The sequence below is a fragment of the Struthio camelus genome, chromosome 1 (assembly GCF_040807025.1).
Source record: "Struthio camelus isolate bStrCam1 chromosome 1, bStrCam1.hap1, whole genome shotgun sequence".
In the NCBI taxonomy this organism is placed as follows: Eukaryota; Metazoa; Chordata; class Aves; order Struthioniformes; family Struthionidae; genus Struthio; species Struthio camelus.
Window position 1 is genome coordinate 6171244 of NC_090942.1, and position 72089 is coordinate 6243332.

Here is a 72089-nt window from a genome sequence, read left to right on the forward strand (position 1 = left end):
TTGGAAAAGGAAACTGAGAATCAGTCAATCAGGAAAAGCTTGTGAATAGTCAAATAATTATTCATTTTGCTTACAGGTGTGTGTACTGCCCGTCCTTCACTGCAAAAGCAAGGCTCTGGGAGAGGTTTCTATGTTGTCATATCATTTCACTCATTTTTGTTTCTATCCCCTCCCACATTTAGTTTGACTCCACAAGCCATCTTTCAAAACCCTTCCTGCCTCCTCATGGTATCTTCAGACCTCCTCCAACCAGAACATCAGTGCCTTCCTCACTCTTCCCCACCTCCTTCCACACCCCTATGAGCTGCTGCTCCTTCTCTGTTTCCTCAGTCCACAGTTTCAACTCAATGCTGCTAACTTTCTCCCCATTACCTTCCCAGACCTGACTCTCAGCTTTCCATACCTGACATACCACTGTCCTTACCCACAATATCCTCTAGCAACCTTCCTCTGCACCTTATACTAGTTCTCAGTCTATGATCCTGAGGTCATGACATTAGCTCCTGACCATCCATAAGCCAAATCCAACTGCAAGACCACAATGACTGCAAGCTTTTTTGGAAATCCGTCCCTTAGCCAAGGCTGGACCTCACGTATTTCCAGTGTCATGGTCACTCTCTTTTTTTGAGGCATGAAAGCTGGAAACAAATCATGGCAGCAGTATACCTCTGGGGAAAATTGATTTTAGGCGGTACTAAAGGAATCTGGGGAGTCCTTGATCTTTTGCCTCCTTTTTGAACTTCTCAAATGGATAAATGCTCAGCTTTTGAAATTCTCTCATTTGAAAATATAAAAATGAGATCTGTAGTCATAAGAAACTCATCCCACATATTGTGTCCTCAAACCTTTTCTAGTCCTTCACAATGACTGCAGTTTCAGAGTGATAACTTTATCCTTGAGCCCATGAGAAAGAATCGGCCAAGTGTTGAATTCTCTGTGTATCCCTAGGCACAAGGAGCAACAACTCAGAAGATTCTATTCTTTTCTCCTGCACTCCTGTTCTACTTACTGTACTACATTTGCCCTTTTTAACACTTCATAGGAAGGTAGGTGATTCACAGTTATTTTTCCATTTTCCCAAATCCTCTCACAGCAGAAGAAATCATTTTCTTATAAAGCAAAAATAATTCAAAAAAGAGTCTCCACCAAAGAAAAGCAAGAGTAATACTGATATTGTCACATTTTATACAGCTACCGAAAAACAACATTTCTGGAAGGTTTATGGCAAAAGTATAGCTTCTTCTCCAAGAACATCTTAGTCATATTGCTCCCAGCCTTGCCAACTGAATCATAGCAGGAACTTCTTTGTGGGGTGATTTTTGTTGTTCTTGCTGTTTTATGTTCTCTCTTTCATTTTATTTGTTTTTATTAGAGGTTTATGAGGATGTGAAAACAGGGGCTTCAGGAATCAGTGTTAGGACCTGTCCCACTGTTTCATAAGCTATTTTTCATTTTTATAGCAAGCAATAGTTTCTCCTTTCTCACCTTAAACTGATGTTGTTAACACAGGCCAGCTTAGGCACCTCATTGCTTACTCCTGGCATAGGTTTTTAAAGCTGCAGATGTGGTGGTTTCCAAATCTAGGTCATTTTGGCTAAACGGGTTAGAGGGCACTGGCAAGAGTAGTTCAGATAGATAGCATTTCTGAAGGGATGGAGCAATAAATTGTGGCAGAAAGATGGTAACATGTAACTGAGGCAAGACGGATGCGGCAATCTACCTATAGCCACAATTTAAGACTTAATCCACTGTTTAAAAGGCACATAAAAAAGACAAACACACGTTCAGATAAAGTTCCTGAAAAATTATTATTTTGCAGAAGCTATGGCTGTACAGCATAACAAATTTGATCCTGTGCATTGTGCATCTGTAAAAAAAGGACAAAGCAATGGCCTTTGTCTCATGAAATTTAGATACGCTTTCTGACTTTTTCTGATGAAGATCTGCATGAACTTGAGAAAAATCACTTCCAGTCATATTTCGGAAAAAGGCAGTGTAAGGTAGAAGACCACTCTTCTTAGAAACAACATTGGTCTTATTGCCCAAATTCTACCTGAATCTGATGCCTGCCTCTTGCAGAGCCTTGGAAAGCCTAAAGCCAGCCTTCTCACGTATGGAGGCTCGAGTGATGTAAGTCTAAATCTTAATGTTCATCTTCCTTTTTATTTGCAATGCCCAAACTTGTAAGCAACATTGCAGCTGATACTTTGCCCTCATGGAGCCTATCAGCGTAATTGTCACCCAGCACTTAAATACAGCAATCCCGCCAATACATCCCAGAAGGAAATCCACCTTTTTGTGTTCCGGGATTATGTCATTCACCCTCATCCTGCCAAGATTTCAACTTCTTCCAACCTTTTCTTTCCCATGCTACTATTTAGCAAGTTATCTGCTTTTTGTCTTCACTTTCCCTTTTATACTTTGATTTCTCCCTCAGAAAGGCACCACCCTATACTTGCTTTTATTAATGCAAAAATATCCTGTGGACTGGGATTCAGACCATTGCTCCAATTTTTTTTTTCGTACCACTTTCAACTCTAATCCTAGTCTCCACAGGACTCAAAAATTCTACTTTTCCTCTTCCCAACAGTTAGAACAGAATTTACTATTCCATCATCCGGATCTTCTTTGAAAAGTGTAACTAGCACAAACCTATTTGATAATGCCCTCCTGGTATGGCAGGAAATTACTGACTACAGTCCATTTAGACAAGTCGATCAACTGCTGAAAAGTGAAACCCAGCCAATGAGGAGGAAAAGGAGGCACAGACACATGAAATGGATTGCCTAAAAGCAAGCTATAGAGATCCTTGAAGGAGACACCTATCTAAAACAAAGCTTAAGCCGGAAAGTAAGGTTCAACCTTAACGTTGTAGCAGCTGTCACTGCTTCATTCTTTTATGATTCACTGCTGTGCTGCTGCTGAGAGGAAATTACCCGAAACAGGATTTTGCAAAGAATGCAGTAGTGCTTAAAGGAAGCTACAGAACGCCTGGGCATCCTTTCAGACAAAATCTATTCAACTACTCACTTGTTCCAAACACAGGCGGATGAATAAAATAAATAAATATTAAGCAGAGGTAACTAATTTGCATCGGTCATAGTTTATGATCCCAAAGTTTTAACAAACACGTTAACCCAAATGCAGTGAGCTGGTCTTTTACAGTGCATTTTTTATTCCTTTTACACTGTGCTGAGCCGTAAATGCTCTTCTGAGATGCATTATTTTGTGGACAGTAGGTGCTGTCAGTGTTATTACAGAATCGTAATATTTTGAGATGGAGAAGATCTATTAGATCAGCAAGTCCCTTTGTGGAAAGGATATAGTCTTCCAAGGGGGATATGTCTTACATTAAACTGAGGCTACACAGTGTTTACAGCAAACACTGCCCCTTGCTAACATCTGTATGTGATATAACTTGCTTTATGCTGTCAAAGTCCTGCTGTATCCTCTCCGTAAAAGGCTTTGTCATGGGCTACGAGTGTTTAACCTCCTTCTTACAGGCTTCAGGGAGCCCAGCAGGAAAATCAACTCAGATCACAGCCATCTCCTTGTAATACCTTTCCTGGGGTAAATCATGAGGAGGCCTGACCAGCAGTGACAAAAGCAGCGCACTTCTGGAAACCGTATTTTTTTGGAAGGTTTGTTACATTAGCTGCTTGTCCGTTTCTTGATACGTATGTGAAACCTGATGGCACTGGGCATGCACAGTGTAGTCACGCATCACACGTTCTGCATGCGTACTAATCCTCCAGATGGTCAGTTTTACCACCTACGGACTGAGTGAATTTCCCCTGAATTTATATTCCTGGCAGCATAAATTTCTCACACCTATGCAATAGGTCTAGAGCTTCGAGAAAATATCAGTGCTACCACTGGATTTGCAGGAAACTCGTTTGTCCAGACAGCACAGGCTGACTTGCCTCCTCCCACAGCTCAGGATCAGATGACCCGTCAGTATAAACCTCTGCCAGTCCTGAGTTAAAACCCGGTGTGGGAACTGCACAGCTCTCCTTGGACCTCTTGGTTAGGAAACTCCCTGACAAATAGGATATATGAGTTTAAATCATCTCAGTCAGATAGGTTTAAACCGTGGTGTCTCACATCTGAGTTAAATTAGGAGAAAAGAGATAGGGAAAGTATAACCCCCCATATTCCGTGTAAAACCTGGCCAATGAACGAGAGTTATTTGCAACACGCTTCAGCTGTGAAGTGGCCCTGAGGGATTCAGTTTTCAAGATCTAGATGCACACTACTTGCTAAATGGGTAGTGAATGTAGCCTAATTCAGAGGAGACTGTAGAGGCAACTGAGAATTGCAGTCACTTCCAGACCTCTTTATTTAGCCAGAGTGACAAAAGTTGGCTTCAAGATGAATGTGCACCCAAACCTGGAAAAAGGAAGTCTGATTTATGTTTTCATGTGCCCTGCGCTGGAATCAGGTGCCAAAAGCTACTGCTGATAGTGCAAGTGGACAAATAAGTTCCCTTTTACTGGACTAAATCTCCAAAGGTAGGTGACAGAGTATGCTTCAGAGGAGAATTGAGATTAAAGGTGACATACTGGAAAGATCTCACTTGATCTGAGAAAAAGAGGATAAGGCCAGCAATCAGTCTAGTAGTGGTGCTTAACAGTTGCTAGCGATCAGTCAGTACAAAGCAACAAGGATGTTATTATTTCATTCACTGTGGCATCTGGATAAGGCATCTAACAATGAATTCTAGATCTCGTTGCCTTCCTTAGCTGATCTGCCTGCATTCACCCGTTCGAGCAAGTTAGCCTTCTCCATCATATCTATGCATCTTGCTGGCTCTCTGAAGATAATCTGCCACTTTGCTGTGTTCCCTGTTTAAATTATCATAACTCACAGAGCTTCCTTAAATCTCAGGCTTTTTTGTCGCTATCAATAGTCGGCTGCGATTTTTCTTATCACTCTAGTACCAAGAAATGCTGGGAAATATTATCAGCACTGTCTGCAGAGAAAGGAAATGATAACTGTCAGTTTACCCTGTATTCTAGAGAGCTGTTCTACACCCCAGAAACAAAGGCGCTTGCTGGCAGTTTGACAAGCCTTTTTCCTTTAGTTAAAAGGAAAAAATAATCAAAAAAGATCAATAGGAAGTGTAAACTGTGTGAGTTTTGCTGAATTGGAATGACATTCATGTGTCAGTCAATCCACTGCAGACGGAGGCTGGCTACAGACGCACGCAACGATTTAATACTGGCTTTGGATGCTGTTGTGTTACTAGGAAGACTAATCCTTGGGAGTTAGGGGTGGCAGAAGAGGGTAAAATGAAAGTCAAGTTTCTTCATCATATTGTACACTGAATAAGCCGATAGGCAGGAGATTTCCACTGGCACGAGGGCAGCAAGCACACAAGCACTTCTAACATTTCCATGTGCAGAAGGCTTCAGGAGCACTCCTGTTGTTCATTTTCTCCCACATTGATTTTCAAGCCCATCAAGACTTGAGACCATGGGACTCATGACCTTGAGATCATGGCTCTCAGACCATGGCAATGGCACTTAATAAAGTAAGAAACCACTATTATTAACCTTTGGTTAATTTAAAGAGCATTTTTTCAACTAATAGAAAACTCAGTGGAAAATGGAGTTTTAAGAGAATGGAAAATATCTGCACATGTAAGTGGAATCAGGGTATAGTTGCAGCTGAAGAAAGAAAAGGATGTATTCACATGGGATAAAAACACATCTTTATCAAATGAAAAGGGGTTAAAGAACTCCAGCACAAATCAGTTTGGGTCAAATATGATGTTGTGCACTGTTCCAAAATGCGTTTTTCCTTATTCTGGAAAAAAAATCCCCTTTTTTCCCTTGATTCTCTTTTACTTTCATATTTACTTTATTCAGCTACTAACCTGAGCTCCCCATTCTATTTTCAAACACTCTTATTATAGTGGCAGTTATTGACCGAAAGATAAAACCTCTGTTGCAATAGGTGCTATTTAAGTACAGTACAGATCCCCTAAACAGCTCGGCCTGAATGAAATAGGGAGAAAAGATATAATGAAAAAGTGGCATTCTATAGAGAAGCAATGTTCTGCATCCTTGTACTTCCTCCACATCCTGATTACCTCTTTATTATTATGCTAGGCACAGGATTTCACTCTTTAGAAGTACTTTACCAGAATAGCTAATGCTAGTAGTTGCTTCACTGGCCATTGCAAACTCAGGAATAGTCCTTTTACTGTAGCAGGAATGAGCATTGTTACAGCAGTTAACACTATTTTTCCTTGTTTCTTAGCATTTTATTGGGATCTGTAGGCTTATAAAAATTCTTTAACTTTCCTGCATGGATTGCCTGCAAATGCTCTGCAGAAATATTCTCCTTGAAGATCAAATAGTGCAAGACACATAGCGTTAGCAGAGGTTAAAGGAAATATTCAACTGACTGACTAATGGAAGGAAAAAAATCAATTATATGGACATATCTTCAAAATCCGGAGCCCTTTATGCCTTTTCTTGTCCTTGAGAATGTTTTATCTGATGCAACATTGCTATTAAAGCACCTCAGCTCAACTGAAAATAGTATTGACTAACATCTTGTAAACTCTTCTGGGCAAGTACCACATTTCTCTTTATGTTCAAGCAATTTAATTGTTATTTGGGCCCCTGGGTAGTGCTTTTAGATAAATAAAAGTGCCTCATTGTAAGACATTAGGGAATTTGAACAATAAGTTCTGACTATGGCAGGAAATAATGGTAAATCACGGTAACCTGTAATGTTCTCATATGAAAGTGGGCCTGCTAAATGAGAATACAGTCAGCAGAGGTATAGGACAACTGCGGTGAGAAACTTTGCTCTCTCTCACTGTTTTATATGGCTGCCCAGCAACTCAGCTGCTGAACCCCTTTCTTGAAAACTCAAAAACAGTAGCAAAATAGTAATGGACACCATGGAGTCAACAAAATGTTTCACTTTGGAGTCAAATTTTCTTGGAGGTAATGCTCAGCAGGCTTATATCCTCATTTCTTCTCCCTTTCTGTTTTTATATTTCATCAATTTATTCCTTTAAGTTCCTGAAATTGCTCAGAGCCAATCCAAAATTTTCTGACATAATTTTTCCTGTGACTTGTGATTTAAAAATCGTGACTTGTCAAACTCAACACAATTCTGCAAACAAGCCTCTTTCAACAAAATGGTGCGAAGGAAAGAAGCTGAAACAGTGTTTTAAAATCTTGTTAGCTGGAAATATTTGAATTTTTCCTTTACATTTGGATTTTCACTAAACTAAATCACCAGTTACAATATAATATTTTGTATTATGATTCATCTAAAGGAAGAGCAATCCTCCCGTTCTAGTTAACATACGTTTTCAGCTGGAGCACCATTTACAGTCCAGAGCACTGGACTTCAAGAAAGAGAAGATTTATTGGGGCTAATCAGGCAAAAGAGAACAAAACTGATTAGTAGTCTAGCAAATATAAAACATGAGGAAATACTGAAGGAACTGAATTTATTTAGCTTAGTGTCTTCAGATATATAAAAAGATTGCTGGAAAAAAAAAAAAAGAGAAAGGGAGTAGAGGTCTTTTGTTTTAATTTTTGATGGATGCTCCCTTTTAGATGCCCAAGAAGTACTAGGTTTGTAGTAAAGTAAGAGGGATTCAGGTTAGACACGAGGAAGAGCTTAGCATTAGGAAGGCTAAGAAAGCACTGAAACAGTTTACTTGGGGAAGCTGTGGAGCGTCAACCACGGGAGATTTTTAAGGTCTAATCAGAAAAAAAAAAAAATCTGTGAGAAATGACAGATGATACTAAACTTGTTTTAGGACTAATGAAGTAACAAGACTTGCCCTAGTCCTTTTTTACTTTATTTTCCACGATTTTGTAATATTCATTTCTTATTATAATGTGTGTTTACCAGTAACCCTTAATCACATACCTTTTGCAGTTCTTTTGATTGCATCTGAGATATCAGAATTTCCTTTCCAACTGAGGTTTAAATTTTGAACCACCTCTAATGGTACTATTAGAGATCTAAAGGCAGAAAGAAGTGTCAAAGGGTCATTTGCCACTAAATAAATGAGGGTTTCCTGAAGAGACTGGCTTGCCAGCAGGAGCTAAAAGTCACTGCATAGAAGGTTTTAGCAACTCTTGTTACTCACTAATAATGCAGAAAGTATTTACCTCATGAAAAGATGGTTAAAAGGTCATGCGATAACACTACTGGGAACAATAATTTTATGTGAATATGTATAAATATATTGCATTCCATCTCAAAAGAAATCTCCCTAAAATAGTAACAATTAGCAACTGCTTTGATTGAAGTCCAAAACTTGTTCGTTCCTTATATCATCCCTGGGCCTTCACAAAGAATTAGCAAGGGAGTAGAAAAGGGAGCAGAGAACCTTCAAAAACAATTACATTCATTGTTCCCCAAACATTCATTTATGCAACAAATAAATTTACCACCAACTGTTCCATAAAACAGACACTCCAGTTGAGGATTGTAGCCCAGGCCTTGCCTCAGCTTGCTCTGCTGCAAAGTGGTCCAGTTGCTTGTCTGGATACTGAATTGATGTCGATGTTTAATGTTCCTCGCTGCCACTTGGGTTCCCCTGGAGCCTGATACTTCCAGCTAAAGAACTAGAAACAGAAGCATTAGATACTGCAAAAAAACACGCAATGAATATTAGCAGTAACCATTTTAATATTAACTGTATCACGTTGTCACCAGCGCAGACAGAAAGAGGTGAGGCGAACGGTGTCACAGGCGATACTACTTCTATTACCAGCAGCAGGGGTTGAACTGCAAAACAATCAAAATAGGGAGAAGCATGTGCAAAAATAATATAAATTGGGATGTCCACAAAGACCTTAAACTGTCACAATACGTCCACAGTTGATTTTCTTGTGTTCAGGCAGTCTTAGCATTCAATATTTGGTAAACAGAATCGAGGCAGAGAAATTACACTCCTTGCCAATTACTATTCCTAAAATAGGAGAAGAAAGTAACCCCTGTCAAGCAGAAGGACTCCAGTAAGCTGGAGCTCTTCTAGGCACGGAACGAAAGGTTCCCTCCGTCCCCAAGCACTGAGCAATGCTGGTGTTATGCAGTAGATGCTTTACAAACACAAGGGATAATTTTATTTCATTATTTGCAGTAAGTGCTAGACAATCCCTTCATTTTGTCACATGCACGTGTAAATAAGAAAAATAAGAAACGACAGCTATATTATGTTTTTTGTAACACATACCGTGAAATTTGCAATTATGACTAAATTGCATTCAGATTTTGTTCTAAATGTAGGTAAAACACTTCTGCTTGCCTTTCTACCCAAGAATATGTTTCACTTAGCCACTGCAAAAGTTAACAAAGGCAGAAGTGCTGCTTTTCTGATATATCCGTTGCATGGAAAAAGTGCTTCTTCAGATTACTTTTACCAACACTCGTTAATTAATTCTCATAGCACTCCTGTAAGTATTAGCATCTGTTAAACATTAACACATATAGGCAAACGAATCCTCTGTGACTTTCTTTTGTGTATTTGTTTTTCCTCAAAGACACCTGAGAGTTATCAACGTCTTTACTGTTTGGACAATCAAGCTTCTATCCAGATTTTTGCATTACTTAATTCTGAGACTCTGAGAAAAGTTGGGTTTTTTGTTGTTCTTTTAAGTGTTGATACCATCATAATAAAAATAAACAAAAAATATGTTTCCATTTGTAAACCTCCCTACTTGCCCTGTCATAATACACACCCTTATCTTTGTCTGAATTCTCCTTGATTAGGTCTATCTTATCTTCAGTTTCCTTGCACAAAGCAGATCTCAGACTTAGCTTTTTCTTTACTAGCTCTTGTCTGCCCTAGGCGTAACCCTTCTGTTTCTTAACCTCCAAGGGAACGGACCTCACAGCCCAGCTCACTTAGGCCACGACTGCCAATGCTGACTTGAAAGTCTGCACGATATCAGCACTTTTTGTTATTTTTCTCAAGCATTTCAACCACATAAGTATCATTGGGATTTACAAAAAAAATGCTCTTTTGTTCTTTGCTTCTGCTTTCTTTATCATCGAACATCTCACTGCTTTTTATGACTAATCATTAGCATTGAATAGCTTATTCTTCTGGTCTGGCATGTAAACAGATTTATTTTTTTCTAAAAAAAAAAAAAAAGAGAAAGAAAAAAAGACTCAAAAATGTATGTTGTTCTTCCAAGCAAGATCTACTCAGATGCTTTTGATCCGCAGTGTAACCCTGTTCATAGAGAGTTGTCTCTACATCAATTTTTTTTTCTGCTCAGACTGAACATGATAAAGTAATACATAGCAGAAGATAGAGAGAAAGCATCAGAATACACAGTGTTCCAAAAATGAAACTGAAATTCTTGAACTGAATGTAAGGTTATCACAGTCTTACTGTTTGCAGTCTGGTAGCACAAGATTCAGTTAAAGCCAGAAACAAAACTGAGTGCCAGCTGTGAAACTCATACGGCTTTGTTCTCCTTACACCATACCTTTAAGCCTCCAGGACGTTCCTGCTGAGAAAAATAAGCACTCACAGAGACGAGCACAATGTCGGTCTCTTAGAGGACACCTTAACTTTGCTTTTCTGTTGCTTTATTCTAACATAATTCCAACTGAAGGTAATCCAATGTCGTTCTATTTTTTGTATGGGAAAAGTATAGCCGTTACTGATGCTTTACTCTAATCATAGGTGGCTGAGGATGTTTGAGGCTATTCTGACCAGCAGATGCTCATATTTGGTTTAAAGATTCCAAGGTGCTTTTAGATTTCCACCGAGACAATGCAAGATGCAAAGCAGCTGTGCTCCCCAAAGCTGCAAACAGGCTTTTCCACTACCTGTTGCTGAATTCCAACACTTACACTTTTTCAGCAATTACAAAACTCTTAACATCTCTAAATTCACGTTTTTGTCTTTCCCACCACCTGAGAATGCCATCTGCTGTTTATCTCAAATACATCCAACTTTCCATAGCATATATCTTTGGGATGTTCTCAAATTCCATTTTGGTAGGACTTTGTTTTTCATTTTGTTTTATTTTTGGCTTGTTTATCAAGTGATGAAACCGTGCATAGTGCAAGGCACACGTGGGTTTTGCTGTACTTTTCCCTTCAGTAGTAATCTGTCAAGCAGGACATTTTAGAACTAAAAAAAAAAAAAAAAGCCTTGTCCTTTGTTTGAGCTGCTAGTCAGAGTCTTTATTAGCTCCCATCTAGTGACAGCTCATAGAGGATTAAGCCCACTTGAATTGCTTACTCTTGAGTCATGGCACAGCCAGGACACAACTAAAGATCAAATTTTCTAAAGTAGTTATTATATATTTTCTGCAGAATGCACTGGTTTGACTAGCAGAATATGCTGGCACATATTTTCCTAGGAGATGGTGACAACAGGTTTTTTTGCAAATTGTAAAGAAATGTCTTCATTTCAGAAGAAGCATTGTTAGGAAGCCTTTTCAAGCTCAATGTGGAATTCCAGTCAGAGTAGACTTTGATTACAGAACACTTCAAATCAGAGTAAGATGTTGACGAGTGCTTATGCCACTAGGGTATTGTGATGTGAACCCTTTCTCGATCTATCCTTTTAGTGATAGCTCACTTTATTCTTTCAAGAAATCTGAGATCCAGCTAGCCAACCTATAGTTACCTAAAAGTCAGCTATCTGACCATAGTAATCAAGGCTGCAGCTACAGTCAATGGAGAGAAGTGGCTGCATGAGACAGGTACCCATCTTTTAAGACGACACAGTGTCATCCTGACACTGCCTCTCTCCTCTGGCTTTGGAAGGAACGCTGCTTGATAAAAAAGCTGACTTTTAGATGAATAGGCTTAGGTGAGACGAATGTCTAAGTTTCATATGGAGGTTCATTGAAAAAACAAACATGAAAAATGAAATGAAGGCTGGTCTCCAGTGCTGTACCTGGGATAGATATTGGGGCCAGTGCTGTTTAACGTCTTCATTCATGACCTGGGTGATGGGACAGAGCACACTCTTAGCAAGTTTTCAGATGATACAAATCTGGAGGAGTAGCTGATACACCGGATGGTTGTGCTGGCATTCAGAGGGACCTTGACAGACTGGAGAAATGGACTGACAGGAAAATCATTGAGTTCCACAAATGGGAATACCAAGTCCTGCATCTGGGGAAGACTAACCCCATGCACCAGTACAGGCTGGCAGCTCTTGTCAATGCGTATAAATAGCTGATGGGAGGGAATGAAGAAGGCAGAACCCAACTCTTCTCGGTGGCCAGCAATGGGCACAAATTAAAATTCAGAAAATTCTGCTTAATTTTTTTTTTTTTAAATGTGAGAGTGATTCAGCAGGTTGCCCTGAGAGGTATTTCATTATGAAGCAGAAGAAAAACAAGTGCTGAAACTTCAGCCTTTCCTCAAATCAGAAGTCTTCTCATACATGCAATCCAAATCTGGGTTTCTTACTCAAAGATGCCATTTGGAATCTGCTGCTATAGGGGATCTCGGGAACCATTGTCCTTTCTGTTGGTCACTGAACCATGAGAATGGACCTGGGGCTTCATTCAGCAGCCCAAAAGTATGCATCCAGTGCGATTTGAGATGAACCAGGGTACCCTAGACAGCCATACAGAGCTGGCAGCTGGAAGCCAGGCAATGCTGGACTGGCAGTTAAAGGTCAGACAATATTATGCATTTATGGAAAGGCAGCTTGAGCTCCTGCTGCTTTCTTTTTAGAAGCAGATAGTATAATCAATAGCTTGCTACCAACTGACATCTGCAGCAATCCTGCTTGAAAATGCTAATGCCCTGTAAAATGTACTGAGAAACATAAACATTTCAGTTAACTTTGTTGGAGACTTGCCTTTCTGGTGCTGTGGGTGTGTGTACAAGAAATATGAGGTTGACCTTTTACTTAGCTCAGGGTGAATTAGCGAAGACCTTCCTTTTATTTTAATAGCGGCTTCACTGATAAAACACGTTTTCAGTTCAACGAAGAGGGAGTCCACCCGACATCAAAGCTACAAATTTCTGAAAATCTTAATTTGAAAACATGTAGAATTGATGAGAATACCAAGATTGCAGAGTTGGAGTAGGAAGTATTATCTAGTGCTAGAACGCAAGCCTGGAAGTTAAAGGACCTGGGTTTAGTTTCCTTTTGTCACAGGTGTTGTATGTTATCCTAGATAAGTCACTTTGCCGTTCTGTGTGTCTTACTCCCAGTTGTAAAATAATTCTTCCTTCTTTACCTCTGTGGGATATCATAAAGCATATGAAGTGTCCAGCTTTTATAGTATTAAGTGTCATAAATGCATGACAGCCGTGAGGCTGTCAGTTTTGCACTGGTGTAGGGTACATTTTGTTAGAGAATCCAACAGAGTTATTTTATCATTACGTGGTATAACAGAGCAGAGTCAGCTCGTGATTTTTCAGAAATATTTATTTGTTTTTTGTGGAGTTTTGTTTTATTTTGTTTGCTTGTTTTATCACAGAGGTGAGGGGTCAGGGCGGGATAACTTCTGACAAAATGAAGGTTAAGGGGAAGAGATGAGATGAAAAGCAAGGTGCAGGGTTTGCTGCCTGCTGCTGCCAAGGTGTTGAAAGGAATGAAGGACTTCAGCTTCATAGTAGACATCGCCCAAAAGCTCTCACATCTGCTTTACTAGCAGCAACAGCTGCCAGCCACGGCGGCTTTGCTACCCCGTCCAGAGAGCCCAAGACAGCTCTTTCTCTTGACATTACCAAAACCAACTCTCTAATAAAGTTGGTATTATACTCAGACACTTGAAGTTCGACTCAGGTGCCTAAGCAAAGGTCCCCTTGTCCTGAATTATGCTGACACAGGATATGACACAGGACGTGTAGGAAACCCACGGCTTCTTCAGCAACATATTATATGCCTACGCTGTTGCTCTCTGTTCTTAATTATGAAATGTAGTCTTGCTCAAAGCACCGAAGCGTCTTGTTTTTAGCCTTGAGTTGTCCTGCCGCACAACAGTTAAGACTACCCAGAGCTAACAGGAGGCTTGAGCTTCCAGGAATGGAGTTTACAGCACATTGGACATCTCATGTATCGACAGGAGTTAAGAACCTAAACACCGTTGTAATCCTGTCCCTTAGTGAACCAATGTTATGGGGAGTACATAAGAAGAAGGAGAAGAAATAAAGAAAGGATAGAGAAGTATGACAGTCTAATGACTTGCACCAGCCTAAAGAACAACAACAAAAGTCCAATTTCAAATAGAGATATCTAGGCTAATTTGTGCATGTTAATGAATGATCTGTTTTTCCCTAATTGATAGTTTTGAGTAGAAGTATGGAGCATTTTTGTTCTGATTGTCTTGGACATTGTTACAGTAATGTTTCAATTGGTAATCTGGCGCTTCACTCCCACTTTTTTCCTCATACTACAATTTCAGAGTCAGTTAAGTCATCTGATGATGCTGTTTAATTCACTAATAAATAACAGGTTTGTAGAATGGGAGAACTGCTGCTAAGAAATTATAGCGCAACAGAACAATTTGGGCATTACTTTGGATGACACACACACACATCTTTTATTTCAAAATTATTATTGTAGTGTTTTTATATAATCTTTGATTAAGCTGAGAAGTTATCTTCAGAAGAAGTCAGTGACTATAGCTCAGCGCTGTACAAACTGATTTAGCATTGGCAGGAGGTAACCCTGTATAGTTCTGTTTCAGCTCCTTTAGTTACTCTCAGACTAATAGAAAAGCAAAAGTATGCAAAAGAAATTAAATTAGTTTTCAAACAAAAAACCATTTATATGTCAAAAATCACATTTTTGCAAATATCAGAGTTAATTCACTTTGTGCTAAGAGATCAGTACAAATATCTCGAAACATCCAAGCTATGTGGAATAAAAAACCTCCACCCTTAAGATGACAGATAGATATTTATCTCCCCCCATCCTTAAAGGCATGTTATCCCACTGATGACTCTTGAAGAATTTCTTATATCTCCTTTGAAACATGAATTCCTTGGTAATATTTTTCTACGCTAGAGAAATTACTGGCCTAATGGTAAATCTGCAACGCATACATAATGAATAGCATCAGTTTTCCATTCAGTAAAGATCTTTAGAAGTATAAGAACACTGTGGGATAAGTGATTATCCTACCTGCAAACCACTGTACATTTTCTTTGAGATCTCATCAGCTGCTCTCATCATTTTGGTCTCTCTCAGTCCATCAACGTCTAGGACATACAGCAGGCTAAAATTGAACACTTCTTGGCCTGTCTTTGCACATCTACATTGTCTCTTGTGAGACTCATGATTTGAGCAAGGAAGGCACCAATATTTATGCAGCTGAATTGCAGCAAATGCCATGATGACACCCTAGAGCATCTGAGACCACATGGGTTTCCCTGAGACATCTCAAATCACACTAGAGGCCCACATGAGGGCAACTGGATCACTTCCAGGGAATCATTCTTCTCACCAATTTTAGATGTCTACCTTGGGGTAAAATGAATCTCACCTTAGGTCTTTATTGATTGTCACAGAAAGATAAAGTAATTAACTTTATATTGGCGTTGTAACCATCAAAGGTGGGTTTCAGTGTGCGGGTGAGACATCTACAGCTAGGTATACAAAGTAGGTTTTCCACATGTGATTACATGCAAGTGTCTAAGTTCTCATGTGATTACATACAAGTGTCTAAGTTCTCTTTATAGAGAGCGCAGACCTGGGGCAGGATTCAATTTCCTAAGCATAGGTGCCTAGTGCTGTTTCAGGTGATCTAGGGTTTCCCATATGTTCATACAGGATTAGCAAATAGGACACAGGACACGGAGGTAATCCACGCTTTCTGAGCCAGCAGATGGAGGCCCAGTAGGTTACTACAGAGCACCTAATATGATGATAGACACCTAGATATGTGAAACTGAGTTCTATCCACTTCTTCCATATTAATTTTTATCTCAATTCAGCTACTAAACACCGCTTGAAACCGACATGTCTGGGTGAACATTTTTTTACATATCATTTATGTTGAAATTGTTTCTGAAAAGAGGGAATATTTATTAGTGTATTTCTAAATGAAAATTCTTTTTAGTGACAAATGATAATTTTTTTCATCTAACCGTTTCACATGATTATATTTATTCTTGTGAAATATAACTTTTTCATGAAAAAATATTATTGATTTATAGATAACAGCTTTTAGCCACAAACCAAAAGTGTTTGATCTTCAGCCACAAAAATATTAAATTCTTCATTTTGTGATGAAAAAGGGGAGAAGGAATTATTCAGAGAAAAACAAAACAAAACCATTTTCTGACCATCTGCATTAATAGCGGCTGCTGATCTTATTTGAAATATGCATGGAAATTCCTGGATGTAAAGTGCAAAGGACTGTTATTCTTAAGAAATTTCAGGAGACAAATGGCTTCTTAGCATTTCACCAACGCAAAGGAGACCAAAACTGCCTGCTTGAATATGTAACGCTATCTGCAGTGACTAGGTGCAAACTATTTGAAACTGTTCCTTTCTTTTCCTGGTTTAGCAAAGCCTCTGATCATCCTGTAACTATAGCAACGTAAGCACAAGCTGCTCAATTTTAGACACTTTTTGTGCATTGTCTATTTTTTCCAGAGTATAAAAAGATAATGGGATACAGGCACTCTGCTTTGTTTGCCTTGTTAAGCTATATTTAAATAATAAGTGATAAACAGAATGAACAAAAAACCTTCCTGTTTCTAAGGACTTTTTAATGCTAACTTTATTTTCTTGAAGACTTAGGGAGTGTGATTCATTTGCCTGAAAGTAGGTACACAGTGCCATTTGAGCTGCCCTCAGGGATCTCACCTGGGATCCAGCTGCCACAGCAGAAGTGTAGTTGTTTGGGGGGTCGTAGAGTGTCTCGGGTAGAAATTAGACACCCATGTTTAGACAATTGAATTGCACTTAAGACTAATCATATATATTTTTTCAAAATATCTTTGGCTCCTGCTAAGTGCCAACAAAGTAAATGATTATTTGCTTTATGTTAAACATCCAGATAGTGACAAGACACAGCCTCCAGCAACATAGACAGACTAGACATTAGCAACTATATGTTGTTGAAGGCTGTGTCTTATCATCACACAGAGTCCCATAAACTTTATAAGATTTTTTTCTTCACCCTCAAGTGTTTTCTCTTGGAGTCTTCTAGAAATATTACAGAAGAAAAGTTTGGGAGTGGAATTCAGTCCTAGATTATGCCATCTAAATTCAGGGATCTGTCTGTCAGCTTAATTCAGCCTATACAGAGCCTTCTTAGGAGTTTAAGAAGCCTCTTCTTGCCATGCCAGAGGGGTGCAGGGTTTCTGGAGGTCCCATGTGATGTTTCCCAGTCCCATGAGGATGTCTCAGACAGCAAAGAGCAACCAAAGAGTACCAGAGAGCTTTGCAGGGACAACCTAATTGCACCTCATACGTCCAAGCTCATAATACACCTGCGTAATGAAGATCAAAACAGTCAAAAGCCTACATCTAGACACTTACATGTAACTGAATGACTCACAACCTCAGTCCAACTTCCATGACTTGATTCAGTGGCCTAAAACTATCTGAGGCATCCTAGGGTACCTGATCTATCTACACAGGCATGATAAATACAACAGGACCTACAAGAGATTATGGTCTTCTGCAGTAGCAGCCAGAGGACAAGCAGAATATCCTAGGACATTTCAAATGACTTATAATGAGGAAACTGAGTCAAGCCCCGGACATTTGTGTGGGTAGCTATAACCCAAAGAAATTCTACTCATTGTTTTAATCGTGTTTGAAGCAAATGGGTATTTGAGATACAAAATGATAGAACCTGTGGAAAAAATGCCTACCGCTAATACCACATTAAAAAAAAAAAAAAGGGCAAAGCAAAATACTACTTTTAATAGTAAGTATCACACAGGTCATTGCGTTGTAAGTACTGGCCAGATAGGCCCCATAAAAGGCCCATGCCCTTCCAATTGTAAAAGTGTGAGCTTTGGTTATTATCTGACCATTCAAGGTGCAGAAACAACATCAACACATATGCAGTGTACCCACTGACGGTTCATTTTTGGGCTTCCTCTATGGTCACTATGAAGAAATAGAAACTTTCAGGGAGCAACTCATCTGGTCTACTTTAAATGCCTACTTCAGACAGAACACATTGAATTACTCATTAGCAAAGTTTATTTCTCTACATATTAGCACACTCTAGGTTGATCTGTGCAGAGCAGACACCCATCCTGAGTGAGATGAACCAGTCCTAAAGAAAGGAGGGGCATGTTTCCATATTGAAAGCTGAAAGTCTAAAAGTGCAATAAATTTCTGTAACTGAATAAAATCTACATGACTGCATTAGGATTCCTTTTACTTATTTTTTACAAAATGTCCAAACTCAAACCAGTATGTATTTTTCTTTTGATAATTATTCTGGTAGAGAGAAAAGTCTTACACTTTGTCTCAGAGCAAAGCTGGTCAAACTTTCAAACTTTTGCTTGATGAGATAGTCTTTTTATCTAAAGAGAGGTCCATGATATTTTTCTTGTGGAAAAATGACAGGGCAGCTTACTTCTTATTAAACTTTTCAATTTTTCAATCAAAAATACCAGTGTGAAAAGATGAAAATCTCCCCCTGCTTTTTTTATTTTCTTTCTAGATTTTTTCAGTTGACTCCCCTCTCCCTTTTTTCCCAACCTTCTAGCCTTTAATTTACAGACAGCAACATATGATCTGAATTTTATTTCCTATTTGTGGGCATAAAAAGGGATTGCTCGCATGTAGGAATTTAAGCAAATTCATATTTGTTTGCTAGACCAGGATACAGCCAAGCAAGCTTTCCTTTCAAAGTTTCTCTAATCCCTTTTGGGCCTTCCTATACTACTTGAGGAAATTATTAGCATCCAAATGCAGAGGAGGGAAAACCTTTATGTGACATTCCAGACCTCCCGAAATCAAATCAAAAACCAAATGATTCAAGTGACTTAACAACATATCTACAGCAGTAAACAGTGAATTATCATAAACAAATAATGACTGAAAAAGAATATTTCAAAATCACTCAAAGGCAAAATATTTTAGCATTGTATCATATCAAAGAAACACAGAAAAATCCATGCTTGCTCAAAGATAATATCAGAAGATACTAAATTCAGCATTTCTAATAAGGAACACATATAATCAGATAAATAGCTATGAGCAGTTGGAGTTAAATGCCTCTCTCTTTTCACTGGTCTTAGTGTTAGCACAGCAGTTACTAAAAGGCAAAAGAACCTTAGCTTTACTTGCACTCTTTGTCCCATATTTCCCAAATCATCTTAGCCTGACTGCTAACCACCAAAACAGTTACTTACCAACCTTTTCCCTACCAATTGTCACCTCCACAAACTCTCAAAATTCAATTCTGCTTTCCTCAGAGAGAGATAGATGAAGATACTAACTAGAAGTGTTTCACTAGGGCAGGAAATTGTGTCTAAAAGTCCACCTGATTTTATTTCCTTCCTATACTTTTTCTATCATGCGAATCAGAAGTTGCAGACCCTCCAGCTGACAGCTATTCATTCACTGTCCATCGCACACGACCACTTCTTTCTCTGAATCATCCCAATCCTCCTATTGACTCATATCCTGGTGGGTAAAACCCTCGCACAGACATAGCAACGAGGAGTTAAGCCATGCTTAACCAGACTACTGGTTTTTGGACAGCTCCTTCCAGCCAAGAGCCTTGCCCAGGGAGCTGGAGAAGAGGTGAAGGCAGAAGAGGAACTGGACGCTATCTATCTGCTGTTGAAGTAATGCTCTTGTGCAATTAGGAGTGTAAAAGGTACAGTGCTGGAAGGAGATAACCCAAAAAGGTGAGTTGTTGACCTAACATTTTAGCTAAAAGTCTGGTCAATTTCAGTTCAGCGAAGAATATGAAAATCATGGGTGTGGAAAGAAGGCAATATCAGAGGAACGTGGCATGGGCGTAATGAATTAGATTCCTTGCTTAAAGGGGGTGGTTCTGAGTTTCAGGTCTTACTAATAAAATCGTTTCTTCTTATTATCTCACGCTGGTCCAATGCAAAAAGCAAAAACCTGAAAGAGGAAAGGGAGTCACTGCGCACAGAAGCTTCAAAGATAACTTCACTTAAATCCCAGCATAATATAACCAAGACCTCTGGTGATGGTTGGGATTTTTTTATTAAGTGCTACAGACATCCAGAGCAGTATATTCAGATTATATTGTTCTAGTCTTGCTCGAGTAGTTACCAATAGCAAGTAGGAAAAAATAATTGTCCGTTCAATCATATTAATTTTGCTAATAATCTCGTTTCAGCATGTTAGTGTTTTTCCTATAAGCTACTTGGAAACCGTTTGAAAAGTCTGGCTAATGACATGTGAAATCAAATATACAGTAAAAACTATTACACACTATGAAATGTGTCCTTGCAGTGTTATTAAGTGGCCTTGCTTCACTACAAATACAGTATAACCATCATGGCTGATGGAGTTTAAACAAGAATTCACTGCAGTTTGTTTTGGTTCAGTAAAGATAGCTGTGTCAAAGGTTTTGTATTTAGCTACCAATATGTGGAAGGGAGGAGAGATTGTAAGGATGGCTAGTATTCACGCAATAGTACATTTTCTTTAAACTTTAACAAGTACACCTGTGATATAACGTATTCACCAATGATTCTGAAAACAAAACACAATGTAAAAAAACTGAATATAAGTACTTTAGGATTCAATACAGAGACCTCTTAGTCCAAATTGCCTTTCAAAGAGCTGCTGTACCTTATTTATACAGTATAAACAACCTATGAAATTACAATTTAGATTAGTCTATATTCACTCCTCTCTATGCACTGTGGAAGTGCTAGCCCTTGATTTTAGGTGTCCAATTCAAGTCAGGCTTCAGGCTTAAATAACATGTATTTCAGATGTGAGGTCTGACTGGTTACTCTTCCCTGCAATACTGATTTTTTTTTCCCCCTCTCTAGAAGTGCAGCAATTAAACCAGGGCAGTAAGGGAAACTAAACTGATCATGAATTTGGTTCATTAATATTTTATTTAGTGTTAGGACTGCACTGTAGAAAGAAGAAATAAGTGCCTGAGGATTTACAAGGGATATTATCCCCTCAATAACTTACCGGACTTAACACTTCATTTTATATACAGAGTTATTGCCACTGAGATTTTATTACTATATATGGGCATTAATGACTTTTGGGGTGCCACATGTTTAATTGCAGATGACTCTAATGATATATAAAGAAGGAACCATAGGGAAAGTTCTGATAATCGTCCTCAGATTAATAGCATCATACAGCAAAAGTTAGTCTCTTTCTTAAGAGAGAACTGCAGCACCGTCTGTCAGTGCTAGCCCCAACCACTGGTATAGTCTTTTATTATAGTCAAGATGAATATGAAGGGACATGGAGCAGATACATATTTTAATATGTGCTCATCTTTGCTTTTAGCTATTATCTTGGCAGTCTTCATCTGGCAGAACAGGTCCGTTTTATACAAGCATAAAACACTCCTTATCTTCTTGTTAGATATGATCATATACTTCACTTCGATGTCATTGCAAGTGGTGCCTTAGCATGAAAAAGTAGAATTTGGCTCATTTGATGGATAACATCTTTGACTTTTTTATTAGGAGAAAAGAGATAAAGAATATAACTGCATCTTGAGTCCTTCCAGTCAGGCTCTTCCTGACATCAGTTCTCAAATAACTGTGTTGCCTCTATATTTAGATTGAGTATAAGGAGTTGAGGTTTTTTTTGAAGTGACCAAGAAAACTACGTGGAATCTACCTTTGCAGAAGGCCATTGAGACAAATACTCTGGATTTCTTTAAAAACTAAATTAATTTAGTTTGGCATAAATAAGGCATCGTTTGACCAAGCTTCTATCCGTATCTAATTATTTCTAGCATGTCATTGTAACATAGCCAACAGATCATCTTCTTTATTGCTGGTGTGATTGACTTTGGGTTTATAATGTCTATCTGCTAAAGTAACCGGTGGTTTATATGAAAAATGACAGTGTCATTAAGTGTGTGCTTCTTTTTTCTTTCCCCTTGGTCAATTCTGATGTTCTAATCTACACATAGAAGAAAGCAAGAAAACGGTAAAATTCTTCAGAAATGAAATATAGGTATTTAACAATTAGGGCACAGAGCTCTATGATTTTTGAGTGATTTTCAAGCACTGCCTCAGTCCTAATGCTTTAAGGTCTTCTATGGCAAAGGTCAAGACCAGGAGCAAATGGTTGTAAGGAGGTATAAACTGGAAATAGCAGCTTCTGGATTCTCAACAGACCGAGAACAAAAACCTGCAAACTGATGAAGAACAAAGTTTTTAATGGTGGGAATCACGCACGCAAATCAGACTGCTTTTTCTAACGAAACTTCCAACCATCTGATTTTTTACTCTACATACCAATCTGAGACACGCAGAAGGAAAAATGAGCTACTTTATGTCGTTAGCAAGCTGATAACTGCCAGCTCAAATCACCATAGCTGCTGATCTGCCTGTCCACAGACTGCTACAGGAGATCTTTCCCAAACCCACATTTAGTGAATGAGAAACTGCACATCATCTTTTAGCATCTCGCAGCATGGGAAACTATCTTAGAGCGATTATGTCTCCCGTGTCCCCAAAGTCATCAGTGTTAAAGGAGGCCCCACATGTCTGTAAGAGAAAAGAATAATTTTCAACCATCTGTTATATATATCATGTAGATGCTATGAACTACCAAAAGCGGCATACTGCACCTAGTCCTAAACTCGACCAAGAAAGATTTAGTGAGCCTGAATACTCCAAATGCTATCTTTTTTACTACTTTCTCAGTGATGTCTCACAAGAAGGAAAAGTTAGATAAATGGCAAAAAAAAAAAAAAAAAGGGGCCTGCCAAATATTTTCTTTGAACTTTTTTGGACAGAAAATTGTGTTTCCATTAAACACATCCTTACAATATCTGGTCTCCTCAAACTTTCATTTTCTGTCAGATAACTAAAGCTTCAGAATTTTCATCAAAAACGCAGTTTTTCCACAGGAAATAATTCTGTTGTTTGACTCTATCCATAGATTACCAATTTTGAAAGATAATCTGTTGAGTCACGATGAATATGATTATTTACAATCAACAGTAGTCCTCACTGTGGAATCCAAGTGGTCTTTACTAAAACCAGAACTAAGTAGAATATGCAAGCCATAAGTTGAACAAGTTCAGCACAGCATAGCAGCTTGTAACTGGATCCAGTGCTCTGTGAAATTCCCTGTTCTCTTCCTGAAGGATCTGTGCATTTTTCCTCCTCACCAATGCTTGAAATGCATTCTCTCCTCTGACATCAGTATTCAATCAAAAGTGGTTTGCAAATGAAGAAGAGAAGTTGAGCCGGAGAGATTAGTCTGAACAATAATCAAACCCTTAAAGTTAATTGTAATGAACATGCTGCTTAGTTTCTCCTTTAATTCTAAAATTTTAATGCACATTAACCGTTTAATTGGCCATCTTGTAGGGAAGGAGTATGTCCCATAAAGCTTTGCACATTTGCATTGCTATAAGATGCACACACACAAAAAAGAGGAGATCATGGACGATCTCTGCTTGCCTTCAGGTTTCATTTTAATCTTAATCGGTTTGGTACCACTAGCTTGTCTGCTTGGCTGAAGGCATAACCGGGATCTTGTAAAAGAGACACTTTTTTTTCATTTTTCCTGTGTTTTAACTATAATAAAAGAACCTTCCCAATTTCCTTATAATCTGCTTCATGTCAGTTCCCTCAGGTTGCTAGCTTCATTCTACTTCTATTTTTAAACAGAGGTAGTTGATTCTTGTTCTTCTTAGTTACCCTCTGTTTAACTCCTCATTTGAATCTGCCAGTCTTTTCTGTTTCTCACTCAGAAGGAATGCACTCGGAAGTAAGAAACAAGTTCATTCTATAAAAGAACAGAAGTCTCTTCTTTCCTCCTGTTGTCTATCCTACACATCTTACTATTTTACCTTGTTGCTGTCTATCATCCTGCAACATATCCATCAAAAAAAAAAAAAAAACCCACACAGAAAATGCAAAAATTGAGGTTGCACACATAATAATACTTCAGAGTAATGGTGTACAACCATACCCAAAGTGAAATCTAGCACTTGTATAAATCAGTGGCAGGACTGTCATTTCCTTCTGTAGGCCAGGATTTCATCTGTGTTTTTATAGGAACTAGGAACATATGCAATCCTTTTTTTTTTTTTTTTCCCAAGTGATGTATCATTCAATACTGCAAATCCAAAATGCTAAAAAAATAACTAAATCATGCCTCGGTCCCTCCCCAGTGGGTGCTGCAAAATCTAACAGCATTATTTTAAAATCATGATCTAAGCCATTTTTTCACTCTCCTTTTAAGACTTTAGGGACCATTTAAGCCAGATTTTTCAAGTAGTTTTCTTCTGTTATAAATCATATATATGGAATCTGAGATTACTTGTCTCTAGCAGTCAGGGCTGTGAGTAAAACAGCAAGTATCTCAAGATTCACTGGAACTCATGAGAGAAAGCTCCCTGTGCTATCAGGGCTGGAAAGACAAGAACTGGAGGCAGGGAGAAGATGGGGGTATAACAGTGAATTGTAGCCAAAATAAGCTGCGTTTGCCTGTCTACAAAGAGCCTGTAGAAAATGTATATGCCATTCATCTGTATGTGCTCTTAGCAAAGAAGTAAGCTTCCTGCTCCACTTATCCTGTGTGAGCCAGCCTTTTTTTATTTTCCTATGAAGAAATAGCGTCAGCCTGATTTTTATTTCACTCTAATTATTAAAGAATGTTTTGCTGATGAAATGCTTTATGTTTCATTGGCACCCTAACTCTTGGTCTATAGACTTTACCTGAGGTCCGTTATAGTCAATGGAAATTGCTGTCCTGCTCCACTGCTAGGGTTTTTTTTTTCCCTTTCTACTGACTTCATATGGAATTTATAGCATTGACTTAACTAGGAGTAGGCCCTGGTTTTAAATTCATATATCTAGTTTCAAATAGCAGTGCATATTTCATAAAAATTGCTCTGTGATGATAACAAATATTCTCGTACTGGAGGACGCAGCAGTGAAAAAATGACGTCCCATGCAACGGCAATGCAGGTGTTTCACTAGAAAGAAACTGTATCCTTGTGCACTAGAAAGAAACTGTATCCTTGTGCTCAAAACAAATCAGGAAAACAATAAAACTTTACAAATTAGGTGAAGGTGGTTCTGATCTATCTACAGCTCAGAATTATAGTCCTACAGGTTCAAAACATGATCAAAGAAATGGTCTAAACATTTCAGATAGATCAGAATGATTGAGTGGTCTAGAAAACACGACCTCTGTGGAAAGAGTGAAAAAAACTGCAGCTGTTTAAGCTGAAGAAAAAAAAAACAAGGGACGGAGATAGTTCATTTCAAACATGCAGAGAAGAATGCTGCAGAGAAATTGGGGAGAAGCACGTCTTCCATGTTCATCACGATGGATAAAACATGCAAAAAATTATTAAATTTCAGCAGCAAACAAATATCTAGCTAGACAGTAGGAAAAATTTTCTGTCCGGGTGGGGAGGCATCAGAATAGATTGTTTAACCTGTTCTGAAAAACCTCTACTCTTAGAGGCAAACGGTAGTTAAAGTAACACGGTATAGCTGATCCCTTTCGAGGGGCAGATGTACGCAATGGTTTCAGATCTGTCCTGAACTGCTTTCCTCTGATGAAGAAACATTTTCTTCCATTAAGTAATATTTATAGAAACTGCCTTTGTTGCAAGTGGAATTTGCAGGACTGCATTATGTTGCATAGACATCTGTTGGCATTTTGATTTACTTGTTTTTGAAATATTTCAGTCATTATTCTGAAATGATAATTTAAATATGTCTGAAACCAAGCAAAGTGAAAATCCAGAGCAAAAGGAAATGGCTTGAAGGGATTCCTGTTTTTTTCAAAAATTAAATCTAAACATTATTCAAATATGATGATTAATTCTGTTTTGGAAAGTAATCAAGCTTTGAACTGCCAGTGTTTCCTGCAGATTTTGAGTTCCAAATCTACTACTATTACAGAAACATATATGTTTTCAATACTTCCCTTTGCCAATGGTAATAAATTTGCTACCACTAATTTGTAATTAAAGCTCCTTTAGAGTGTAATGCTATGTAGATTTTGTAGTGATTTGGGAGTCTTATCTGTGTACAATCTGTGAGTTCCACTGAACTTCATGAAAGTGTTGCATTACATCAGTCGGGGCCAGAAAAGTTTTTTACTCTTCCTGGAAGAAGAAGCAGTGCAAAGGATATAATTAATACTGCACAAGGAAGCTTGAAACCTACTTCACCTTCTTCTGTGACAGAGTTCACTAAAACTCTGTATTTTGATAAATAATTAAAAAAATTTTTGGTATTTTTTGGTTTTTACATTTTTTTTTCTGTATACTGCATAACCCTGTATATTATCTTTGGAGAAAATAAGCTTTTCTAGGTCAGGATCGTCCCAGTATACACTAGCTAACAAATCATGCAAAAATATGATTTTATTCTTCTAAGACCTTTTGTAATATCATTGAAAATAAACAACGTTTGTTTACTTGAACAGAGATAGGAACACATATATTTTTGTGTAGTGCAAGTAAAACAGTTTGTTGTTGTTGTTGTTATTTGTGGTTTGATTGTGATTTAAATCGGTTTCCTGACACTGTTCTAGTTTAGCACAATATAACTTTCAGTGGTGTAAAACTGCCTCGTGTGAAATCAAAAATTGGTTTATGTGTCTTTTTTTCCCAGGATACAGGGAAGGGAACAACTGACTGTGAGTCAAGTTTCTAATTCATAGCTGGATACAGCAACACCCCTACAACATTCGACTAAAACTGAGATTAGAAATTAAAGACAACTATTCTAACTTGCATTTGTATTCTCCTTGAAGATAATTCAAAATGAAAATCTCAGCGGTGTGTGTGTCATCTTCCCAACACAAAGCTCCATTACTCAGCATTTCATCCACACCATGAAGGGAAGCAAAAAAGGACCTGAAGGGAACATGAAAGGCTGAACGTAGAAAAGAAGGCAAAGTCTATGTAGCGTACTAACATCTCCCTTTCCTCCAAACTACTGGCATATTCACATAATTTATGTCGTGGTAGGAAGGAAATGTGGCTAGCTACTGTGTGCACAGCCTGTTCTTTCAAAACTATTAGTAATGATGCAGAAGACGAAAACTTGCGCAACTTTGGTTTCTGCCAAGACCGCTATAGCCTTGCCTAAGCTTTCCATACATTTTGGCATGTACTTCTCTGCTAACTGGATAAGGTAACAAAATAAAAGTAAGTTTTGGTGAAAATAAATGTTTTGGTGCAGTTTTGGCTGCAAAGTTTTGGGCTCCTGAAAGAGATTGTTGGTTCAATTACTATTGTCCTTAGCAGAATGGTTTCCAAATTGAACGCCTTCCAAAGTATTCGTTAAGCTCAGAACACTTCAGTTGTTTCCTAGAGCTGCTTGTTTCCTGGCAAGTATTTCTACTAGTTTTGTTTAATGATTTTTGGAGAGCAAGCTCAATGCTTTTTTGATAACAGTAGCTAAGCATTTCCGCATGCTGTGTAAAATGGCGCGCACAGCTGGCAGTGAGATATGACAATGGTTTGAAAGCTATCCGTACTGTTCAGACGATGTTATAAGCCTGGAATACATGTGGACAGACAAAAATAAACCTCTTCCTTAAAAGGTAGGTAGGAGGAGAAAATGCTGAAAGGGCTTTCCCAAGATCGATCTTACCTAAGATCTAAGTTTAAATCTAAGATCTAAGTTAAGAGAGATCATCATTATGCTAGTTACGAAAACCAGCCACACACAACCATATAGTTCCCTGGAGAAAAATTAGGCAAGAAAGGTAGGAATCGAGTATTGGCATTAAAAATTGCTCACAGAAAAAGGGATAGCATCGTCCAACCCTAAGCACTCCAGCGCATTGCTAAGTGAAAGCAAAATGGTTCTGCCCTGCAGTACCAGCAGCAGTATTTGGCACACAAATGGCTGACAATCCCTTGCTTGCCCAAATCTTTTGATACTCCTCTCTTTCAAATGCGGGATTTTTTGCAAAGGGAAGCATCTGTTATAATTTCTGCTATTCCCTCAGTGTTATATGAACACTAACCTGCGGCTTTGGGAACTGGCTCTGTGGCCCAATATTAAATTATTATAAATAGTTATTCGAAAAGAGGACTTCCTAATCCATTGCCTCTTATCCAGCACTATGGTACAATGTAGAATCTAACTCCCACTTTGTTATATGCTTTGGAGTTACTGCTTGAGTTGGATGACCAGAGGATAGTTTTACTGGAGTATGATGTTGCTATTACTTGCTCTTACGCTTGAAAGTTGTTTAGCAAAACATTTGCCTTCTAGGTCCAGCTTTACCACAGTATTTCTATGCATGGTCCGTTCAATGATCGTGTGGCATTCAGTATTATTGTGCATGGCCCTCAATGAACGTAACATGTTCTGAAATGACTTGACACAATCTAATGCGGAAGCCATTCCAAAAATATTCTCAAAACTTGCACCAGGGCAATTATTAAGGCATCTGATAGTTGGCTGAGTGGGTAAGCGTAAAGCTGTGGGATCATTACGACTGCTTTGCTCACACACTTGTGGCATCTTTGAGCATAAGCTCAGAGCACTCAAGACCAAATAGAAAAGACCAGGAGACTACCTCTTCTAACTTCCTGAACGTCACAGACAATTAAATTTCATTCAATTCATGCTAAGCTCAGTAACTTGTTTGATGGAAGACATCTTCCACAACCTTAAAAGTCATCCAGTCTTGATTTTAACTCATTCAGGCGACAGCCTTCTATTTCTTGCTGCAATATGGTCCAAAGATTAATCAGCCATTATCAAAGAAATAAATAAATACAATATTTTATCCAGTTTGGGCTTTTCCGGTTGCTACTAGCAGTTTTGTCCTGGTTCCAGGTCTACACGTGTGAGGTTGATATACACAGTGTTTTCACCTCAAGGAGGTATTTATGGTCAAAATCACCTCACTAGTCCACATCTTCTAGAGCTGCTCAAGTCTGTAGCTGTTGCACGTTTTCCCTAGCCCTCAAATGCTTTCTGCATCTCTTTTTCTGCACCCACCCTTTTTTGAACAGCAAACATTAAAATGGGAACAATGCTCCAGACTCAGCCTCACCTGTTCTGTGCTGGAAAATAAACTCATCTACCTTTTACTGCTTTGCAGGTCTGGATTTGTACCAAGGAAGATTGCATTAGTCCTGTTACCACAGTCTCACCATGGGGGCTCTGGACAAATCACTTGGTTATTATGACCTGGGAATCTTTCACATTTACTGCTGTCCAGGACAAAGTCCCTTAATCAATCAGATAGGCCTATGTTTCTCAGCCTGTGACTGGCGTGCTGCTCCACGGCTGTTTAAAAATCCATTTCTTTTTGAATTGTGTATTCATAGTAAGAAAAAACAACACTCTGCATGATTCGCCTATGCTTATTTATGATGCTCAGAGTGTCTGGAAGTAGGAGTGAAGGGGAGGAAATGGAAAAATTGGTACTGGAGGCATATAAAACTGAATATCAATTTTCAACCTTTTTTCCTTGAGTTTGCCTGGCAGATGCACTCTGATTCTGCTTTGCACAAGATAAAAATTCTTGCTGATCAGTTTTCTGTAGGCTGGAATTCCTCTTATTGCTATCCTCAGTTCTTTCTCATTTGGATGCACACTTTTTTATTGTTTAATTATTTTATCCAGTAGTGATGTGATGATGGCATGCTTATAATTTTACTGAACATTTTATGACATATTAGGTATATCTAAGTATTTCTACAGTCTTCTGAACTTGCCTGAGTATTTTCCAAATTCATTTAACAGCCGACATCAGTGAACTAAGAATCTCAAAGGACTCATGGATTCCTGACATCCTCATCTGCTGATTTTAAAATGTTGGTTTCTATGGACTAGAAATTATTTTATCTTGATTGATATGATCTCATCATTCAGATAAATGCAGAAGAGAAATCTGTAATGGAAACGTCTACCTTTTTCTGCGTTATGATTTGCTTCAACATCTGATCTAGCAATAATCTTACACAAGAATGGTTTTGTTTGTTTATTCTTAATGATCTTTCTCATTGTATATACACCATCCAGAAACGAATCTCCTTTTTTTCCCACACTGTCTGTAGCTTGTATAGATATGTCTTGGGAGACATAACTTCTTCTTTGATTTTTATAGTTCTCCTTTTTCCCATTGGCAAAATACTACTTTTCTTAATGTTATCCTAAATTTTACCTTCATTTTGTCATTGAAATAGGGGAAGATTTTAACCAAATTTTGTTTTTCTGTTTGTGAAGTTATAGAATCATAATCAATAGCTAAGGCTAGATGGGGCCTCTGGGGATCTTTAATCCATCTTCCTTCTCAAACTAGGGCTAACTTCAAATTTAGATGAGGTTGTACAGCGCTTTGCCCCGTGTTGTTCTGAAAATCTTCAAGGACGGAGATCCCACAACCTCTCAGGACCCTTGTTCCGGCTCTTGGATACACTCATTGTGAAGCTATTTCTTCTGTCCAGTGAGAATTTCCCTTCTTGCAGCTTACAACTGGTTCCTTTTTTATGTCGCTGTTGTGCACACCTGTAAAGTGGCTTTACGATGACCCCTGATTTAAAGAAGACCCAACATATGCTGATTTTTTTTTAAATTTTCTTCCTAATTAGTTTTGCTTTTCCATTCAAATTTTATATGTATGTATGCATGCCCATATGTATAGATAGAGAGAGAGAGAATCTATGTAACTGTGACTGTCTCCTATTAAATAAAGATTATTGCAGTAAACACCAAGTTCTAGCCCAGTTATTCATCTTTATCCGTCATAATGAGATCCAAGATGGTTATCTCACACTGAAGGCAATACTTAAATGTCAGAATATACTCTAAATGATAATTTTTGGCTCAGTGATATGAGGATATGTTTCATATTAAAGGGACTTGTACAGTTTACTCTAAGGGTGTGACTCTGCAGCAGGCTATATTGAATTTAGCTGAATCTCGGCTGACAAGTCCTACCCTCCTTCCTACATGGAGGCTTCTGCTGTAACCGCCTGTGGATTATGTTGAAGCAGCTAACCTGGCAAAAATCTAACCCTGCAAAAGTCAGATGTATAGCTAGGGGACTGGTGATAAGAAGCTGCTAACTAAGGGACTTGTTTTCTGTTTGTGGGCTCAACCTTCAACAACCTGATTCTTCTTAAATAAGTACCAATCACATAAAACAGCTCAATCTCACTTAAAACAGTGTTATATTTTACACACCTTTCACTGCTCTAAAGCAATTTCAGCTGATGCTAACAATAAGAGGAAACCTTCATGTGCAAATTCACTTTAAAAAAATACATGCTATACCGGTTAGTAGAAATGTATTAAACATACGTTTCGTGGTCTTTAAATTCACAGAGTGCCGCTTTCTCTTTTTTTATGAACTTGTATCGAAGCCATTGGATCAATTGTAAGTACTGAGTCAAGTAGATCTTCACGAAATAAAAAGAGAAAGGGTTAATGCTGTGCCATTACATGGCATTTACAGGCTTTGGCATGATGAATGTTTCTCTCATGTTAAAGGTGCTTTTCTTGTTATCTATGGACTAAGGCTAGTTTAATTCTCCAGTGATGAACCTTTACTTCCATGATTAATGAACAAATTGTTATTTTTGGAAGGGCTCATAAGACAGCTAGTTGTTCCTCCCTGCTTATTTAAAAGACCCTTAAGGCTTTCTTAGGGGACCTCATTATTTGCTATATGGCTAGAGAAAGAAATAAACAAAGCCCTAAAGGACATTTATGTATACATAAAACAGAATAAGCTATCTCTCTAAGGGGAACAAGATGAAATGCAGATGAAATCAGGAGCCGTAGAAGTGAAAACTTTCAGTTCCCCAAATTGTGCAGGACCTAGGTGCCATCTCTGAATTTAATTTGTTATCAAGCCTAATAATTTCAAAATCATTCTCTTTCTTCAATAAATCAGTCAGGTTTAGATCAGACTAAAGGGCAAGTTGTTTGACGCAGAAAAAACAAGCAAAAAAGAGTGGACCACGTTTGCAGATGATGAGCTACAACATAGCTAAACAGAGCAATATTGATTTATTCCAGCTGAGCATCGGAACCCCAAAGAGTTCATAAAGCACTTGATTTTGTTCCATTCAGTGCTCAACCAGGTGAATGACAATATTTCAATTCATCATCGTTTGCTAATGTGCCGTGCTTCATGTGCCAATATTCCCTTCTCTGACTGCACGCAAAGAGTACTATCTGAATTTACAAGTGATGCATAGATTTTTATGTTAGGAGCGTGTGAACTCAGTTCTCCTCAGCACATATAAGTCAACGGAGTTACATTGAGCTACAATAGCTAAACATCTGTGACACACTTTTTTTCACCCTAGCTTTCAGTGGATAAAGAGACCAATGTGATAAAGCAATACAGGAGTGAGGTTGGCTGTCTATCTCCCTGATTTTGCAGGATCTACGTGTTAATTTCAGCACCCCTACGAAGGGATGGAGCTGTAAGGATGCTGAGTTCCCACATATTTCTTTTGAAAAGTGACTAGGCGCAGAGGAACTTAACAGTGTCTTCAGAGAGACTCCCACTGTGAATGGCCAACAAGACCTAGAAGTACTGTAGCACTCCACTTCACTTTTAATTTGGTCCAGAGGAAAACTCAGGGACAGCCAGAAAATATGAATGACCTTCAAGTTCTTCCTTCCATCTCAGGTTAGCCAAGGACAAAAAGCAGCACCCATGCAGACCACAGTAAAGACACAAGTGAGAGGATTCCTGACCCAATGGGGTACTCCAGGAATTAGAAGGAAGCAGCCACTGTGTGCTTCAAAAACAAATTCAGGCCGCCTCTAGCACAGGGCAGTGCAATCTAAGTCTTTATTCGCTATAATTTCCTTCCCATAATTTGTTCCTAAAAGAAAAAAAAAAAAGAAGAAGAGCACCTTCAACTTCTGCTGACACAAAGTTTATCATGTAATCATCTGCATCAGCACGCGATCATCTCACAACTGCAATCGTGTAAGATTGCTGCTGAGTGTTATTACACAGTTAACAGAGTCATCTTTTCTGTTAGAGGAAGAAGCTGTCTCCTCAATCGTCTGCTTCATGGAAGGTCAAGTGTGTTGGGCACGTTGTTCACACGTGGGTCCCTGCGTAACAGATTCGAAAAGATTTACAAAACAGTTCGTTTTGTTTAAGCAAGCAGCTGTATTACCCAAGTACAATGCTTTTATAAGGTGAAAAGATATTTGTAAAGAAAAGATAGTGGAGAGCTCCAGCAGCCCTGAAAGAAAATCATAACGTGTTCTTGGCTTTGCTTTTTGTTTCTTTTTCTTGTAAAACAGAACATTTTAATCATCTATAACTACATATAAAATAAAGTTCAATGGAGATGAGTTTAATATAAAGCCAGATAGGATTAGTGCCATCTGTTTAATCTGTATACACAGTATACTTACAAGAAAAGATAATAAAACTTTTCTGTAAGTTATTCCTTCCACTTGTTCAGAAGGATTTCAGCTCCACAGAAGTTGTGGCAAAGTGTTACTAAAGCTAGTCAGAGGGTGGTTTTCTTGTACCATGAAAATCTTAAAATTGCAACTTTTACAATCTGCACCGGAACATAACTAACAATTTAGGAAGCTTTCTTCATAGATGTATAGCCATTCAGTTTGGTGACGGAGGAACAGAGAATAGCTCAGAGTCAATGATACAGGTCTCTAAGTTGGTTTAGCCAGAGTGCAGACTTACTACGGCCTAAGGAGAATTTTAGTCAAACTTTTGGTTAAGATTTGCCTCTTGTCAAAACCAGCATACTTCTCCAAAAGAGTTTTGGTTTAAATGAATCAGAGGTTCTGACACATTTTATGGAAATGTGACAAATCCTGTATAAAACTAGTGCCTTAATTCCTAGGACACTTAGTGAAAGATGCATCCTCGGTGTTCAGCAGTAATTAAAAAAAGGAAGTGAAACCAAAGTCTAAATTAAAAAGCAAATGAAGAATATTTTACCAAATATTAAGGCTATTAAAGCAATCACTTGCATTCACTCACCATGTATACGGCATTCAGATTTGATCATTTGATCCTTAAAGATAAGTAAAAGAAGTAAAAAGGCCTTGAGAAGGGCAATAAAAATGACGAGAATCATGGATGGTGAGGAGGAGGGCTTCTATGAAAGAGAATTAACAGAATACACCTGATTAAGCTTGGATAGAAGGCTAGCAGGAGAGCTGTTAATGATGTAAAAATAATAATAACAAAGTAGAGAGAAGATCAACCTGGAGCTTCTCTAAGCACTTTTTCCTTATTCCATTTCAGATTTAGAAATTTGAAATGGCAGGGGGTGTAGGCAGGTAGACGAGGGTTGTAGTTTGGCGTTCAGATTTGTACCAGTATTTTTTTTTTTTTGAGACATAGAAATTTGAATGCTAAAAGAAAAAAATATGATGATCTAGAAAAGCCAGTCGTTTTGACACGCAAGCTACATCTTCCCCCAAGAACTTGCTTTCAAAGATACAAGCAAGCTTTCCCTTTTTTAACTGTAAAAACTAAGTAATGTTTTTAACATAAAAACCTGAGCGTGTTATTCCAGAAAAGGCCCTGTTTTGTTCTGATCCCAGGCGCATGTTCCAAGAGGCTTAACTCAAAATCCTCTCTTGTCTCAGCTGATGTTCCCTGGTGGTCAGGTGCATTTAGAGACAGCTATGCGGCCCCTGTATGTTAGATGACATTAAAACAGTTTCCTTGCTCAAAGCAGAGCAGCTAGTATCATATAGGCTGGGAATTGCCGTGATTTTCTATAGTGGGTACCGAGACTGGCTCTAGGGGGTAAGGAAGAAATAAGTTGCCTAGAGGAACAGACCTGCTGCGGAAGCAGCAATTCTTCCGTAACTCTACTACTTTCTTTCTCGTTGCTACAGCCCCAGAAAATCGGGTCCGAAGCTGTTACCAGTGGCACTGGAGAGAGGTTGAGCATATGCAGGATGATAACCACTTTTGGGGTTAGCAGGTTGAACCTGAAGCAGCAAAAATTGCTCTTTCCACCCTTCCTCGACGCCTGTGGCAGGAAAAGCAGCAAGCCCTATATCCCAGGTCTTGTCCTTAGCTATTTGCTTTAGTTGCACCCCTTCCTTCTATTTTCCCATGTCTTGTGGCCCAGCTCTCCCTCCTGAGGTGGCAAAATCCAGTTTTTCCCACCCTGGTGAGAAATGGTGACCGGCACACCATGGATGTCACTTCTGTATATGTCAAAGAAACTGCTACTTGCATAGGACAGCTGTCATTTTGTGAGGAAAAAGCTGATACAGTCCCGTCAGGTGAGCACTTTTGCAATTACCCTGTCTTTTAGAGATTATAAATTTGTTTTTGAAAGGTTCTTTTCCTTTCAGTGAGGAATCAGAATGACTTGAGCTGCAAGCAGGAGGTTTTGTTCTTTGTTAACCTGATACAACAGCCAGTAAAATCAATAGGAGGACTGTCACTAGCATCATCAGCTCTGGACTGAGCCCTCTGCATGGAAAAACACAGTCGGCTAAATTAACTTGGTGTCTGCAATGTCAAAAATGCCTGAAGTCAATGTGGTCAGTGGGTGGAGGACTGGTCCCACGTCTCTGAAAATTTTGGTGTAGGATGAGCGAGTGGATTTTAGTGTCAAGCATTTGGCATTTTTTAGAGCAAGTAGACACGCAAGCCAGTGAACATCGACAGCGTTCCTTTATTCTTTTTAAATGACTCATAAATTCTCAAGGCTAATGATGAAAACGTAGAGGTCAATACCAGCTATTTTCCTGCCAGTCAGACTCCCACCTCCAAAGCTGAATGTAGTATACAACTGTTTTAACTGCCACCGGTTTTGAGCTCTGATGATTGTGTCAATGCCGGTATAGAGACATCCTGAGAACAGAAAATGCCAAATGCAACGTTTCCTCTGCTGTAGATGAAGGCCGTCCGCCTTCAGAAAGCATCATCACAACAGGCTTCACTTGCAAGTTCTCTTCGTAATTATGACAGTGAAAAAGGGCTTCAAAAAATAAAACTTCAGTTTATTTTTAAAAAGTAAACCTTCAGAACTGATGAGCTGTCTCGGGAGATTCAACTCTCTCCACCCCCACCCTAGGTGAAATTAAGAGCAACAAACTTTAAAAGGGTAGTAGGATATATGTATTTATACCAAGCATGATTAACCCTCCGGTAAGGAGCCCACTGCTGCAAGAAATAATCAAGGAACCATTTAGTAAGATCTGAAAAAAGGGCTATATAAATATGAAGACGAATAGCAGCTTTATAGGCGTGATATACTGGTTAGACAGAGATTACAAGGCCTATCAGTTTTCCTCCTTTACAACGTAAAGTGAGCACCATCTGGATCTGAGATCAGCTCTCTTTTGTTATCACATGGGACACAATGCCAAGCATTTTTTGCAGGGTGTTTTAACAACCTATCCCCTCCTTCCTTCTCACACAGAGCGGACAAAATAAAAGCCTTGCTATAAAGGTCGGTGCCAGAGTTGCTGGCTGCAACTTTAAATCAGGAATAATTTCACTGAAGTCAGCGGGTTCCTCGCAGACAGTACCCTGGGATCAATCCCCTGGCCTACAGGATCACATAAAATAGACCAAATATAGACTGTTCCATTATGATGATATCTGTTCCCTTTTGCTCTTGTCCTCCTCCCATGCCCTCATCCAAAAGATTAAATAAGACATTTGGGTATTTCCAATAATCCATGACCTTTCTGATTTGGAATGTTTGCTTTGTTTTGGAAGTAAAAAGAATTTCATAGTCATTAAAAAAAAAAAAAAAAAAAAGAGGCTCTCCTGGCCATTTGTTCAGATGCTGAAAATTCAGCCATATATTTTCCTTTATGAAGTTATTGCTCTGAGAGCACGCTGCATTGCCACAAAGTATCCACAAATCTCTTGCAGTGCTTTTCAAAAAGCATTTGTCTACCCTTTCAAATCCTGAGCAGCAGCTGGGACTGATTCAAAGCTTCCGATAGAGATCATGACAGATATAAAGGAACCGGAGAGAACAGAAATGGGAAAAGGCACTGGCAGTTTGTGACCAACACGGGAAGGAGAGCCAGGAGGCATTTTATGTAGTTAGAAGCATTGAATCATTATCACTCAGCAAGCTGGATTCCAGCGATCTCATTTCTTGTCCGTCCTAGACAGGATCAAGTCAAAGGAGCGTGCCTTGCCCACAGAACTCAGTGTTTGGGGCAATTTTTAGGTTCTGATCTGCATGCCGCGAGAGAGCCTGCGATATGTCTTGCAACCAACTTTGTTAAATAAAAAGCATAACAAAAGTGGCTTTGATGCATAAAACTGGCTGAGGTAGAGACTGGGAAAATCTCGATTATGTATCATCTTTCAGAAGACAGCACAGTCCATATCAGAGCTAATGCAAGATAAAGGGATTGTTCCAGACTTATCTGTGCTGACTGGTTAGCAGCTGTATGGGCCTTCAGTCACAGATAACACGACTAACAGCTCTGCAAAGTGTTGTCTCATGAATCCCACCTCCCTTTTGTTCAAGATACCGTCTGTTTTCTCTCAAACAAATCATCTTTTTGGGCTACTGGCATGAGTTTTTGCTGCTACAGGTAAGCCACAGTAGATGAAAGACTGAAGACACTATTTGACCTTTTACTTATCTTTTGACAGTGCCTAGGCTAAGGTTAGCAGATGTCCACCATTGGAAACGCCAGCTGATTGCTGACAGGAATCAAGTTTTCCTCATTTCTTTCTTCTTGAAAGCCCTTGGCATCAGCTTATGCACATACATTTCATGGATGGGCACTGGTTATTATCTTAGTAGCTTAGGGGTTAAAGTCTCTCTCTGAACTTGGAGTAATTTAAACTAAATTTGAATACTTTACTGAAACATCAACGTTAGGAATCTAGCTACCTCCATTTCCTTGAGAGTTAATTAGGAAAACCACCACAGAACTCAGACATCCTCTGAAGCTTCTGGTCTTTCTCTGTTAATCACAAAAACACAGAATCACACAATGGTTGAGCTTGCAAGGGACGTCCGGAGATCATCTCGTCCAACTGCCCGCTCAAAGCAGGGTAACCTACAGCAGGCTGCCCACGACCATGTCCAGTCAGGCTTTGAATATGGAGACTGGAGACTCCACAGCCGCTCTAAGCAACCTATTCCAGTGTTTGATCACCCTTGGTCAAGCGTATGTAATTTGCATTATTAATGTTACCTGGAAATGAAAATTGGCTAGGTTTCCAAATTAATGCTATAGTTAAATGCTTCAGCTACATAGATTCAATGCATGTGACTAAACAAACTCCTAACAAATATCAATACTTTTTTTTTTTTTACCAACAAAAATGTCTATGTGATGTCAATGTTGGCAAAGAAAGAGAATAAAGTTTATAGGAAGAGACAATACTTTTAACTAGACCAGATGTTTTAGAGGAAAAAAAGCAATGTGCCATGCTCATATTCCCTCTTGTCCTCACCTGACCACAAACTTGTGTCCTTTCTTACAACTTCAGCTTGTACAACAAAAAGCACTGCTTCTTCCTATAAATCTTCTAATCTTATTTTTGATTGTCAAGGTTACAACACTACTCCCTCAGGTCCCACGTTTTTATCTTCCAACCCATTTGCTGGAAGGAGTTGGAGAACGTCCAACAATGTGAGTAATACACATGTTGGATCAGTGAAGTTGAGCTGATAAACTGTCAGAGGATTCATATGGTTGTTGTGGCAGTTAGTGCTCCTCATATAGTGTGGTATGAGTTCTGGTTTTGCTACATATGCGATCATGGATTCGTCAAGAAAGGATCTCAAGAGGCTTTCTAGACAATTAATTTTCCTGAGGTAAAATGAATTTATGTCATTTCTGACAGCTGCTTGGCTAGCCTGTTTTTAAAACTTTTTATGGAGGTCAGTGAAGACTCTGTAACCAATTGAGAAATTGTATTTTGTGCTTCATTAGCCTTACTGTTAGAAAGCTGTTCTTAATGTTTGATTTTAATCTTCCTAAATGTCCATTACCCCTTGTCCTGACTGCCATTGACATGAAGAACAAGTTGTTCCCTCTAACTTTGTGACATCTTTGCATCTTTTTACAATTATCAGGTACCCATCTCCTTCTGCTCTTTTTCTGTGCCCAGTTCAGTCACTCTTTCCCTGTAGATTACGTATTTTAGCCTTCTGATCATTCTCATTGCTTTTCTTTGAACTTTATCTAACTGAGTTTAATAATCTTTAATGATCACTAGGGTCTGGCATATGATAAGTACTGGTTACTCATATTCTAAGATACCTTGTATCTTTTGACTAATTTTTTTCTTAGCTGTTATATACAAAACTCTTCTCCTTTTATTCCTGCCTCAGTTTACAGCACAATTCTCTGTGTTGAGTGACCTTAACAGGGAGAAACAATAGTTCCAATTGTACGTGCATGATTATAGCCATCCATCAATCAGATTGTAAAAGAGTTTCTTTCAGTTTGATTCCTTCAGTTCACCCCAGCAGCTAGTCATGAACCTTATAAGCAGATAGCAATAAGTCACAGCAGCCAGCCTGCTTGTGCCGAACTGGAAGGTAAAGGTTTCTCCTGAATGCTTTTCATAGATGGTGGGATATACTGAAGGCATCTCTCTCATAATAATGACCACATGCATGAAGCAAGTAGGATACTTCCAAATAAGAATTAAGGTTTAAAAGTTAAAATCCATGTGTAAGGAAAGGTGACCACATATCGGAAGCTGTAGAGCTCTCACTCGTGCTAAACTAATTCTTCAAAAAAATTTTACTTCTAGGTAGAGTAGGCAAGACAGTGGGAAGGAGGTGGCACAGTGATTCTGATCTGACGTGCCCACTACTCACATCTAGTGACTCTAAAACCACTCTACAGCACCTAGAGGTAGGAACAAGCAACAGAGCCTGACACAGAAATGTAATCAGGTTAGAATGAGACAGGATTTTTTTTTTCTATCTTTCCTTTAAAAATAATTATTTTCTATTATCTAATTTAACCCTAAAACCTTCATGCAACATCAAGGAAACATTGTTTAGATTTATATATCACATTTCAAATATTAACATTAACAACTCTTCTGGGTATGTTAACCTAACTTAAACCACACAAAATGAAATCCCACATATATCTAAGAGTGCATCAGTGCAATCAACAATTATCAAAACAAGCTGCTCAGAGTCACCCTTTCCCTCACAAAAACATAGACTAAATATCCTCTGTACGGTTGTCTGTCTTGACAATAACCTGGATTGGCATATGAGAACTTTACAATTTTTCTGAATTTATTCTTACTACATTTCTGAGAAAAAAAAAAAAAGGATGTGTTCTTTCATCCCTAGCTTAAAATGCTCCACTAGATAGAGACAGGCTATACAACTTGTGTAAGGGAATGGAAGAGATTTATGGTAGACTAGGCTATTGATTTTATGTTTAGGGTCGCTATTGTTAGATCTACAGCATAATACTGGAAAGCGATCTTAGTTATTCTCCAAATTCAAGACATTCTCCGTGGTCTGAGCTGTAATCCATAGCATCTTTTTTTTCTAAAGCTTATGGGTAGACTGTACTGAGGCTGACTATAAATCCCAATGCAACAAGTAATGTCAGAGACCTTTTATGAATAACTATAGCCCACTCTACAAGGAAAAGCCCAGGCTATCTTCTTTGTCTGATGCTAGAGCTTAAATGAGGTATCTACAGATCCCAGGCCCAAGCACACTGTGGTGTGAAGAGTTCCCCATAGCTAAGTCTTCTCGTCTTAGGAGTATCTACAGAGTTGCCCCAGAGCAACCAGAGGTAGGCAGCACAGAACAGTGTTTATTTTAGTCTCAAAACCACTAGGAGGAAAAGGGGTAAGCTGTACAGCACCACAGAGTTCACAAATCTTATTGATTACCCTCTCCTCCTCTACAGCCAATTCTGAGATATTTGAAGGCAAAAGAATTTTTATCCAGATATAATTCATTTGAAAGAGACTAAGATTACCAGAATCTGAATTTGAATGCAGGAAAAAAAAAACAAAAAAACAACCACACACAGCCCAATGCATAAAATCAATCAATATAGCAGAAATCTCTTCCTATTACAGATTCATTAAAAACAAGACTCTCTTTACAGCTATCTGTAAAAAGTGCCTCTGTAATGTATGACTGCTTTTCTGTGTCCCTCGAATACTACTAGCTCAGTCATCATGTTGTCGAATTAGGAAGGAATACATTTACTCCAGAAGGGGCAAAGGGCATATCCTAGCACTAAAATAAGATAGATTAAGTTGACATAGACCTTACCCGGAGGTCGCCTCTTTTCTCAGATCAACATTTAGTTGTACAAGGAAGTATAGGATAATATTAGCCAATTCCACTTAAAGTACATTTAATGAAATGCTATTTCTAGGCTTGATTGTATTTGACAGTGATGATTTTGGCGTAGGAATCATTCCATATTATCTTTTTATGTCTTAATCCTCTGATTTACAGGAACATGAAGCTCAGGCTTCACGGTCTTCAAAACAAAGGAAGCCAGCAGTAAGGTTAAAACAATATAATTAAACTACAGATTTATGTTTAAAAGCTATCAACCCTGCTGAGTTCCAATTTCCATCTTACAACCTCTCCATATTGTTTTCCTCACCTTTCTCCTAGGTAGTTATGGCACCACCGTTTTGCTGTACTTTCATTTGCAAAACAGCTTGCTTCAAGAAAATGAGGAAATTTTCCTTTAAAAATTGTTCTAAAGAAACTGTGAAGATTCTGCAGCTGCATTTGCTGGTTGGAACAATCCTTGATGAGACTGGAAGGGAGGGGAAGCCTCCTTACGGAAGCTGGAAAGCAAATTCACAGGACTTGGCTTGCCGTGCAGGGTCTTTCACTAGAGTGCACGCAGCTGTGGAGTCCCCAGAAGCATGGAAGTTGTTCTGAGGCAAGACCAAGAAAAGATAATATAAGCCTTGGGAGAGTTATTTGGCACTTCAGCCTAGAAATGCTTGTACTTCCATCTGGGTTGTATGCAAAATTATAGAAGCCAGAGCTCTATCCTTCTCCTTGGGTTGTTGACAGGAGTTTGGCTCTCACTGTAATGGGGTTTTTTTATCTGTTTGCCAGAAGGTTAGAACCACAAAACCTATGCTGGAAGTGGCAACCTATGTTATACATATGAGTTTATACTGGCAGATGGAGGATGGAAAGTCAAACCAATTCTTTCGTGCCTTTTGAGTCTTGCAGTTATACCTTGCAGTGCTTTCTGCTTCTAAACCCTTGCTAGCCCTTTCCCAATATTGTTTGCATTAGCTCCTTCTGCTTTTAACTAGTTTTTTTTTTTTTTCAGTATAATTCATGCCTAGCCAAAGTGCTTCCCAAGTTTCTTGAGCAACCAGCTGCTTCTTTTACTTCAGTCTTTCATCTGACAGGCTTTGAAAATAAATAAATAAATAAATAAATAAATCCAATCAATCCACTTTGTTCTCTTCAGTATTTGTTCTGTATCAATGGGAGTTATTTCTTAAGTTCAAATCATGCACAATGCTACTGAGGGAATTAATGAGAGTAGTGTAAGGCAGCATTGCAGGATCCTGATACAGCAGAGAGATTCACAAGTGTTATAACTGGATGGAGGTCCACTGACCTCGGTTGTTCGTGTGCGTGTGCGCGCTCGAGTGCATGCACATGCAGGCATGCACAGATATATGTCAGTTTACAGTCGCCAGTGATATAGCCTGTAAGTTTCAGTAATCAAATGAGCAGCCATAGAGTTTGTCATGATAGCAGACACTTCTCTGCTCCTTCATTTTCAGGTTCAATATCACTGTTCTCTAACAGCAGCAGGCCTGGCTGCATCCGTTAGTTCAGGTTTCCCAAATAACTGGTAAACCATGGCATGATAAGAGACACCGGGGAAAGGAGGGATTAAGTTTGTTGCACCAGGCATCTAAATATCCTTCATTATACTACTATTAGATCAGCTCATCTCACTTCAATCCCTTTATCCATCTTCTACTAAAGTCTGAATGCTTTCCATTGTGCTCTTTAATATCATATGAAAAACTATATATCAGCCGGAAGACAAAAGTTCACACAGTGAACATAAAGGACTATAACCAAATCTTGATTCAGGCCCAAGTTTTTAAATATAGAATGGATCCGTGAGATCATGTTGTCTGTTCTGCTCAACTCACGCCAAAAATTTTCACTTAATAGTTTCTGTACCAAGCCACTGTGTGCATTTGCTTTCCAATATTTCCTGCAAATTTCACTCTAGAGATGGCAACAATACTGGAGGAGCTGGTAATTGTATGCATAAAACTTCTAAAACAATTGCTGTTTTTCTGAATTAAAGTGTTCTCAGGGAGAGAGAGGAACTTTCAAAGACTTCAGCCAGCTCAGAATGTCTCCCAGCATAATTACTACTCATCTACTGTTAGAATATTATGATTTGACTTATTCATCACCACTCACTCCAACTCCTAGAAGGTTAGGGAAGACGATTATAATTGTAATTGGGTTGATTTTTTTTTTTTTTGTTGTGTATTTCACCGATCCTCACGTTTCAGAGTTTTAGCCAACATATAATCTCTGATATTCTGGACTTTTCCCAGTGTTTGTGTGACCATTTGTTACATGTTGAACAACTCACAGACACTATTATTTCCCCTTAAAAAAAAAAGTATGAATGCCGGAAAAACGTTCTCTATGAACAACTCAGTGTTTACTTTACAAAACAGGCACTCATTTATTTTACTTCGAGTTTTGTTTAATTCTTTTTTTTTTTAATATAAAATTAACAAGAAATGCTTCTCTGTGAGTTTTCAAGACTTGGGAAGATACTATTTCAAAATGGTTTGAAATCAAGCGTTGATTTTCTTTGGAAATCCACTTTCTTTGGAAGTTTAAACTGCTTGACCTTGATAGAACGAGTTAGTTCAAAACACTCAGAAACATCTCCATGCATTAGTAAGTACCTGGTTCTCCCCTGTCTTTCATATCTAATTGTGCTGCTCATTATATTTGCAACAGAATTTTGTCTGGGGACCTGAAGAACTAAAAGCATGGGATATGAATCTGTAATAATTTGGAGAGATAACAGACTCCAACATTTTGCAGAGGTAAAAGATGTAAAAAATAGAGGCTTTGGAGGTAAATTTATAATCTGGGTAAGCAACAGTTTGCATAGTCATATACAGCTTTGCAAAGCTGGATGCAGATTACCATTTTTTTGGAGTAACGACATAATACTGGTGTCGAAGACAACACAGTTTAGGCAGTCGCACCATCTTCACCTGCTCTTCAGACTGTTTCTCACCACACACAAAACACAGTAGCAGTGTTTGTTAAATAACTGCAAAACAAATCTTTAGCAGAGGAAAATCCATTATAGGTCCATTGACTCCGGTTTACACCACCTCAATATCTGGATTAGTAGTAAGACCTGACAGTTAGATTTAAGGAGAACAAGATTTTTTTCCGAGGAAAAGAGATGTTATTGGCTGCCTTTGAGGAGGGCAGGGGGACAGAGTTGGGTCTAGAAGCTATCCAAACCAATGAACTCCTAAGGCAGTCTGATCCTTAATCTAGCAATTTCTTTCACCTGGCTCTTCAGAGTTAGCTTTCATGTTAATAGCCAGCTTTTCAAATAATCCTTCAAAATGCCGATGACGCTACCTGCTTACAAAAGAAATTATCTGGCATGCCTCCAAATGTTTTGGTAGGAGCAGATTTTACACAGACTAAGAACATATGAACACAGAGAAGGTTTTCTACCAGGCAGCACCAAGGAAAATAAAGCACGCACTTACTAAAGCAACATCTCTTGTACTCTGTAAAACTTAATTCTATGGGTGCAAGATGTACAAATCCCGTTGCTTGCGTTATTTCACATCAAACTGGCTGCTGTTTCAGTCCAATAGTCGATCTCATGCGCCTTGTGTGTAAGCCTGTCACAAGTTTTTACTGTATTTATCACGGCATGCCTCTGTGGGACATTTGTCCATTTACACAACAAGAACCGAGGCACAGGATTTAAGAGACATTTAAGCAATTAAACAGTGTGACCTTAGAAGACTAAGCTACTTGCTGAATGATGCAGAGACCTGTTGCACATAAAAGATTCAGCTAAGGCCCTATAAGCTCTAGTTTAGGGACATTTTTGCTTTCACTTCATGCTCAAGAAATAATGACTGAATTTCCTGCTACCATGAAAAGATGCAACGTCTCAATATCTCTGAAGATATTGGAGAGCTCTGAGGATGCAGGTTAACAGGAGCAAGCAAAAACATCAGTTTTGTGGTTTCATGCAAAAAACTGGTTACTTTGCTTTTGATAAGTTCCAATATCTCCAGCTTCCAGGATTTTTATCATGTTTCACAAAATATTTTATCTTTAAGTAAAGCCCTTGCTTCTGGAGTTTGAGAATTTGCTGAGAATTTCAGCTAATAGTAAACACAGCAGTAAGATCTATGTGTCTCTTACAGTCACAAAAATCAGGAAGCCCAATGTCTGTTATCCTTTTTTATAGTGATGGTTTGAATATTCTCAGGATGATTTGAATATTTTTATATATATGATAGTATTTATTTTGGAACTTTTGGTGGCACTGTGTTGGGAATTGAGCTGGAAATTGAAAGCAACTGCTAGAATCAGACAACTCAGTGTTGCACTGTGAGACAAATCCACGTCCTTCAGCCAAATACCTTTAATTGAGCCATGCCTTGTTTGGCTCATCCTGGAGAAGAATGTGTGATACCCAGCCAGTCTCTACCCGTTGTACCCATCCCTTTCTACAGCTAGTTCAGTCAGAGTAGCTGGTTGAATAGTCATTAATATTATAGTCCCTTCTGGCTTTAAAATTCATGCTTTTTCCTGACAGTCTCAGTCCTTTAGCTTGCATAGTATTGATTTATACAACCACAGCACAGGAGGTTCCCTGTTTCAGTCCTCCCGTCTGTCTGTGATAGGGGTCACTGCGTACACCCTTACATCCAATTGCACTGTACATTTTACAAGCTTTGGATAATACATGGGTCACTAACTGGAACACTGCACATACATGTGATTTGCCAGTTGAATGCTAAGAGGGTTTCAATATTGTTCATTCAGCATTATACTTTCATTTATAACAGCTAATAAAACTTCTTTCCCATGAATCGTGCTGGCTAAGGGTATGGTAGCAATGTTTATTCCCATATTTATTCCCAAAAGGTTCCCCCTCCTTCCTAGCCCTCACTGACTCAGAGGCCTGCTTCGTATGAAGAAGACAAAGAAAAGGTTATATGGTTATCCACAGAAAGCCAAGAAAACATACTTGGTGGCATGCCTTTTTCATTGTTACTTGGAAACCATTAAAATATTAAAATGTCTACAAAAGCAATAAAATGATCACAGGAGTATGTGGTGATATTTAATTTTCCCACAAGTTAAATATCACTGATAATTAACTGTTAGAAGTTTATTTTGAAATGACATTTCAGTGGAATATCAGACCTTTACAACATAATTAAAGGTTTTCTCATTGTAATGGTGCCCTATTCCTGGTATGAAAGCTTTTTAAAATGATCTGTCTGCTTCATAAATGATTTTTTTTAACCTTTTTATTTTTTTGCCATTTAATTTGGCCATTTCTTGTTTTGTTTCTCTTTTAACTACTGATCATAACCATCACACTAGGTAATTTGGTTCTATACATAAGGCGGCAAAATTGCTAACTTTTTTTTTTAATTGTTTGGTCTGGTAGTTTTGTATGATTAGGTGCATTTTTGTTCCCAGTTCTGGAAAGAATTTGCTGTTAATGAGGCATTCCAGGAAATCTTTTTCTCCCATTACAGCTGGGGTGACTTGGGCAAATGTTGAATAGGGCTAAATTTGAAGACGTCTCCCCTAGGCTTTTTAACACTCAACTGATGTCCATTTTACACATATCAGACCAATGTGTCATCAATCCTGCCATAAAAAGGGAAGCTAGTGTTCATTTTACTTCAGTATCTTATCTGTTACTGTAGACCACCATACGTGTGACATAAGCAAATGCAAGTATAAAGAAGTTTAACCTAACAACGCAGTAGTTAGTTATACATAATCTCTCCATCGAAAGTGAATCTTCCCAACCACCACACTGTAGTGCTTGTTAATGTCCTACAAAATAAGAGTTTTTATCCCTATCTAAGCATTTCGTACTCTTTTATTTCTGATATTCTTTCCATCATAATCCTATCTGCTTCTTCTCCTAAGATACATCTTGAGACACGTGCCATGGCTTGGTCTAGCTGCCTGAGAACGGCATTTTACACATCCTGGGCTCTAAGTCCAGTAACTTCTTTTCTTCTCTGACTCTCCCTTAAGTTTCAGTCTAAAACTGAAGTCAACATTCAAACAGTCCCTAAAGTTGCATGTCTTTCATAAACAGGACAGTACTCTCAAATTTACATGTGTACAAAACCTGGCAGCTATGACCACTGCTGCCCCCCGCCCCATCCCCCAATCCCAAAAAATAAGATTTTCCTAATAAAAAGGAAGATGAGGAACCTGCAAGTGATCCACTCCTCTAAGCATCATACCACTCCTTCCGGAAGCAAAATCTAGATTAGCAAATCTAGGAAATGTAGAATCTCAATTAAAATGTGCCTGAACAGGTGATATCTGGATTTATACATTTTAACCGATACATTTGAAATGGGAGCCTCTGGTTCTGACTCTAGAACTTTCGAATGTAAAACTTGCTTCCTGCTTTGCTTCCTTCAAATGAAATGCTCCTCTAGCTCACAACCATTGCTGATATTTCTTCAGTGCTCAGAATATGAAAGATGCATTTCATGGATGCAAGTACTATAATCATTTTATGGAAAACTTTGGGACATTATCATCCACTGATGTGCTCCAGAAGGTCTTTTACAGATGTTCAGCTGTGCCGCAGGGAGAAGATGGCTGCACTGATGCTAATAATTTAAATTATGCCAGAGAATGTTCCTCAATCAGTTGAATTGTTAGAGCAATCCCTGGCATGGCTTACATGAGGGCAGGCTAGTACCCCCCCGGCTTTTTCAAGGCGCAGCCTGGGATTTAGCACGCATGGAGGACTACTTCAAATAGGCAATTGGAAGGGAGCTGTGCTGCCTTTGAGGCAAAGGGGGTTAATGGTGTGAATGTGAGTCATTGCGTGCAGGGTGGTCTCAGCACTAGAGAATGATTGAATTTAATAGAATAGATAAAACCACTATGTATCCAAGGCTTTGTCATCCCAAGAGCAGACAGGGCATAAGGAACAGCAATGCGAGCTTACTTCTGGTTGCTGATCATTGCGCACTAATGCAACCGGAAAGAAATTTGCAGTGGAATCTAAAAGAATTCAGCATGTGCATATTTCCTCCCCGGTGTCAAAGGTGATCCAAAAGGTTAATATGGCATTATATAATGGAGAGAGCAGTCAGCGCAATAATTGTTGGTGGGTGCTGAATTCATTTCTCACGGGTCACAAAGCAACCAGCAAGGGAAGAGTCCAGCCAGCAACAATAGCAAAAGCAGGCCCTGGGATCTCTAGAGGCCACCCCTGACTTTTGTGACAGGGACACACATCTGAAACATCTTCATTTTTCAGATAGTACTCACTGGAGCCCCTCATCTCCACGAGTTTCAGACAATTTTCTTATCCCTTAAGTTTTATTGGTGAAAAGCTGAAATAGAGAAAAACTTTGTCCATAGAAAACAGCTCATACCCAGAGGAAATATTTATTCTCCTCATTAGTTTTTGTTCCTTCTTAGTCTCCTTTGAATAGAACTTTCTGCAGAATTTAAGCTCTGACAAGCTCAAGAAAGGGTGTTAACATCCTTTAAACCTATGTTCTGTCACGTAATAGATATCAGACAACCTCCTTCCAGACCTAAGCGGAAGAACAAAATAACAAAGAACAAATAGTAGTTTATGCATTTCTGATAACTCTTCAGGGAATGAGTGGTACTAGCAGAGGGATGAACCCTTTAGTTGCAATATCAAACAAATTTTTGGGGTCAAAACCAAGTGACAAAAGAATTATCTTCCAAGAAACTAGAAAAACGCTGCAAGTGTGCTAACTCTGCCATCTATATGCATATTGCAGTCTAAACAGGCACCAGCTGAAAACGTGCCATAACAACAATCACAGGATGTGCAACGATGTCAAAATGATCTGCTGAAGTAGCTGCAGATGCTTTTGGAGAAGCTGGAGAGATTTATGTTGTCAAAAGGGAGAACAGCCATGCCCTATTTCTTATATGCATCAATAACGTAGCTTCGTGGTAGTGTTCCTCTGCTGAGAGAAGTAACACAGGCCTGTCCAAACCCCAGAAATAATAAACTGAGTAGTTCATGAATTCACATATTTACAGAATGAGTTAATTTGAAGGTGTCCTTTTCAACAAAGGGTCTAGACCCTTTGGAAACGTAAAGGCTCAGCAGTAGCTGCCCACCAGGAAACCACAAGGCATCTTACAAGGGAAGCTCATTCACTGTCTTTGAGAAAGCTTTTTTCTAGGGAGAAAAAAAAAGCAAAGCAAAGCAAAGAAAGCCGAGTTTACATAGGGATGACAAGGAGCTTTCATCTGTGAATTCATTAAATCTAGACTGCATACCTCTTTGAAAGATATACAGCAGCAAAAGGACATTTCTGCCCTGAAAGCAAGGAAGCTCCAAAGTCTGTCCCATGCTAGGAGTCAGTTTCGCTGATCATAAGTATTTCTCAGACCTTAATCTCTGTTAATGAATGGTAAGCCACTTCAATTGTATATTAGGACTTTCACTTGTCTCTCCTCCTGGTCCACTCCAGATATCTCCATCTGCGCTTTCCTGACACAGTCACCCAACAGTCCACTGTGCATTAAGTTGAGGAACTTCAACAGAAAAATATTAGATGTTTCCATCTTGAGAAAGAACTGAGACCTTTCAAGACGCAGCTGCACGCCGCGTGCGCTGGTAAGCTACATTCGACTAAAAGGTTGCATTAGCCTGAGGTGCTTTCAGTTGTTTCTGTTCTCTTTGCATTGGGTCTCCTTTTGTGTAAAAGAGCGTATCCCGGAGATAAACATTGCAGGTAACTACAGAATGGAAAGACCCAGACCAATAGAAAAGGCGGTGGCAGAATGGCAGAGATCTGCCGGGGAGATTTTTTTTTTTTCTTAGTGCTGCAGAATTTTGCCGGGTTTGCCTGTCCAGTACCTCATATAGGCTTTATTTAGTAGAGATAAACAAAAAAAAAAAATGGAGCTGTAAAACCTGGCAGTACCTCCTAAGCAATCTCATGGTAAAAATGCAATTGTATTTTAAATGCTTAGGAGGGGTCAGAAAGCTGTACACAGTAACCGTGTACCTGGGCAATGTTACGTGCACAGATACCCTACTCCAACTGATACAGAAGCATTCATAGCTCACTGCTAGATGTAAACTGGATCTGTCCTTCTATAAAGGAAAGCCATACTTCTTAGATAGTTGTTCTTAAATTGGCTACAATCTTTCTGCATCAGTATTGTCACAATCATTTCCAAAATCTAGCCTAGTAAGTCTTTCTTTTTATCTTAAAGGCCGAATTTAAACAGTTTTTGATTCCAATCTGCCAAAACTTCATAAACACATTCCTCACTAAGAGGATGTGAGTAAAGACCAGCATGTAATTAAATATCTTTGCTGGACTGGTGCCTAGGAACTGCGGGATTATTTTATTTTATTTTTTAATGAATTTTTTAACCTTTGGTCTGTGGCTGTGATTCCTCTTTATCCTTTAGAGATGCTAGCCAAAGGGAGACAATAGACAGCAGCAGTTTGTTCATTGACCTAAGGGCATGCACAGAAACAGGGGCTAACGAAAAAGTTCTATAGATTTGTAGGTGCCAAGCTGTTAAGGCTCGTGTGTGAATAACTATTCCTGAAAATCACTGCAATGCTTGTCTAGTGTCAAAGCAGGTCTGCAGGTAACGTGGTGATTTTCTTTCAAGCAGGTCAGGCACCATACATAAGAATTTATCGCTATAAAAGAAAAAAGAAATAAGCCTAATATTAGACAAACCAGCAGAGGAGTTTTGTGGCAGCTAGGACACAATCAGCTGCAGATGGAGACTAGCATAAATTGTTTGTGTTTCCAAGTAAGGAGAGAGATTTTGAACTCAGACAGGAGAATTGAGAAAGAAAATAATATTTTAGAAACAGCTACAGGATGCAAAGAACTCATTTGGCTTTTAAATTATTATGATAACCATGCAATGGCATTACTTAGAACTTGCCAATATCTAATTAGCATGATTTCAGTCCTCCAGTCACTGAGTTACTAGCCCTAAACCTGCATCTAATCCTTCTTTGCAATGATTTAATGCCCCACCCACACAAAGAGCAAAGGAATAAAGTACATGGCCAGTCGATCAGCAGTGATAACACCCCCATACAATCAAGAAGCAGAGTCCAGGGGAGGATTAAGCATAGGGGAATAACAGGGTTATCATCCAGAGGAACAGCAAAAAGAATCAAAAAATGGGTAAGGGCATAATAACAGTAAATATCTTGGGAACAGTTCTAAGCAATGTATTCCAGCAGCGAAAAAAAACCCTCTATATTCAAAGAAGGTTTTTTTAGGAAAGGAGAGTGTTGTCCAGTGGGTAGAGCACTGGTGTTAGGGAAGTGAGCTGATGGTGTAAAGAGCGTTGTTTCTTCTTTTTCATGTGGATTTAGCCAAATCTGTTCCTATTTCTCTCTCGAAACGTATATGGAAGCTAAACTTCAGCTAAGATCAGTAATTCTTAGCTATGTTTTGTATGTCTAGCTAAGGTGTCTCTCCAAGAAAGATAAAACCAAAGAGAAAGCTGAAATGAAAGACAGGCTTTGTTTTCTGTGCTGGGAAATACCTATCTGACTAGACATGGTGGGCACTCTTAAGAAAGTTTGCTCTGCTTTTAGGGACAAAAGTAATTCCAGAAAATATTTCCTGCACTTAAAAGAGAAATGCTTCTCAAAGTGGAAATATCTTCAGAAATGCAAAAGGCTTCAAAGAGGCTCCCATCCCTAGAGCTCATTGGCAAGTTGTTCAGTGAAGCGATTATTCATTAAAATTCTGATGTGCACAGCCCAACCTCTTTTAGGAGTGTTCAAAGCAATCTCAGCAGGAAGTATATCACAGGTCAATGGTAGACCAGAAAGACACTCATTCTGGAATAGTTTATGCATTAGACTAGAGCACTCGTGGGGGAGAACAAAGTGCAAGACCTACCTCTGACTGACTCAGAGGATGGACATAAGGCTAGATCTAAGTTCCCAGTGAATCCCCTGGCCTAATTCATGTGGGACAGATCTTTTCTGTTTTCATTTCTGTACAGAGCAGGCACACGTTTGAATTCTCCAGAATTTTAGCAAGACAGAAAAAAATTACTTTCCCTGCAGTCCTAGTCATTGCCTCAGACTCTGAGCAGTTCTCTGTCTTTAATATATCTATTCCCACAATTTTCCGAAAGCTTTAGAAATGCTAATTATCCCTGCTTTGCAGATAACTACACCTGACAAATGCAGGGATAGATCCAATAAAGGATACAAACTACACTGACCAGCTTTAAGGGATGCAGACTCAAAACAGAATCTAAGATTGAAACTACACAGCCACATTACTTATTTAATGCTGGGTAAGAGCTGCATACCTTAGGCAGAAGATACTGCATAAGGAGCTATACAGAGCCAGCTAATACAAATATTATTTATATAGGTTGTGTCTGAACTTCAGCATCTACACCAGGTTTCCAGAAAAGTGTCTCCATGCAGCCAGCACTGAATCTGTAAGAGATGCCTTTTCAAATACAACTGGAGAAGAAAGACCCAGTCATGCCTATTTATTACATATTTGCCTCCTGCTTAAATGCTGTCCTAAAGAGGGGTAGGAGTTCTAGCCTCCCCTTAGTTTGCAAGGCTCAGAACCATATTTCCCAACCATTCTTACACTTTCTAAAGCACCCAGAGATTGAGTCAGCTGAGATCTATCCCTACCCCTCCTCCTAAGTCTGCAGCTTTGTCTAGGACAAGAAGGCAAGATGTGTGTATGTGTGGCAGCATGGCTTTGTGGCGTAGTCACATAGAAATGAAAATCCCTAGTTTGAACTGCCTGCTCCTACAGCTGTTTCTATTTTCATCCAGTGGCTCTTCAAATTAATTACAAAAGGGTTTAACACAAACTCAGGACTCTTCCTACTAGGAAATATCTTAATCAGCATACCTGCTCCTTTTCGTGTGTTCCTTGGCCCTTCACGTTTTGCATTCCTTTCCAAGCAGAGGCACATAGTGCGCTAACATGCAGTCTTACACAAAAAAAAGAGAGTGGCTGCCCCATCTCTTCCACTTTCTCTGACTGCATTTAAAAATGAAGCAGCTGGAACCACTGCTAGCTTTGTGAGCTGCCCAGTCCTATCAGTTCTACATTTGCTATAGTCCTATTTGTTGGGATGCTGTTGAGGAGCTGGTGTGTAGCACAGCCTACCATTCAAAAGCCATCCAGGTATGGTGATGATAGGTGTCTCACTCAGGGACCTTGAAAATGTCCAGGTCTAAGTCATCTATTTAGTGTGGAATTCTTCAAATTTGGGATATTAAATGCATCCATCCAAATTGTGCTATACGTGGCAACATCACTGGTTTTAAACATCTTCTAAGTATTAGTGGGAGAGGTCTTGAGTGAAAGAGGAAACTGAACCTCAGCTTTCAGCTATCCAGACACAGAAATAAACACTAGATCCTCCTTCCTTTCATACACAAACTAAAAATACTACTGTCTATAACAGATGCGTCTTAGAGGTCTTGAGGGCTGTCAAAACAGGGAGGAACCACTGGAGATTCAGAGCATCTGCCTATACATGTTCCTCATATGCCTCAACACGATTCAGGAAGATGGTAGCCGAGACAGTAACATCAATGAAGTCTCTTAGGGTGCCTGTTAAATACAAGTCTGTTCTGGCTTGTGCTGTAGTTTTACAGCTACTCTTTCCTGCCAGACCAGTGAGAACTGGTCTTGGCAGTCCTGGGTCCTACAACAGATATTGGTGGTTCTGTTTGGCTAACAGTGAGCCCCTAATACCTAACTTTTAATCATTAACTGCACAATGATAGCCAGAGATACACTGTTACATTTGTCTGTAAGGAATTCTAAAAAGGCAATGGAAATTACCAATCATTTACTAAAAACTTTATATATGAAATGAGCAAATTGTACTGAGCAGCACATAGAGGTGTGTGTTTCGTGTGCTCGAATGACTACTATAAAGTTTGACATAACTGGAATTTGAACTATTTCCAGTCCATAAACAACAACTTGTATCTGCCTCTTGATTTAAAAGAGAATCCGTAGCATGTTGATTACGCTAATTACGATGTAGTTCAATTCTTTTTACTCCCTCAGCCACTAGGGACTGCAAAAACATTGCCTGCAGTTCTGTCTCTGAATGATGTTCTTGACTTCAAATCATGGGCAGAGAGAGATTATATTCTAAGTCATTTCATACTCAATGTAAGGAGAATAATGAGTTTTCATTGCTTGAGATTCCGAGTATGAAGTCTCCTATTTGAGATGGAGCTATGTATGACGGGGTACTGGTGACACCAGGGATAAAAGAAAGGCTTAAAAAGGCACAGCATCCCATCAAAAAGCCAAGAGGAGTTAAGACACTGAGAAAAGATAGAAAAAAGGAGGAAAATGGACTTGGAGATTGAGGATGATCTACGGTTAGAAACAGGATGGCAGGAGCCTGGGAAGGATATCAGTTAAGACACACAACATGTAACTGAGTGAATAACTGAAGCTCAAGACTGGTCTTATTTTCCTACATCCATTTGATGTATCTCATGGCCATTGCAAAAGGCAACCGGCACATTAAGAGGCTTAGGAAGAACTCTGTAACAAACTCAGGAATGTTCCTCTTAAAATTAACTTCTTATTAGTATTAGTGTGTGAGCAGCCTGACTGAGATTCCTTACACTCCAAAACCTCTCTGTTAATTGATCTATCTGCTATTTCACAAAAGTCTCATCATAGCTGGAAGGTTTGCTTCACAGTTCTGATTAATTGTCACATAAAGCAGTAGAATCACACTACAGGGTAGAAGGGGACTGTGACAAGACCAGAAGGTAGAGAGAAATTCTAAGCAGAAAGTGTTTGGCAGAGACCTGAACTGAGGAAGGAGCAACCTGCACCTACCTTATGGTAGGAAGAAGTGCACTACTCTCTTGAGAGAGCAGCCCTTTCCTATTCCCTTTCGAGTCTGAAGACTGGCTGAGGGCTACCTTCAGCAAAAGCTACCGCAAAATGTCCTTGGGCTTTTTCAACACTTCAGCACATTTGTGGCAGGTTTTAGATGATCACCGTTGGACAAACCAGAAGTCAAATTTCCCCTTCTTCCAACAACATAGTGAAAATAGCCTGTTGATGTAGTCAGTTTTGCTTCCAATGTCCAATCCTGTCTCTTCATATTAGTTTCTGGTTCTTTCTAAGTGCAAAACAGAGGCAATTGCCCAGAGCTCCAAACCACGAAAAGTCACTGTGAAGGTGGGATAGATAGGAAACCGAACAGTTCCCTTTGCGTGGAAGGGGTCAGTCATTAGCCTCTTCCCCGGACCTACAAGTTGGTCCCTGGCTATGACCATGAATATCTGATTGCACTAAGGAACTTGCTTATGCTTTTATTACACTGTATGCCTCTCACACAGGCTTATGGGTAGGCTTTCCTGGGTCATAAATAAAACACTAAGATTGTGGTTAGCTGGGCTACCTAGGGGTGTATGTGATGAAGTTGTATTCTTCAAAGGCTCAGCATGAAACCACACTGAGCACAGGAAGAAGTCCTCACTTCCCTTTCCCTTCCATCTCTTGGATTTCTTCTTTGCAATCACCAGCAAGAGCCAGGAAGCCCCGAGCCTCCTGCATCGTCCACTGTAGTTGTTTGCGGAGCAGAACAACAGTACAGAGGGAGAATTTTATTCTCCCAGCCACTCTGTCTATCTCCCAAACTCCTTCTTCCCTACGCTCCCCAAAACCAGTCTTTATGCTCACAGCCTTCTCCCAACCTCCACTTTCTTTTAGTCAGAGATGGGTAGAACTCATCTAACTAAAGGTGGACAACTAGAGTTAGACATCCACCTCTGAGCTAGTCACCCGGGGATCCCTTCATGATCAGTGGAGATGACAAAGAGATGTCTTTAAAGCATGGTTAATTTGAAATCTACGTTAAGACAAGATGAATCATGCCCTGGAAAGGAGTGATTAAACCTAGGGCAGTAAAGATAGTCTAGAGGACTCTTTCATCACATTAGATACCTAGACTTCAGTGAATATCATCCTGGGAACTTTTTCTCACTCCATTCTGACAGCCTTATTAGAACTAAGAGGTCCTAGTTTTCAGTACACTTGTGCTACACTGTCCAGCTGTTTTACAGAATATATCATTATTCCCGTATGCACCCTGTGTTCAAGCAGCTAGAAATTGATTTACAGATAATACAAATAAACTGTAAATTTCAGTATAGAATAACGTGTTCCACTAATAATACTTAAAGCTTCTCCAAACGATAAATATAACCGCTAAGTAGATTCATCACTGTAAGATGTGGTGGTGGTGTTTCCTCAAGTAGCAGAGGTGGCCTTGTCTTGTCTCTATTTTCTCAAAGTTTCCAAAATGGTCATGTTAATTTTCTTGCTTTCTTCCAAGTTTTCTTTTTCAGGTACTCAGCCTCTTTTTATTCAAACTTATTTTCTGTTGGAGCTATGGGCTTGATGACTTGGAAATATTTTTGCAATGACTTAGCAAGGGCTATGAGGTGACTCAGTAGCAAAGCAGGAACACGCACTCAAGCAGCCTTGGTTCATGGTCTTTCTCAGAGGCTCTCTGTCTGGCTTTAAGTACTTACACGACCATCCTGGCTCAATTGTTCTTAACTAGAGTATTTTTCATTACTATTATTTTAGAAGTGCTTTGTAGTAACTCAAGAGCACAGGAAAAAATCTGAAATGCTGTTTTTTTGTTTCTTTTTTTCCCCCCGAAAAAATATATGTTTCCTTCCACCGTGTACAATCTGTTTCTGTGGCAGTGGCTTGGGTTTCCTAGGAAACGGCTGCAGGTCAGACCTTGATTGGTTGTGCTGTCAGCTTGATTGCAGTGTTTCAGGCGGTGGGCCCCGTAAGTGCAGCTCCAAAGCAAGTAAACAGGGGGCTATCCAAGAGCTTCGCATTAGTGGTCTGAAAGAAACCACACAGATGGTATTTTGGGGCAGTATGCGGCATGGAGAGCACCTGTTTCAGTCGAGAAGGAGCCAGTAAGGGATGAGGAAAGAGCCACATTAGAGTGTGGGCAGGATGGATGGGATGCAGTGGAAAATGCCGTAGTTTCGGCACTGCACGTTCAGGGACCGTTGGCAGTACACGGCCATGGTGGTTGGGGCGCTGGTGGTGCTTCAGCTATTGGGACTTCACCATTTCATCCCTCTGTTGACTCTACCCATTCAACTACAAGTTTTCCCAAGGAAAGGGATATATTAATACAGTAAGGGAAGGTACAAAAATGATATTTTTGTTGGGAGAGAGAGAAAAAAAAAGAGATTCTCCACCGTAGCATGGAGGTGCTACTAAATTAAAAGCCATGATTATTACAGAGAGTAACAGCTTTGTACTCTGGATCCTTTTGCAGGGAAGAGGAGGGGAAAGCCTAAAACGGACCTGTCTGATGCTGCTTTGCTTATGCCGCTGGATCGGAGAACAGTAAAGTCACAAAGCAAGAGCACACCCACGGAAAAGTAAAGAGCAAAGTTGGAAATGGGAGCTGTGAAGGGTTCTCTGAGCTTTGACCCATGGCCTCTTCCACCCATCCTAATCTCTGCCTGTTGAAGAGATTTCTGTGCTGCCGCATGAACACAATCACGTTTTCCTAGCTGAATTGCATACACATTTTCTAAAACACAATTGTTTTCAGAAATGAATCAGAATATGAACCAGATTTCCCTTCCCCTTCCTCTCCTCCTTCCCCTTTCCTCTTCCCCTTCCTCTTCCCCCTCCCCTTGTCAATAATGTTTAATTTTAAACTTCAGCAGAATAATAACGGTGTGCACTTCTGAGTCACCATGCCACATAAACGTCCACATGGTGATTATGTCGTGTTCTGACTCCTTAATGTACTTTATAAACTCTTTGGCAAGCAGACGTGCCCAACGCCCGATAAGTAACTGTGAATCTCTGGATTAAAAAAAAAAAAAAAAAAAAGTGTTGCTTTTTTCAGTGTGTGCAGTTTCAGTTATCTTCTTCCTGATTTGCAAGCCGATCAGATTGTCTTAGTTAAGTACAGGGTGGAATTGAACCGAATTCAGGTCTAAGAGCATGCAGAAATTCTGTTGTTTAGTTTTAAGAAATTAGTAGCACAAAGCACCTATCAAGATAATTTTGTGGTCGGTGCTGCAGGCACCACCCATGGTTAGATTCGCAGTCAGATTTCTGCAGTCTTAACAGCCTGTCTGTGTGTCAGCTGAGTACCAGTAACTGTGAGCAGACTTTAGCCTATGGAAAATGCAAGCTAATATAACTCCATTTAACCTGCTACGAAATAGATTTAAAAAGAAATCACTTTTTTTTTTTTTTCCATATTTGCTGTAGGCCTACACAGAGATTATTTCGGTTCAGCAGACACACAGTAATCTGTTCAGCTGTGTTTAACAGACACAGCCCGTGGTGATGGACATATTTCAGATCACACCCACTCTGAATTTTCACAAGGCGAACAGATAAGGTGCAGAGGGAGGCAAAACTCACAGGAGTGAGGGGACTCATCCGCTGTCGCACAGGAGAAAAGCAACAAGTTAGAAGAAGGAAATCTCTTGACGTCCACTGAAGCGCCCTCCCCACCAGACAGTGCTGCTCTTCTTTTAGTAGTGTATCACTCTTGTTCATGCAGACGTACAGCTCTCATTAGAGATAATCCTCCATGCTACCTCCTCTTCTGTTTGCCGGCTTTGCACAGATAGCGTTAGTTACTGTCCTTTTATTGCATTGTTCCTTTTTGTATACTCAGAGGACTATCTGCGTCACAATAATCTAAGCATATAAAATGGGATTAGGCAGGAAATTGAAAGAATCAATCAGAATCATACAGTAAATAATAAAGGAAATTTTAAAAAGGAAAATACGTCGCCGTAATTATGTAGGTACCACCAATTGACGCTTTTTATTGAAATTTTCCTAATCTTCGGAGCAGACAGATTAAATGACAAAGAAAAGATTCTTTTCCCCCAGCAGTACCTTTCTCTGGAATACGTATTCCAGGCAATGCATTTACCAACATCTTTTTACGGTACATAGAGGGAGCTGTTGGCATAGGTTTATTAGACCAATCACAGTGAAAATTTTCCACTGTTTCCAAGCCCTTTATAAGATTTCTTTATTACTTTCCCTGGAAAAATCATGTTCTTATCAATACATGAATAAAAACCTCAGGAGTATTGAGCACATAAAGAAGATAATAACTGTAGTATGGTGTTCTGCCTTTTGCTGGACATTATATTCATTAGCATATATACATTGTCTCCAATAAACTAAGCTTTTTGTGGCCCAGCAACAACAGTGATCATATAAAATTAGGAAATATTAGCTGTGCCATGTATAAAGAATAGAGAGCATACCAGAAACATGAAACAGATGTGTATATTCTGATGCGTGTGTGTGTGCGTGTGTGCGTGTGTGTGTGTGTGCATTTGTATTTATGTGCTTGTTTATGATGTGGCAGATTCTCTTCCACTGAATATGAATACTGCAGGACAGTCTGAAACCCCCGGCTAAGAGCTGATGTTTTTGCCTTCAAGACTACACAGTGAGAATACTATTCCTGCTTCTAAATCTGCTGAGCTTCAGGGATTCTGTTCGGGCTGCTGCAGACGGTTGTTTTGGCATGTTTTGGGAAGGTTTTAGCGCTGTTAACTCTCACTGTAAAGGCAGAGGTGCTCTTTTATTTCACAGTTCTCTTTCGCCTAACATGGGCGCTTCAAATTCTCACCAAGTTCCCCTCAGGAGTAGTATAACCACCCAAAGATTTCAATAATGTGTGGACCAGTACATTTGTACAAATGTCTTGTAACAGTCCTAGCGGCTGTCTTTAAAACTAGATAAGGAAGGATCAGTTAGGGCAAGGATGATTTTTAAAAATGAAAAACAAAAAGGAATCCACCGCTTTTTTAAAGGTTACAGAATGTTTTGGTAACTTTTCTGTCCATGGTCTTTCGTAGTTGAGATTCTCTAAGTAAGTTTCCCGATTCCACATGGAGCTAGAAGTGCTGACACTCTTAAATAATGACTATTCCCTCAGTAGTCCTAGCCCAGCAACCCCCAAACAGGAAGTGCTGGAAATGATAAAAGAGAAATTAATGCCCAAGAGGTGTCTGGCAAAACTGTTCAGATTTGCAACTTCAAAGTGCAAGTGAACCTTGGCATTGGTAACCAGACCAACCCCGAGACTCTTCAGGCTTCCGTCAGAGCTGTACATCACCAAGAAATTGCATCAGCATTTTATGAGAGAGAGCGAGACTTTAGGAACGTTTTAAGCACTTCGTATTGTATTTTGCGCATATCTTGCATTAAAGACGCAGTAACAATGGGGTTACTTAATTTCACAGAGAGCAAACAGGTGCTAAGTGCTGTTATGCACGTGGTCCCGCGCTCCTATTTCGTCGGACTAGTCAGCGAATTCCGTTCGGGACTGAACAAAAAGAAAGATATCTGCAGTGCTCAGTCTGTGCCTGTCTTCCTCTCCATCTACATGAATGAAAGGTTTGGCTCCACCTTCAGCGTAAGCAAGAATAATCCCTTCGTTTCAGCTCTCATGTAAACAAAAATTTCTTTGCAGATGCAGTAGCCATCTACCTGGACGTCTGGAGGTAACAGGAACGACTGTATGACTTCTCTCAGCCTCAGATTTTCTCTCTGTTTAGTGCTTAAAATAAATTAAAGATAACATTTCTTTTCTGGGGCCTCAATTCAGCATGGTACTTAAGCAGAAGTTTAATTTAAACACATGCCCATTACCAATGATTTAAATTAAGCTATCCATATGTTTAAAGATAGTTTCACACTTTTTGATTTGGGATCTAGGCACTTTCCTATATTTCTGCTTTAACAAGTGCACAGTATATGAAGAACTAATTTATTCATTTTCCTATTTGTTATTTAGCCTAAATGTTCTAAAAACATCCAAATAGTTGTGGTTTAGGGTTTTTTTTTTCATTTCTAATACAATATTTGAAACTATGATTCCTCCAGAGCAGTTTTTGAAGGAACAGATGAGAAGGTTTAGTTTAGCATAGATATACTGAGAAATAAAAAAAAAAAAAAATGGAAATTTTTGTAATTCAGGCATTTCATGTTTGGTAGAAAAATAAAAGCTAATCTTAACTAAAGTGCTTTCGTTTCAGTTCATGACACTAACAGCTGTTGTAATTGTAGTGTTGAGGCAAAGAAGTTCTGTATTGTGGAAAATATATACTAAATTGTTCCTAAGTATCTCAGAAGATCTTTTTGTTAGATTTCTTTACCTTCTGCCACTAAACTTGTATAGTCACAGCACATTTATTTTTCATTGAACGGTCTTCTCCATAGCAACAAATCACACAAAATCATAAGTACTTATGATGGAAGAAGTCAAGATATACAGACAGTCCATACAAATCCCTAGCTGCCCACAAAGAGAATCAGTTTGAAAGAGTGAACCTGGGCTGTTTCAGAGCATTTCTGATCAGTTTGCTCCCTCCTGGGTCAGGACAGGGATTGATGACAATTAACATCTGACATCACAGAACTGTCTAGAAGAACAGAGGGACTTGACTTGCCTGTATGGGAGATATCTCACAATAACTGAAAGTCCAATGGAAGTGGCTTCAGGACACAAGCAGCTGGTAGGTGGTGTTGGAGGCTGCTTTTTTGATGGCTTACCTATAGCTTTTGTTAAATAAAGGGAAATAGGATGCTGATGATGCTTTGTGCAATATTTGGACACAATTATAAAAGTTGCAAGCTATGGCTGCTGCTCATCCTGACTATTTTCTTATTCTACATACTTTGTTTCCTTCTCTTTTCCCCAGTACCTTCCCGTCCCTTACCTTCTGTTACATCTTATCATAAATGTAGATTGTAGATTTTATGGTGAAAGGGGTTGTCTCTGGATTCTGGAATTATAGAATCTGGTATTCTGGATCCTGGTCGCAAACGCTGACCATGATTTCCTTCGTTTCTTCCATGGAGGAAGAGCTCTTTGAGATGAGAGAGCTGAGGTTCTCAGTGCTGCTTCTGGCTTGTTCTTAGTGAACAGGAAGCTATTGCTACTGAGAGTGAATTTTAGCAAAAAGTGTAAAAAGTCCTTTCTGGAGGAAATGTAATTATTTGAGATGATTTTGAAATTAATCTAGCTTTATGGATTAATTTCCTCTTCAGAAATTTTACATGGGCAGCCATTCTACTGCCTCTGTGGCCTTTCTTACAGAAGAAGTGTGGATCTGGAGAAAACCCATCATGTCTAAGTCTGGTAATTTACAGAGAAATGGCAAAAAAAGAGTTCTGGAGGTTTTTGGCTGGAATAAGCTAAGATATATAGTGATAGAACATGCATAATCTTTACCTTTAAGTGGCCAATCATACTTTCATTGAATAATTTCAGTGTGAAAGGGCTGGTTTATAATTTGCAAATAATGAGGGGAAATTAGATCATACAAAAGTTATTCAAAGAAGAATTTAGGCTATTCTGTTCCATGAAATGTATGTTACAGGTAAAAGCTGTAGATATGTTTGTAAGATTGTTTGTAAGATTTCAAAGCTTTTACATTCTGTGTTGGGATGGAACTAAGACTTTTCTCAGGCCTTCTCACTCGTGTGTTTTGAGACAAAAGGGGTTTTTTGTTGTTTTTTGGTTTTTGAATTTTTCCCCTGGGTTGTTTTTGCTTTTTGTAAGTGAGAATGATAGTAAATACTAACCAAACACCACCTCGCTACACTTAACAACCAATATTCCTAATTTTAATTCTTCTTGATGCAGACCAGCGACTTGAACATGAAACGCCTCCACCCTCAATGAAAGCACCAGAATATGGAGATAATTTGGGTAAACCTTACTCATTGGCTCCTACGAGAACTCTTCCACTTTGCATGAATAGTACAGTCACCTAGTAATTAGCTAAAGCAGTTAGAACAGAAGAAGAAAAGGCTATAAAATTGATGATTCAGACAGAATATGAGAGAGTTTTCCTTTTTCACAAAACCTCTCTCCATCATGCGTGACTGGTAAATAAGCAAGAGTGGAGATGGAGATTGCTGTGATCGTCAATGGGTTCTTTAACATGTTATTTAGAAGAGGAAGTTCAAGTAGACAGGAGATGTCGTTATGCAGAGTGGAAAGCAAAAAAGGCTTTCTGAAGGCACATTGTAAATTCTTACAACTTACTCATCTGGATGTTTAAGCGTGGAGTCTATGAACATAAGTCATATGACCAATTCTGCACAATCAGCAGCATCAGCTCTTTAGACAACATGGATCACTAAATTTGAGGTCCCCAGCTGAGTATCCAGCTTAAATTATGCTTATTTAAATTAGTATGCCAATTTTAAAATAAGTTTGCTTATAAATTATGCTTATTTAAATTAGTATGCCAATTTTAAAATAAGTTTGAGCATGTTGATGAAGCTTTATTTCTTTTATCTCTTGTTTTTAAACAGGTATGACTTTATATAAAAGCACTCATTTTTGGATTATCTCTTGCAGCGTACACTTCAGAGAGAGCCCAGATGGTCCAGTAAAGTGTACTTTTGTAGTAGTCTCATAGTGTAAGGGAACTCAGTGGCTTAGACAGAATTTAAGGAAGACTGACAACAATTTGATACTATATGAAAAAAAAAAGGAAAAATAATTGAAAGTTAAAAAAAAAATTATCTGGGAGCATATTGTCCCCCCATTCTTGACTTTCATGAAAGTTTGGATTCTGAATCAAATCTAGATCAATAGGACCATTTAACTTGAATGCAGATGGTTGCTGATTAGGGGTCTGGAATCAGATTCATACCTGAACTCAGAGCGTGTGCTCTAGTATTGACTTTTGTTAGTGATAATAGCTATAACACACCTATCATTCAACTTTTGTCACTCTTTCTGTGTGTCATGCGAAAAGTTATCTAAACTATTCAGATAATTTCCATTCAGTTGTTTAAGCTTTATAGTTAGCTAAATCATCTTATCCAAGAGCTACACTAGCTTTAATCATGTTTTCATAGCAGCTTGTGTCCTAGGGAAGGTATTTTTTCCCCATTTTGTACCCAGAGGAATAAGGAAGGGATATGGTGAAATCCTCAGAGGTATTGGCACTCAAATCCCGCGGACATGAATGGTAAGACAGAGTCCAAACACATTTGAATTTCAGGGTCTACATATCTTGCTATTGTTTTTTAGAAAATTTATATTGAAGAAAGAGCTGAGCCCAAGTTTCCTGAGACCTAGGCTAAGATTCCAGTGGATTATCTACTAATAGATGGGTATTGTTAATATGGTAACTGGGGACAGAGCTTTTAAAAAGCCTTAAGAAAATGGCTATCTTTATATCAAAACACCAGCCTTTCATAAATTCATTACAAACAACAAGACACATCAGAGCTCTTTGAATCGAGTTGGTATATCTGACATGTTATCCAAAGTCATGCAAAGGAATATGGTGTTCTATGCACATTTACGAAAACATCAATAGGAAGTCCATCAAATCACTGAGCTGTACATCAGAATTGGCATACTTGCTAAAGGACACTATTGTATGACACTTAAAATTCATTTTAATGTGAAAATGTCAGTAAGAAATGTCAGAAGAACCTTCAAGAATGTCTTGAAGATTCGTGCAGTGCAGAGTTCAGCACGCTACCAGACCAGTAATATCACACAAAGCAGTCACCATTTAATTATTTAATTCTGAAGAACTGTGTTAATAATCTATCATTTTAGACAAGCTATTGTCACAGTGTCTTCACGGAGGTGGTCGACGACTCGGCTGGACCTATCTCCTACCATCCCTCATCCTTTAGACTATGCCAGCAACAGACAGGGTTTAACATAAACTTTAACCACACTAAAGTCCAGGGCACAGTGAACCTTTAAGCCAGACCCTGGCAACACTTATGTTTCAGCTTGGAAGCTTGTTGAACTTCTAAGGATAAGGTTACTGCACATGGCTCAGCCTTAAGATTTGCTCCTCACGACAGTGTTTTTGTAATGTGTTAAGAAGTGTCTCAAGGTACAGGAAATCTGCAGGCAGTAATCCCACAGTTTACTTAAACTGACCTCCTGACACGTGAGTTCTGCTTTCTCCAGTTTCTCCCTGCAAAACCCAGAGCTGTGACGTTCCTGGAAGGAGATCCAAGTAGTGCTTGGACCGGTTCCTAGAAACGCTCTTCTTCACGCACAGTACATTTATTATAAAGATGTTATTTATTGTAAATGCTTTGCTAATAGCATGTCATTCTCAGGAAACCCCTCATGTACTAATGTCTTCCTGAGCTCCCTAAAATTTAGCCTTAGTGTTTCACAAAATCCTTGCCATCCTTGTTTTGGAATTTTGGAGAATAGTTAATAATTTTGTGTCTTTGTTCAGTATTTTCTGTAGCTACGGAGTTATAGCAGGAATCCACCATCACTTTAAAAGGTTTGAGTTCAAATATTAGCTTCTATAATAATGTATTTTCAGGGAAAGATGTTAATATTTCTATTAATTATCTCTCCCTTGAATGATTTTAAATGTTGGTAGGGTAAGTTAACTTCCCAGTCTTTGGCTTGTTGGATTAATTTCCCATCCTATGAAGAGAGTAGAATTTACAAATCTGCTCTTGATTTTTTTTTTTTTTTAAGCACAAGTCCCAGGTGTTTCATTTTTAAAAGATGTTACAGCAATAAAAATGTTATTAAAGTGTCTTCGTTCATGCTGTTATAGTTGAGGTTGTGTCAGCATTTCCATTACAAGTTCATCTTTTCAAGAGAGAATGCTCTGGTCCATTGGGTAAATAACACATGTTTTACTATGACATACTCCCAGGAAAGCTAGAAATAGTCAAGGGTAAGATTGTTTAGGATCCTTTCTTAATTCTATACAGTATAGGCTGTGTTCTATTTTTTTTCCGTGAATGAATAAATCAAGTACCGCCTGTCAGTGATCCTGAATTTCTTTTACTTTACTCCAAACTGTACATTATTTTTATTTAGATTTTTCTTAATGCGTATATGGAAAAATACATTTCTCACCTCTATCCTCCATACTGATCAGTAGTATAATTCTCTGAGACATCAGTTAACCCTTAGAATTCATGTGAAAATGGAGACTTAATAGGGCTCTGAAAGACAGAGATTAAAAGCAAAATTATCAGAAGTTATTTTTGGCTTTGAGTTCTCAGCACTCCTGAAATAACATCCCAGATGTCTTAAACAGGGCATTGCATTATGAAAATATTCAAAATCATAGGCTACTTCTAGGACTGTTGGCTTAAGTGACATGCCAAAGGGTGCAGAAGAAAACAGAAATCAAGAAATCCTTTCTCCCGGGCCTCTGCTCAATAGGAAATGCCTCAGTCCATGAATTTCTCAGCTAATTCTGCTTTCTCAAGGGACAGATCACAGACCGGTTAGATTCAGTATAGATATTTTGAATCACCTATTCCTATTCCTAGACACCAGCCCCACTGTTAATAGCGCCACATCTACTAAACTGAATTCTGAGCTCTTGCCCTCTTCTGAGAACGTAATCCTGCAGTCCAACGATCTTTTGGGCCATTACCATGACCCTGTCATATTTCCACATTCTTCCTGCCTCATCTGACCTTGCAAAAGATCAGGTTCCATTACAGCAGCTTGAAAAATAAGCAGTTTTTGAGTTTCATGCCTGAATTCTTCACTCAGTATTTGTTTTTAAGAACTAACACTGTCATTAATCCAAGGGCTGGGTGATCTGCTAGCTTAATCTCACTTAGTAGAGGAGACCAGAGCCTTTGCAGCCCCAGGTCTTTTATTATTATTTTTTATTAATTGCTGAATCCTTTAAGACCAACTACTTTATTGTAAGGATTATTGCAGTAACACCTCGAAGCCACAACTGGAAGCTGGAATCCAGGTGTGTCAGAAGCTGTACAAACATAACGGAGAAAATAGTATCTGCCTTAGAATAGACAAGAAACAGTTAAGATAGGCCTTCAGTAGTTGAGACAAATAAAGGACAGAAGTAGACAGGAATGGTTTCACCTTGTTTTGCACATGAGGAAGGGTGATGATGATAAATGATATGCCCTAAACCATACTGAGAGTCGGTGACAGAGGCAAAAATTGTCCTGTAGTCAAGTCTTTCCTTAACCAAAACTGTCAAATATCGAAAGATTAGCTAAGAATTTGAAAGCAATTAGATAACTTATTTGATTCAGTTAAATTCTTATATCTACCAACAGGTTTTAATTTCTTAACTTTTGCACGATTTGCAATTGTTCATGATGTGTTTTGCAGGAACATAGTTCAGCTAGTGTATTGATCAAAAAGACCTTCCTTTAACTGTTGATTTAATTACTTAATATGAAGTTGTGTGATTAGGTATGACTGCATTTTTTCTGATTTCCATGTTACTTTTGTGAATGGATGACTTCTCTGTTCCAGGACACAGATTACCATTCTCCAGCTTCAAATTAAGCACTGAAGCGCTATCCAAAGAATAATGTTGTTACATGTGTTTTCTGGCCAGCATGAGGGTAGGATGACAGAAGCACTAGAATTATCTCTCTCCCTCTTTTTACTAAACCAGGAAGGAATGTTGATAACTAACCTAAAATAGAGACTTGTTTGTGCAGTAATGTCTTGAGGTTTCAGTTCTCGTCACATTTCTGTTTTACTGGGGACCATACATTCATCTCGTACGAGATATCTTTGCCTTTCCTATCCTCTTTGTCTTTTTACTAATAAATGACCAAAAGAACCAATATTTTCCTCAAGTTCACAGATATCGTAAAGAAAATTTTTCTATCTCTAGCTAAGTAAATTCTGAGGTGTTTAAAAACAGAATATCCAAATAAAACTATTCATGACTTAAGTATGAGTTGTTTTGAATGTTTTTCTTTAATCCAGTTTTCTGGAATGAAATATTTTTGGCACGGACATTTCCCATAAAGAAAAAGCTAATGATTTTCTTTTGAGCATAATATGCAGATAATTAAGATAATGTTTTTAGCAATTCTGAAGTGTTTAACTGCCTTCATACAATATAAATCTTTTTTTGCACCGTTCATATATTTAATTTAACTATGCAACAAAACAGTAGAAAGAAATATGATGGTTTGCATAATTACACAGCTACATTCAACATTTGTTTTTTTTTCTTAAGTCTTTTTCAATCTTTCACTTGGTAATTTTCTCCATAACTGGGCAATTTAAGTTTTTTTTCTTTTCCCTTTTTCCTCTTCCTTGCTATATGAAATGTCTGTGTCTGAGCATGAAACGCTTTCGGTTTGTATATGTACATGTAAACAGTGAGGCACAGAAAAATCTGCATAGCTTTATCTGTTCCGTGTGTAATATGCATGCATTGATACATGCATGCACACTAACACATTTGTGTATAAAAGTTTAGAATGGAGATGTGTTCATAAAGATGTATTTAATCAACAGTTAACCTTTGAACAACAATCATGTAGAGTAAAGCATCCACTTATTTTCAAGTTAAGTTTGGAGAATGGTTATTAATAACTCTTTCATTACATTGAGGAAAGCTTTGCTGGTGTGAGGATACCTCGGAGATTTGTTCTCATGAGTTTCTGAAGACTGCTGGTGAATACAACATTTTGGGGTGTGAATCTCGTGATACTACTTAGAAAGACTTGCAGGAAGCAACGCTTAGTTTAAAAAGTATTTTACTGATGAGAGAGGCAAAAAAAAAAAAAAAAGAGAGAAGATACTCCGACTGAAAGAACTGTTTCTACCTCTCAGATGTTTTCCTATAGATCCAGGTGCATCTCAAGTACCTTGGTGCATTGTGGTTGCTGACTACTGCTTGTGAGAATCTGGTACAGGGTAAATCTAACAGCTGCTGTGCAAGGGTTATCATGCATCATGCAGCTGCAGACCTTCAGCTACAAAACGGAGGGACGTTTTTGCACTCAGGTTGTAGCCATTGTTTTAGGGAAGGGAGTTTCGGGTGTCAACATTCATATATTTGCTCAGAGATGCGTAATGGGGAGGAGATGTGCTGATAAGCTGGTACGTGAAGCACTCGTTGTCTCCACATTGGCCGAAATGCTTGAATACCAATCACTTTGCTGCTGCATCAGGAAACCCACTATAGATTATAAAAATCAGTGGTATTATCTCTACCCTATCATTCTAATAAAAAATAATTGGGGGTGTTTTATTATTTTTAGTGGAATGTTTCTGCACACTTTTTTTCCTTGTAGACTTTCTAAAATCTGAAAACTTTCCAGTTTTTGAAAGTCTTTAGTTGCTCTATATTTCCTTTTCAATAACTAGACAACACTCTCTACTGAAAAGTTGAACAATTTTTTTGTTGTTGTTGAAATTCTGTTTAGAGAACTGTTCTGACAGTGACAAAACTCTCGCTGTGAAGTCCTTCTCTGAGCAGTTAGACTTTTGCCCTTAATGCACACACAGTGTTCTCATGGATTTTACTTTCTGCCGGAAGCATATGAAACAAATTTCAGGCACTCAGGTTCATCTAAGTCCTTTTGACATTGAAGTAATAAGCTTAAAATTAAGCATTTTTGAGAAAAAGTTTTGCATTTGTGAACAAAGACAAAAGGCTGGTAGTCAGTACCATTAAATATTGAAGTGAAGCCCATCTTGGAAGTGAGACTGTTTTATATCTGCTAGATACTGGCTTACAGGTAGTTTGCTGAGACTTCAGAGAGTTTTAAGCATGGGAAGTAGATTAGATCTGGAAACAGTTGAGAAATGGAGGAGTAATTTTATATTTTATGACGTGATATATATGACCTACAATTATGGTTTTATAACATCCCGGTGCAAACATTCCTAAAGCCGATCTCAGCCAATTTATTGAGAACTTATATTATGCTTAGTACGTTCCACTTACATAACTCAATTTATCCACAGCTCTCTGTGTACCTTTCAGAAGGAAAAGGAATTGTTATCCCCATTTCATAAACAGGTGATGTCTGAAAGCATCCCAAGAAGTGATTTCTCCAAAATTCACACAGAAAGTCATTAACTAAGGCCTGAGAGTAGAACCTTTAGTCCCTTAATCAGTTCTGTATTAGCTTCAGATAGACAATCATAGGTCTGTAAAAAACAGCCAGGGGTACTTAGATTTAAAATTATTAACCCTCCTGCTGCAATTCTTCTACCAACAAAACATATACACAGTGTTCAATTGGAAACTGCAGAGCATGACAGTCAATGTGTTGCTATAATACTTGTTGTTATGAATTAATTAGCTGATTTGCATTTATATAGCACACTTCATGCAGAAGCAACACATGGCATTATACACTTAAACTACATTAAAATTAAACAGAACTTCTGCTACAGAAGTCAAGATTAGGCATGAAAAAAAAAAGTCTCAAAAAAGTAAAATTTCTCGTAGATCCAATGGGAAGTGCCTTATTGAAAAAAAAAATCAAACCGTAAGTCTCAGTTTTAAGGAAAGTGACTGATCAGCAGTTCAGAGGGGTAAGTAACAGTGGAAACAAGAAGTGAATAATATGTAAGTACTATAAAAGTAATTATTCATTTGACAGTAAGCCAGTGTAGTATCCTCGGTTGCAGTGCGATAAGCTGATGTATATAAGTGACCATTTTAGAAGTTGAATTTTCTACAGATCAGGGACTTATGCAGTGAATGGTCAAGGAAGGCTGCAAACACAAAGTGGCAATAAGCCAGCCTTGGTGTAATAAAATGTGAATCAGAAGCTGTGCATCCTGCTGAGACAGAAATGGTCTTAACCTCCTAAATACCTAAGATGTCTAAAATGAAGTCTGAACAGCACGGCTCACATCGGCTGATTAGAAAATTAAAATTCCATTCCCAGCCAAATGTAGAGTGAAGAATCACTGTTGAGCAAGTTATTGGACCCAAGCAAAAGAGAGGAAAAAAAAAATCAATTCAGTTCTCTCTGAGTTAGGGGATTAGCAAAAAAAAAAAAAATTAGCAAAGATCCAAAGTTTGACTTCTGGCAAAAACTGTTCACAATTAAAAAGTACATCATTAGGGACTAAAGTTATTTTTGGTGACCACAGTGTTAAATGATTAAGGATATTGACAGTTTTACGGAAAATAGAGAATAGTGTCTTCTTCCAGTCTCTGAGGAAGAAGATAGTAAAACCTGTGAGAAATATGTTTCTGTATTCACAGGTGAAATATTGTCCCATGTAGAAGTTTTCAGAAGTTGGTCTTTCTTTATGCACTGGCTGATCCTTTTCCCTAGAAATATAGCCTCTCCCACTCACCATCCATATTTCCTCTATGGGTATTCCAGTGTCTGCCGCTTATCCTTACAAATAATTTTTTTGACTGATTCAAAGTCTACCTTTCCCACCCACTACAGACCACAGTTTACTCAGTTCCATTTAGCTAAGGCATATTTGAAAAATGATTTGTCATCCAAGTTCCTTTAGTCTGGCAGTATGGAGAGTAACAGTCATCAGTCTGGTGGCCAAACACTTAGTACACCTCTTCCTTAAGTACCTCTAATCACATCTTGAAATATGTCATCTTGTCCTGGTGTTTACCGTAAATCGTGAACCTTTCTTATGCCAAAATTATTACATTGGTTAATTATATCATCCACATCCTATTTTTTCAGGTCAGCATAACTTTCTTCTCAACCGCATCCTGCTTCACTAAAAAAGTATTATGGTCAAAGCCTGAACTGCCCTGTTTAAATTTTCTTCTCTATAAGATGCTTCTTACTGGAACATGGAAAGAAATCAAAGTGGCTGAAGGCTTCTTAAAGTCTTCTCCAGGAGATTTGATTTTGCTGCATCGTGTACATTTGCACTACAAGCTAAAGGATAATTTGTATGGTAATA

The 72089-nt window shown here is 38.7% G+C and overlaps 1 long non-coding RNA gene across 1 annotated transcript; it reads left to right on the forward strand.

Annotated features, from left to right (window-relative positions):
- The first annotated feature begins 38819 nt into the window (after nucleotides 1-38819).
- Nucleotides 38820-58186, forward strand: LOC104149416 (uncharacterized). The gene is made up of 3 exons (XR_695330.2): nucleotides 38820-38876; nucleotides 49826-49971; nucleotides 57693-58186. It is a non-coding gene; the product is annotated as an uncharacterized lncRNA (long non-coding RNA).
- Nucleotides 58187-72089: the final 13903 nt, after the last annotated feature.